This window comes from Oratosquilla oratoria, chromosome 44 (genome assembly GCF_046742065.1).
Source record: "Oratosquilla oratoria isolate Oo_2021 chromosome 44, ASM4674206v1, whole genome shotgun sequence".
NCBI lineage: Eukaryota > Metazoa > Arthropoda > Malacostraca > Stomatopoda > Squillidae > Oratosquilla > Oratosquilla oratoria.
The window spans coordinates 1667888-1739976 of NC_134820.1; the positions used below are offsets into that span (position 1 = coordinate 1667888).

Genomic DNA, 72089 nt, shown 5'->3' on the forward strand with positions numbered 1-72089 from the left:
AAGACACACACCTTCGCCCTATTGGCTTTACCAGCAGACTCCTTAACATACAGACCACCAGGCACTTCTTCAACTTTTCAAAGGCAAGAACTTGTCCGGGAAACTTGCTCGCTGGTTCTTGACTATTCAAGAATTCAATCCCACCTTCTCTTATGTGCGTGGATCAGCAAACCTTGTTGTAGACGCACTTTCTAGAAATGTTGCTGCTATCAATTCCCTCCCTCAGCCAGTCACTCTTACTCATGCGCACATACAAGCAGCTCAAAGATCCGACCCAATGTGGAAACGTGTGATATTTTCTCTCAAGTCAGGAGATACATCTGATCTTACAGACTTCCCTACCTCCTTGGACCACTTCAGACTTCTCGATTATGTTCTTTATCATGAAACCACACTTTCCAACAAGCATGAACCAGACTTGTACAACAACTCGTAGTTCCTTCTGACTTACTACCTGAAGTTCTGTTCCTTTTACATGATTCTCCACTTGCTGCACATCCAGGTAAAGACAACTGCTTAACACAGGCCAGACTTCAGTACTTTTGGCTTACCATGAGAAAGGATATCCATAACCACATTGACGCTTGTCATTCTTGTGCTAGCCATAAGGGTCATATTCAGAGTAAACTTCCCATATTGACATACCCAATCCCTAGCAAACCCTTTGATATGGTTGCAATTGACCTTCTCAAATTACCACTCACTTCTAGTGGAAACCAGTACCCGTTTGTGTGTATGGACCATTTTTCCAGATTCTGCATACTTGAACCTATCCCAGACAAGACTGCAGCAACAATTGCAAAGACGTTCATTGACAAAGTTATTTGCCCCTTCACTACTCCCAAAGTTCTTCTCTCTGACAATGGCATGGAATTCAACAATGAGATTCTTTCAAATATTTGCAAATCCTTTCAAATAACAAAATGTAATATCGTTGCATACCACCCCAGTTCAAATGGCCTTGTTGAACGCCAAAACAGAAAGATTCTCAATGTTCTCCGACACCTCACTTCTGACCTCCATCTCTCCTGGGATCACCACGTCCCTATAATTCAGTCTTGCCTTAACAGTGCCATCAATAGGTCCATATCAGTCGCCTCACTTTGTCATCTTTGGTTCCGACAAGCGACTCCCATATGACCTTCTTGCTTCAGAAATAGGTCCCATTTACAACCTTGATGATTTTATAAAGGTTTCACTTTCAAATTTCAGCTCTCTCTTCAAGAGAATTACTCAGTCTCTTTCTCTCGCTAAAAACGAGATGGCCCGTTTTCACAATAAAAATGCGAGAGAATCTAACATTGCAATAGGTGATATCATATATGCCCAGAACCATTCTCCATCTTCCAAGCTTTCACCAAAATTCCTTGGTCCCTTCCGTGTCCTCGCACTAGAACCTACAAAGTCAAAGTAAAACACTTACATTCAGACACAGAATCCATCATGCACCTGGACACCCTTAAGCTTTTCTCTCGAGGTGTAGACTGTGACAATCACCCTCCGACTCCCGCAGAACCCCTTCCTCCCTCCCCTCCCATTACAACGTCCCATGTCTCCCACCCATATAATCTTCGCAGCCATCATACTTCTTGAGCTTTCAATCCCTTATAGCTGCCAAAATGTTCTCCACTACCGTCCTTTAAATTTTCAATGTTGTTCCATGTATATATATATAATGTTCATATGCCTGCATGTACTAATTAAATATATCTTCTTGTATGTTTCATTGTAAGTCGCTGAGGCCAGCTCCTTTCATGTGGCCAAGCATTTATTGTATTCTAAGCTTGTTAGCATTATGCTCCTTGTAGATTCAGATAAATGCGTAGTTAGAATTTCTGTATGTATGTACATGCGTGTCAGCGTGAATGTTCGAGAACTTACTAATTGCCATTGGTACCTATTAGGTAATTATCAATTTATTTGTCATGCAAAAGTTGAATGAATAGGATATAGATCATTATTACTATCAAATTAAGTTGTTGTGTAACTGAAAGGTGTATGAATGTAAATTTCTGTGCGCGAGTGAATAATCAAAATAATTGTAGAAAATAAATCGTTAACAACTGTTAAGGGCACGCTACCTAAGCCTAGTCATGCACGCAGTAGTCGTGAGCTTGCTTCTGGTGAGTACAGATCAATTCTTGACTGTCGTGAGAGTGACGTGAAGACGTAGATTGTGCTTTCCATGTACAATTACAATAGAAATTTAACTGCCGTGTTTTACTCCACCTTAATTATTGACCATACAATATTAAAATAAAAGTTATTTCCATAATCAGCATGAAAAAATATGAAAAAATATATAAAAATAGGCAATAAAAAAAAATCTGTCTTAAAATGAAACATTTCCTAAAAATAAAAGTTGCCAGGTAAAGGGTTAGTCAGCGACCCCCCGTCTCCATCCCCTCATGCAGAAAAAGAGAAGACAGGGAGAATTCCCTTCGGGCTGCGTCAAAATATCATATCATTCACATACACTCCCTCACCACCACCCCCCACCCCACTCCCTTCCATGCATCACAGCATCATTCATACACAACCATTCTCCACTCTAATAGTACTAATTAATAATAATAATAATAACAATAATTGGTTGAGTTTCAAGAAGTAAAAAACCCACAGCCCCACCTGGCTCTCTCAAAGATCTCTCTGGGAAGAAACTTAAATGCTGTCTGGTGAAAGTAATACAAGGAGGGGAACAGTCACCAACTGTCAGTTCTTCATGGTGCAACAAATACACAGTTCAAATTGATACAGATCTTGGACCTGGTCCAGAGGCCAATTGCCAACCCCTCAGGGCTCACCTAATGTCAGTGAAAGGGTTGACATATTTTATATATGGGCATTTCCACCATCCATCTTGCAGAACCACCATATCCAGGTACCCATCATTAGTCCCTTGTGCACATTATAGATAAATAAAATTTGATACCATCATAACTAATCCTCTCCCTCATCCTCTCTCCACTCCACCCTACCTTACTCCCAAAAAACAATCTTTCCTTTCCCTTTAAGTTTTGTTTAATCAATGCTCACACATCCATCTTTGTTTTCACAAATCACCAACCTCATTTTTGCTCTCACTTGTCCCACATACATTCAAAGACCTTATAACTAGAGTTTGTTTTTAGTCTTCTTTCCAGACCCTCTCTGGCCTCAACTCTGCATTTGAAAATCTAGAGAGGATTCCCAGTTTCCTAATTCTGACTCATTTAGCTACACATTACAACAAGCATAGGAATACAATGGTGGTATTCTCATCTCCCATCACATGAGTATAGGAAAATGAAGAGATGGAGATTTAGAAGAGGTAAAGGATAGATTCAATGGGGACAGTAGGAAGGTGGGACGGCAAGCATAAAAATGTAGCTTAGCATTGCTTTACAAATAATGATTTGTCTCTGACATACACAACTGTTGTGTGTTTTTGGTCCAGGGTACCCTTACAGTCTATATGTATTAAATGCATATAAGTACACAGTCAATACCTATAGCTTATCATTTAGCTTTGTTTTACTTCCTTGTGATAGTGGAAACCCTAAAATACAGAAGGTGTAAGACAAAAAAGCTTACTCTGACTTTCCAGGAGATTATTTTGTTTCTTAAGATCATCTATGTCTTGCTGGTGTGCTGAATTTTTGCGACGCATGAATTCTATGTATTCTGAAGCTTTCTTCAATATCTGGGCTCTACTTGACTGAAGAGAAAGACAAAAAAAAAATGCATTAGACAATGACTAACTTTCAGAATAATATAATTATATACCAAGAGCTTTTTTCCCCTTATAAGGGAGGTAGCCAAGTCAAAAGGCCCATACCTACCCCCACCCATTCCACTCCCATCCACCACCTTTTCCTCCCTTTCATCTTACATGAATTATAATATAAATTACAGGAAGCATTCTTCCAGTATATACAGTATTTAACCTAAATATCTAATTAAAGAAGTAATGTTTTATATTACCAAATTAAGCTACGGTACTCATTTAAATCTAAAAGGTCATGAAATCCTAATTCAACAGGTAGAAAAGATGCATATATAAGTTATATCAATTTCAACTGCATTGAACCTTTAACATAATGAAAGATTTCCAACAAATGTATAACCCTGGCAAGGTCACTTGTTTTTTGTTTTCAATATTAAATTATCTCCCCACAATATAGTAAATCAATAAATCATTCCACTGCCCTAGTTCTCTCTTGCAGAAGTCACATGGTCCCCACAACTAATATAACATATATGAACCAATATTTCTTCCCAGACCCTATGGGAGAGCCTGAGAACTACTGTGGGCTGGTTTCCAGTCAAACTAGAACCATCTTACTCTGGCAACTGCTTTTCTTCTAAAAAGAATGTTAAAATAAATTTTAACTAACAACTAATATTACCTCCCACATTCTATTCTGATTACCACCAAATTAATTTGTTCATCTGAGCAAATCCTATAATTGTCACTAGTTAAAAATAATCTTCTAAAAATGGGCTTGTGTGGGCAAGAATATTATAACATGAGAAAAATGCCACAGTACTATGATTAAACTCGTCAATTCTCCTGTACTTACCTTTTCCCCTTGGAGTGATGGTACAGAGTCTCTCAGGGAGCAAAATGAGTCTTTTATATGGTCCCGTCTTTTGCGTTCAAGTGCATTGTGGTGTGCTCGCTTCACTGCTTGTGAGGCAAATTGTAATTCTCCACGGGAAGCCTGAAATCCATCTTCCTCCTGGAATAAAATACTAATACATATACAGATGCTCCTCTACTTATGTTCATTCGTTTTAAGTTTTTTCGATTTTACGTTTGAACCAACAGTAAAAAAAAAAAAAAATTGTAAAAAAAAAAAAAATTGGAGTGAATTTTTTAGTTTAGCGCGCTCTCCGTAGTTCAAACAATACTTATGCATGACGCTGCGTCCATTGTTTACATGGCACAAACGACAGACTGAACGTGCCTTGCCTCATCCTTCCCCTCCTCCTCCACCATCTCAATTTATGTTGCTTGAATTTAATTTATTTGAAATTAATGTTATCATTTTACAATGTTATGTGTATAATTAATGATTTAGGGGTGTTTTACAAAGGATTACAAAGGCGGAGCATGCCGACAGGAGACCTTTTGATCCATATCTAGGTCGGATGCAAAAAAAAAAAAAAAAAAAAAAAAAAAAAAAATACATATACATATATATCATATTAATAATAAATTAAAACTATAATAATGTAAAAATAACAAATAAAATACATAAATAAATGCATAGGTATAGTTGAATAACAAACAGGTAAATAGTAAATGATTATAAATTGACATATAACTAATAATAAATGAAAATCAGACAGACAAATTATAACAAAACAAAAAACAAATAATATAACATAAATTATAATCATTACAGCATCTTACTTAGGTATTTATCTAAATGATTATTAAAGCTTTGAACTGAACTACATTGCACTACCTGTGCAGGAAGTTTATTCCATTCATTAACTACACGGTTGGCAAAGTTGTTTCTACCTACTTCCAAATTGAATCTATTTCCGGACAGTTTGAGACCATTGTTTCTTGTCTGATTCTCATTCAATGTGAAAATTTGGTCACTTTTGATGTTGTCAATTCCCTTTAAAATCTTAAAGACCTGTATCAAGTCACCTCTGAGTCTACGCTTTTTTAGGGAAAACAGATTCATGTGCTTAAGTCGATTTTCGTATGATTTATTTTTGATATTTGGAATCAGTTTTGTGGCTCGCCGTTGTACTTATTCCAGTCTGTCAATGTCTTTAATGAGATTCGGTGACCATACGGAAACAGCATATTCCAAATGTGGACGAACTAACGATTTATATAGCTTGTTAATGAGTGATGGACTTTTGAAATCAAAAGATCGCGCAATCAATCCCAGAATCTTATTTGCTTTCTCAGAGGCTGAAATACACTGCTTGGATGATTTGAGGTCGTTACTGATAATTACGCCGAGATCTTTTTCACTATCCACTTTTGTTAACGAATTTCCAAATAACTTGTAATCGTACTTACTGTTATTTTTACCTATGTGCATTACCTTGCATTTACTTGTGTTAAATTTCATTAGCCACTTTTCAGACCATTGCTGTAATTGATCTAAATCTTCTTGAATATCTAATTGGTTTGAGTGATCATTTGCCACTCCGCACAGTTTTGTATCATCAGCAAATTTGGAAACAGTAGATTTTAGTCCATGGTCTATATCATTTATATATACTATGAATAGAAGTGGCCCAAGAACGGAACCCTGAGGAACTCCACTTGCAACACTTTTCCATCCAGAAGTTTTTCCATTTCAAACAACTCTCTGTTTTCGACCTTTCAACCAATTACTAGTCCAACCGTATAGGCTACCACTTATTCCATGCAAAGCTAATTTAGTAAGTAGTCTTTCGTGTGGGACGGTATCAAAAGCTTTTGCAAAGTCTAGATATATTAAATCTATATTGTTTCTTTTGTCATAATTCGAGATAACTGTGTTGTAGAATTCGAGTAAGTTAGTCACGCAAGAACGTTTCCGTCTGAAACCATGCTGGCTATCATTTATCAAACGGTTACTTTCTAAATGATATTCGATAGTATCTCTGATGATAGTTTCCATTATTTTTCCTACGATCGAAGTCAAACTTATAGGCCTATAGTTATTTGGTTTCTTTTTGTCACCTTTTTTGAATATGGGAGTAACGTTAGCTAGCTTCCATTCTCTTGGGACATCTCTGGATATGATGGATTTCTTGAAAATAATTTCTAATGGAAGAACAATCTCATTTTTCATTTCCTTTAAGATTCTTGGATGCCAACCGTCAGGCCCTGGTGTTTTATTAACTTTGAGTTTGTCTATACACCTTTTAATTTTTTTTTTTTTTTTTTCTGCGGTAATAGAATTTACGGATGTATGGTACAGTAACAACTTACGTTCATTTTCAACTTACGTTCGGCCGTTCGGAACAAACGTAAGTTGAGGAGTGTCTGTATACATACATCAAGGGCTCTTTTTCCCCTTACCAGGGAGGTGGCCAAAGTCAAAAGGCATAATTCCACTCCCATCCATCACCACTTGCTCTCTCTCATCTTGGCTCCTCATGGATGACAGTTCATCCCTGCATCTTGTCCATTGCCCTGGGTCACAAGCAATGCAGAAGACACAGCACATCCACAGCACAGCTGCTTCATTTAATCAGCAACCACTCCTCTGTTCCCTCATGCAGAAACAAAGAAATTAACAAAATATTAGTCCTTCTGGCAAAGGGCCAGTGTAATGCCATCATTATATAACTAAAAAGGATATAAAAAGATAGAATTCAAGGAGCAGCAACCAAAATGGTTCCATGCCTAAAAGGTAGCCCATCCATGGTGTACATCCACCTTTCACTCATCACACACCCATTTGATATCCCTTTTATCTTAGTTCCTGTGTCCAGGCTGCAAGAGCCTGCACTGCTGGAGCCTTTGGACAGAGCAAGGTGGAAGATGCCCTCCCCCAAGGTGAAATCAAATGATAAGATGCTGCACAAAGAGTCTACAAGTGGACATGAAAACTCCCCACCTCCCCTATATACAAAACTCCGACATCTGAAGATTCGAAAGTACAAAAAAGAAAACATAAGGAATATTTTTTATATGAAAACCATACACTTCAATGCTTCTTTTAATATAAAAGCATGAAAAATTATGAAAATACAGACACTCCTTAACTTAATGAGTTATATTCCCAATGGCCATTCATAACTTGAAATGTCCATAAGTTGTTATCAAACACCATTTTCAGGGTACTCATATCTATATGCAAAGTATGATATAGTCAATACATGTTTTCTTATCCTAAAACACATTACTAATGATACATAAAACAGAAATAAGCTGTAATAATACTTAAACATTGGCTTTCTTACCTTTGAAACTAGTAATGTGTTAGGTGTTAGATACACAACTTTTACATATGGATGGAAATTATCCAAGTGGGGTGTGCGCCCAGGAGCATTACCCAAGATTAATATAATTTTAAAAGGGATTCCATTCTCCCAGCAATATAGCTTCATTTTGGGGATAATATGTTAGAAAAAAAAATTACTAGCGTCACCTAACTCTTCAGATTGGACATCCATATTACAGGTAGCCTCTTGGCAATATTAGGTTCTTCCTGGCATTTTCACCCAGAAAAAGCTAGTTTTGTTGATGTTGAAAATTTGCAGGAGATAACATTAGTTTACAATTAATTCCTTTAGGGTGATGAGAAAATCTTCAGCTGCATCTTTGTGTTTAATGCCTCACCACTAACTCAACATGATATAAATTTTCACCAGAGGCATATGGCAATTTCTGTCATTGGGTGTGCTGAACAGTGATTCTGTCCAAAACTTATACAGTGAGTCCTCCTTATACGGTAATTCTTTATCCGGTAAATTCACAGTTACGGTATTTGGTAATTACTACCCTCGATTCTATTTACAGTAAGAAAAATTCACAGATACAGTATCCACTAGATATTTTGAAGAGGAAAGAGCAGGGAGAAGGTACATCTGCCATATCCTATTATTACATGTTATAATGGGTTTGGTATACGGTAATTTCATTTTGCGGTAAGGTTTTCAGGAACGCATATGTACTGTATAACAAGGACTTACTATATATATATAATTGTGTGTGTGTATTTACCTAGTTGTATCTTACGAGAAGGGTAGCTATGCTTATGGTGTCCCATCTCTGTATCTTGCCATATCTAATTTGCTCTTAAATTTGTGTTTGGTTTTGTCACACACTATCGTTTCATCTAGTTTGTTCCAAACATCCACCACTCTGTGGGGAAAGCTGTTCTTTTTCAGGTCTCTTCTATAACTGTCCTTTTTGAGCTTCCTTCCATGTCCCCTTGTATTTCTCTTATCCCAATTAATAAGTCTTCTCTATCAAGGACTTCCATACCTCTCCTCATTCTGTAGATAGTCAACAAGTCACCTCTTTCTCTCCTTTGTTCCAGAGTTAGCAATTCTAGTTTTGACAATCTCTCCTCATATGAGTTTTGATAGTGTTGGGGCCATCTTCTTAGTTGCTCTCTGGATTATCTCAATTTTCATTATATTCTTTTTGGTACTGGGTGACCATAGCTCTGCATACTCCAATTTTGGCCTTATCAGTGTGACTAGTATTTTCTTTACCATTTCTTCATCCAAGTAAAAGCCACCTTCATTGATCTTAGCAAGTTGTAGGTTTCTACAACAATTTTATTTATCTGTTTATCAGGGGACATGTCCTTTGTGATGATTACTCCCAGGTCTTCCTTTGCACCAATTTTATATTGTCCTTATATCTTTTTTTTTTTTTTTTACTTAATTCAAATTCCATTATGCTACATTTCTTAATGTTGAAGTCCACTTCCCACTTGTTCCCTTGTTCATCTCATCATTAGCTCTTTTAAGTTGAATTATTTCTCTGTACATTGCCCTGTATTCAATTTTCAGGTCCTTTAGTTCCTTTGTCAAATCAGCAACACAGTATCTTGTTTTCTCCGGACATTTTTATATCTAGGTTATCTATTCAATTCCAAACCTCTACCTAATATTTCACCTTCTTTTACAAACCCTGAAAATGCATAATTATCCAACCTTTGAATAGCTTTCAGGGTTTCATTCATGCAAGATCTTTTTAGTAATAGTCCCTGAGGAGATTCCACTGCTTACATCTAACCATCTCTTTGTTGGTTCACTTTTTCTTCTTTCACCTTTATCACCCTCCATTTTATGTATTTAACCCCTTCGATACGATGACGCCTATGTAGGCGTCATGAGGAGCAAGTGAGTACGCGAGGATGCCGATGTCAGCATCTTGATTATATTGTAGTTGTACCTGCGTGACCCCCTTACTCTGTAAACTGGCTTCATCATATTTTCTATGGTTATCAAAATTCACAGGTGAAAGAGAACGATCAATACAGCAGTAACTTTATTTTTTATAATGCGAGTATATGACGCAACATCGCACGTCTGGCAGCTAATGCTGCCCGTGAGATTTTGGCCCGGAGTGAAGGGGTTAACACTAATACTATGACAATTTTGTAATTTCATTCACTCGGTATACACAACTCTCTTTCCATTCATAAATACAACTAGTAGTTTCCAAATAGCTTAACAAAAAAGCGCTGCACAGCAGAGCTCTTTTCCAGCCATCCAATCCCACCTGTGGCTCGCCTGTAAATGGACAACTTATTATGTTGTATATTTTGTCTATTAATACTTTACATTCTTTTAGTATCCAGTTTGTGATTCCATCTAGGTCATGCAATTTCTTAGCATCAAGGTGCTTATTTGGTCCATTATTTCTTTTCGTGTTACTATTATTTTCCTCATACAGGAGGGGATTTCACTTCTCGCCCTTCATACTAATGTACATTTTCTCGAGTGTATTCCATATTACCTTGGCATAGTTTAAACTATTTCCCATTTGTTTTTTTTTAGTTTTCCATTCACATATCTATATAATAGCTCTGGCTGATCCTTACATTTTTCTATTGTCTTTTTCATAGTTTCTTTTTTCGTCCCTGTGTATTTTTACATACTCATTCCTTTGATATATATTTGCTACTTTCTAGTTTTTTTGTCTTTTTTCCACCTTTTCCAAGCTTTATCTCTTCTTTTACTTCCTGCACCTTCTGTTAAACCAGCACTTAATATACACCTTTTCCCGTTTTTGCTTTGGGACATATTTAACCAGTCCTTCATTATAGATTCCCATCAGAATCATCAATTTTTTTTTCACTTGTGTTTCTTCATTGTAGTTTTCCCAATTCACTTAAAAAAAAACTGTTTTACTATCCATTAATCTTCCTTTTCTATAAGTCTCACTTCTCTCTACACATAATTCCTCTTTTAGTAACTCAAGTAATATGTGGTTGTTCTTCCTAATTGGTGTCTTGTATTCTTTCCTCATCATTCATGTCTCTTTTTATTCATATACTTTTATAGCGTTCACTTCTTGCTAACTTTCCTATTTTTGCTAATATTTCTTCCATGACTGTCCTCCACCCTTTGTTCCTGTCCTGTACCATTTCTCTGAATATTTATTTCCTTTTTTTCCTTACCCTGTGGTGGAGGAAAAGAATGCTGACACCAAGTCAATGATAAGATCCCACTTGAATCATACAAGGCAAAAAAAAAACAGGACAGGGACAGGACTAGGAATCATGCTACCTGTAGCCCCACAGGGGACATTCCTAAAAAAAGTAAAGGCATAAGAGGGTCTAGGAGTTTTCCAACCAGTACCCTAAGGTTTGGGTCTTTTAATGTGCATGGATGTGGTACAGATGAGAGTAAAAGGGAAAAGATGGGCAGTATGTTTGTGAGAAAGATGGATGTGTTGGCATTGAATGAAACTAAGTTGAGAGGAAGGGGAGAGTGTGAGTTAGGGAATGTAGTTGGGAGATTCTCAGGAGTGAAGAGATAGGTAAGTGTGTAGTGGAGTGGAAGGAGGTTTCAAGGTTAATGTGGATGAAGGTGAAACTGGGAAAGGAAATGTGGATTGTTGTAAGTGCATATGGGCCTGGTAGTGAGAAGAGTGTTGAGGAAAGGGAGGCTTTTCAGATGGATTTAAATGGGTGCATAGAAGGATTGGGAAGAAATGTCAATGTAGTGGTTTTTAGAAGACCTTAATGCTAGGGTAGGAAATGAACCAATAGACAGAGTGGTAGGGAAGTGTGGAGTTCCAGGAAAAAATCATAGTGGAGAGTTGATTGTGGAGATGTCTCGAAAGAGCTGATGATAGCAAATACAGTGTTTCAGAAGAAAGCCAAGCATAAGTACACATGGGAGAGGGTGGTGGATGGAAGAGTGGTAGACAGAGCATTAATGGACTATATAGTGATAGCCAGGAGTATAGTAGGAAGAGTTAACCCCTTCAATACAGGCCAAAATCTCGCGGGCAGCATTAGCTGCCCGACGTGCAATGTTGTGTCATAATACTCGCATTATAAAAAATAAAGTTAACGCTGTATTGCTTGTTCTCTTTCACCCGTGAATTTTGATAACCATAGAAAATATGATGAAGCCAGTTTACAGAGTATAGGGGTCATGCAGGTACATACATATACCAAGGCTTTTTCTGACTTACAAGGGAGGTAGCCAAAAAGGAAAAGGCATAAAATCATCCCCACCCATTCCATCCCAGGTACAATTAAATTATATATAATCAAGACGCCGAAATCGGCATCCTCGTGTAACCACTTGCTCCTCATGACGCCTACGTAGACGTCATCGTATTGAAGTGGTTAAGGTTGTACATGTTCTAAGGGGAGGGAATGGGGGAATATCAGATCATTTTTTGGTGGAAGTTGAGAGTGAAGGATAGGCGGAGAAAGAGGAAAGGGCAGAAGGTAGGGAGGTGCTTAGAGTGAACTGCTTAAATGAGAAAGAAAAGGAGTAAAAGAAGATGCGAGAGTGGGAGGGAGTGAAGGATAGAGTAGAACTAGGAGTGGAGGAGGAATGGGGATGGTTCAAGGAGGGAGTCATAAGGTGTTCAAGGAGGGAGTCATAAGGTGTTCAAAGATGGTGTGTGGAACAAGGAAGATGGGAGGAAATAGAAGGAAGGGTTGTGAGTGGGGGGTTGAGGAAGGAAAGGTTGTAGAAGAGAAGAAGTGAGCTTTCACAGATTGGTTACAAAATAGGACAAGAGAATCATATGAGAGCCACAAAGAAAAGAGAAGGGAAGTAAAGCATAAGATAAAGGAGGCAAAGAGGAGAGCAGATGTGAAATGGGGTAAGAGTATGACAGAAAATTTTGAAAGTAATAAAAAGATATTTTGGAGGGAAATTAAGAGAGGATGAGGAGGCAAATCAAGTAGAGAAGAAAAGTTAAAAGGTGCAGATGGAGAGATGATAATGGAAGAGAAGGTAGTAGGAGGAAGGTGGGCAGAGTATTTTAGGGAGCTGCTAAATGTGAAGGAGGATAGGAAGGGAAAGATAGTTGCAGTGGGAAGCGCTAAGAAAATGACAGTGATGAGTGAGGAAAATGGAGGAGAAATACAGGTAAACGTCGACTTACGATGGCATTAGGTTTCGATAGAGCCATCGTAAGACGATTTCATCATAAGTCGATCCCCAATTTGTGTATCACTCTGTTCCGTGGTCACTGTACCTAGCCTACCTGTATATTAACCACCAGAGATACTGAATATAGCCTATTAAACATGTACAGTAGTTTATTTAATTATTTTTATCCTTTTTACCATATTCAAACACTATAATATGTATTTTTTTATATACATGTATGTATTATCATCCTGACGTACGTATATATGCCAGCCGTACCAAGATCTAAGAATATAAGGTCTAACCACTTCCGACCGAATTTCGAGGGAGTTGGCGCAGCGGGCCCGTGAACGTCACCTGGCTGCTCAAAGTGGGGTTAGCGGGTCCTATAGCTGTCAGTTGAAGCTGGTCCGTCGTTCAAAAATGACGTTGCCTTCGCTCGCACTGCTCCACGCAATTAGTTATATTCTGACAAATATTATATAAAATATATATATAAATATATATAAAATATTATAGTTCCTGTCTATATATATGAATATATAATATATATGATATATAATATATATATATATATAATATATAAAATATTATAGTTCCTGTCTTCCTTGGCGTTTCACAGTTTTCTTCAGTGTATCACAAAGAGAAAATGGACTCAGCCAAATGACGTCAGAAGCTGCGCAGAAGAATGTAAACGGTCTGACCTGTATATTTAGACCTTGAGCCGTACGACGTGTCGTAATAATACTCGCATCATAAAATATAGTCACCGCTTATATCGATCGTTCTCTCTTTCACCCGCGGATTTTGAAAACCACAGAGAATGGGATTCAGGGCACATTTGAGAGAATGTAAAAACACAGGGGCGACTACAATAAATATAATCAAGACGCCGATATGGCAGCGTCGCGAATCCACTTGCTCCTCATGACGCCTACGTGTGCGGCACCGTATGGAAGGGGTTAAATATATCATATCGTCGTCATCGTCATCGTAAAGTCGAAAAATCGTAAGTCGCGACCATCGTAAGTCGACGTTTACCTGTATAGAAGGATGAGGCGAAGGCAGTTGTTAAGATGATGAGAGCAGGATGGGAAAGGACAGAAGATAGGGGTGAAAGGAGAATGGTTGTGTATGGATGATGCAGTGATGCATGAGGGGGAGTGGGTGGGGGGTGAGGGAGTATGTATGAAAAATATTTTGACTCAGCCTGAAGGGATTTCTCCCTGTTTTCTCCATTTCTGTAGGGGGGGGGGGTCACCAATTTCATGAAGCGGCCTTGCTGTGGATGTCCTGTGTCTTGCAACACTGCTTCTGACCCAGAGCAGTGGGCGAGATGCAGGGACGACCCATCATCCAGGAGGAGCCAAAATAAGGCTGAGGGAGGGGGGTTCGATGGGAGTGGAGTATGTAGGTTTTATGTCTGTTTTTTGGTTACCTCCCTTGCAAGGTGGAAAAAGCTTTTGGTATGTGTAACAATAGTAAAATAATAATAATCATAATAGTGACAATGATGATACTAATAATAGTTATAGTAATACTAAAATGATGATAGTAGTATTAATTGCAATGATGATGATGATGATGATGATAATAATCATAATAATAATAATAATGATAATAATCATAATAATAATAATAATAATAATAATAATAATAATAATAACAACAATAATAACAATAATGATAATATAATAATAATGATAAAAATATTAATAATAAATGTAGTGAAAAGCAGGGTTGCGGAGTCGGAATGAGAGGTTTTAGCTGGGAGTTGGAGTAGGATTTCTAAGAGTACTAGGAGTCGGAGTCGGAATTTTTTTCCGACTCCTTAAGTCCAACAAAAAATTTTTTTTAACATGGTTTCCCTGTTTGGTTTTACCAGTTGCACAATTTAGCAGTTTAAGTATGGTTTTGCTTTTATTTTTGGAGGCAATAGTGAGTGTGTGCAGTGTATATGTACACCAAGTGGTCTCTCCAGATGGAAACAAAAAACAATCCATCAATAATAATAAAAAAAAGTACACAATACTGACAAGCTATCATTGTCAGTCTGGGTAAAAGTGTTTGTGGTCATGTATTTGTAGTTGTTTCCTGTAAGGAGAGTGAAACTATATATATATATATATATATATATATATATATATATATATATATATATATATATATATATATATATATATCATATTTTGTACTATACTGCAATGCTTCTACTTCAACATAAACATCAATTCGTGCTGCCACCATGTGACGGCATTGTGTGCTACTAGTACTAACTAATGGAAACAAACAACAGCTGCAGATTCTGCCTGAAGCAGTGTCTCCCAGTGAATTTTCTTTTCCTTCATTCTCGGTAGTTTTATCACATTTTCCTTTAATAGAAATATGCTAGATTATGATAAAGCTACTTCAGAATATGAAAATCATACATTTATCAAAGAAATTTAGTGGTTTGAAATATACGAAATAGAAACAGGCTACTGATCATGGTTACTAGAGAATATGATAGGCCTACAAGTGAAGCAATGAAATATAGAAATCAGAGTAAAGAAAATCACGAACCATTTTAATCTAATTTAAAACCGATTATGTTATAAAGACAATTGCAAATTAGCCCTAAGTGTACCAGATATTTATGCATTAACCCATAACCATAATTCTATCTATATACAAAAGGCTTTTTCCCCCTAATCAGGGAGATAGCCAAGTCAAATGGCATAAACCCACTCCACCCATCATCCCTTCCACCCTCACATCTTAGCTCCTCGTGGACGACGGGTCATCCCTGCATCCTGCCCACCACCCTGGGTCAGAAGCAATGCAGCAGGACAAAGCACATCCACAACATGGACGCTTCACTTAATCGGCGACCCCGCTCCCTCTCCGTCCCCTCATATAGAAAAATAGCAGACTGGGAGAAATCCCATCGGGCTGCATCAAAATATCATTCACACTTTCCCACTCCCCAAACCTCCCCAAAAACTCCCCATCCTCCCATCCCTTCCCTTTCTTTTCATCTATACACAGCCCTTCTCCACTCATCCCTATCTTCTGCCACCTCCCTTCCCTGCTCCACAGATATTCCCCTCTTGCTCAACGCCCCTGTCACCCCATCCATCCATCTCATCCTCGGTCGTCCTCTCAAGTTCACTCCCTCCATCTCTGCCTTCCATACCCCTTTCACCAGTCTTTCCTTCATCCATTCTTTCCATATGTCCAAACCATCCTAATAGTCTTTCATCAGCCCTCTCAGCCAACTCCTTTTCCACCCCAGCTTTCCTTCTCACTTCCTCGGTTCTCACTCTATCCAGCCTTGTAACCCTCACCATACTTCTCAGACATTTCATCTCAAACACATTTAAACTCTTCCTCTCTGTCTCTCTCAAATTCCATGTCCTATGCCCCACACAGCACTGCCGGCACAATCACCCCTTCATACAATCTCCTCTTTGCATTAATTCCCAAATGTCTATTTCTCATTACTTTTCTAAATCCGCCAAGGCATTTATTTGCTTCTCTCAATCTACAGCTTACCTCTACCTCTACTCCTCCCTTTGCAGCCAAATATGACCCCAAGTACCTAAAACTATCCACTTCCTCCAGCCTCTCCCCTTTAAGACTTATTTCCAACTCTCCACCATCCTCTCCTCTTCTACACCTCATCACCTTACTCTTACCCACATTCACCTTCAACTTTCTCCTATCACACACCCTCCCAAACTCAGTCACTAACTCTCCCAATGCCTCCTCTGACCCTGCCACAAGTGCAGTGTCATCAGCAAACAACAACTGACTTGCCTCACACTTTTCTCCATTTTCTGCAACCAACTCCAGTCCCCTGCCCATTACTCTTGCATTTACCTCCCGTACCACCCCATCCATATACACATTTAACAGCCATGGCGACATGACACATCCCTGACGTAGTCCCATCTTTACCTCAAACCATTCACTCTCTCCATTTCTGATTCTAACACAGGCTCTACTACTCTCATACAAACTCTTGACTGCTCTTAACAGCTTTCCCCCAATACCATATATCTGCAAAACCTCCCACAGTGCCTTCCTGTCTACCCTATCATAAGCCTTTTCCAAATCCATAAAGGCCCAAAAGCTGGTAGATGGTCATGAGCATAAATAATACCATTATATATTTAATATATATATGTTTATATGAATATACGTGCTTGTGTGCATATATACATATAAAGCTGGGTGAGTGTATATGTGAGTATATTTATCATACAACTGAATGTTTCACGTAAAACATAATATACAGGTACTCCTCGTTTAACGACGACAATTGGGACCAGCGTCGCCGTCGTTAACCGAATTGGTCGTTAAGCGAAAGTGTATACATATATGTACATGTACTGTATGTACAATGTCCAGCAATACATGTATCTTTATTTTCGTGTATTTTCCATCTTTCATACAGTACATTAAAGCTTTATTTACTGTTTATTTACAGTGGTTAGGTTCCTAAAATTACCGTATATGACCAAATCCGTGTATGCTGACATTCCATATTGAATACTGGGGTATTTTTTTAGTTTCGACCATGGGCGCAATATAGCAATAGAAAATTAATTATTAATTTTGTAAATTAAAATGTATCAACGTAATATGCAATTTTGTGGGCGGAAATGAAAGTAAAAAATACCTTGCTACAAGAAAATATGTTAATGAACGAAGTCGGTAGCATAGGCTCGGGACGCCATCTTGTCGTCTGCCAACGTCTCTCACGACGACGACAACGAGGACGAGCAGGATGACATTTAATTTGCAGGCAATGATTTATTAAACACAGGTTAGGTTAGTTTAGTTTAGGTTAGACGAATTAATTTATCATCCTTTCATTTCTTCGACATCGGCATCTATCATAACAAACATGGTGTACCATTCATCTGACATGACTTCGTTACTTACAAAATCTGTTTTAGCATTTTGTTTTTGTTTTCATTTCCGCTCACAAAATTGCATATTACGTTGATACATTATAATTTACAAAATTAATAATTAATTTTCTATTGTTATATTGCGCCCATGGTCGAAACTAAAAATTTACCACTACCGGTATACACTGTACCCCAGGTAGTTTTTGCAGCTAGCAGGATGGTAATGTAGACCTAAGCTTCAGAACACTTTACCTCACAGCTAATATCCACCGTACAAGTTCATTTATAACATCATACAAATTTGCCTCAGCCAACTTAATTATCGTACACAACGTCGTAACTTCGGGAGATTTACGTTAAACGACGTCATAAAGCCCGTCGTTACTCCGAGTTGTTGTTAACCGAGTAGGTCGTTAAACAAGGAGTACCTGTACAGGGAAAAATATTGATAAAATGCTTGCTGAATAGGTGTGGGAGGCTGGTATATGGATTTGCAGAATAGATTTCCACATAGGGGTCAAGGAGTTAAGGAGTCGGGAGTCGGAGGAATCAAAGGAGTCGGAGTCGGAGGAATCAAAGGAGTCGGACCTTATACCATCCGATTCCGCAACCCTGGTGAAAAGAACAGAGTATGGAAATGGTAATAATGGAGGATTTGAGGAGAGGTTGCATGACTTGATGGCATGTGAAATAAACAGAAATATGGTAGCACAGTATATAAATATCATTATAAATGGAAGAAAAATGGAAAGGGTGAGTAAAAATGGTAAAGGTAAGGATGTAAAGGATAGCACCTATTTAGAGTCAGGAGGTTTGATAAGCCATTCTTGGAGGGCAAATACTGAGGTGGAATTTGTCCATTTCAAACCCCTGGTCCTCTTCTTTGTGTTTTTGTAACTGGCAATGTAAAGGGATTCAATCATTTTCCATTGTCTCTTGTGTAGACCTTTGTCTAGAATAGTGGTTCCCTCCCAATGCATATTCACTGTATTCGCTATATCATGTAATCTTTCAGAACCTGTGGTCACTTTAAACAAAAAAGTTATGCACTCTGTAGTTATCTGGCTCACTGTGGCCTCTTCCCCCTAACCCAAGTACTTGCAGGATATATTGAATTCATCTGAACCCTAGACAAACATCAAAGTAAGAATTGCATCAGTTAATTAGTGAATATTTAAACCATGGTCCAGTAAAACCATAAGATATAGATTGTTTGAGAACTGTGGCTCGCTCCAAAACATGTGCTCACAATTGACACTGAAGATGCATCACAAATTTAACAATTAATAAAGAAAATAATAAGAATAAATTAATGAATACATAAAAACATGATTTGATAGAATCTATAACCTGGAACTGCTATATCGGTAGCCAGTCAGAACGTCCCACTGTCAAAATGCCCCACTTTGGCCTTCAGTCAAAACATCCCACTTGGGTATACCAAAACGTCCCATGCCAAGTCAAGGCATTTGATGGTGTCATTGGTCGATTGGAATTTGGAGGAATTGTCAGTATAATTCCTCCAAGATTGGAACATGCCAAATGGAGATTGGAGGTATAATATATAACTCCATGATTGGAACGGAATCCTTTATATCCATCAACTGGTAAATTCACCGAAAATGGAGAGTAGGACCCTTAAATGAAGAGCAAGGGTACCTTTTCAATTAGTTAGAGCAGGTGCTCCTGGGCACTTGCATTCCTTAGTTTTCCACCAGAAATGGTGAAAGAAATAGAATTCAACGGAAGGGTATGGCGCACCCGATATGGTCATAATCCCAAGTGCTGAATGCAAATTATGGGTTATTTAGCGTTCAAACGCATAATAGTGGGGTTACAGCCGCATTGGATCATCATAGAAGGCAGGGTTGCGGAGTCGGATGGTATAAGGTCCGACTCCGACTCCAACTCCTTTGATTCCTCCGACTCCGACTCCTTTGATATCCTCCGACTCCGGACTCCTTAACTCCTTGACCCTATGTGGAAATCTATTCTGCAGATCCATATACCAGCCTCCCACACCTATTCAGCAAGCATTTTATAAATATTTTTCATGTATATTATTTCTTACATGGAACATTCACTTGTATGATAAATATACTCACATATACACTCAACCAGCTTTATATATATATGCACACAAGCACGTATATTCATATAAACATATATATATTAAATATATAATGGTATTATTTATACACATGATCATCTACCAGCTTATGAGCACTTTCAAATCTGTCATGGCAGAGTTGCCACTTCAAGCTATATATTTTCTTTTTCCTTTGTGCCCCTCCCCTCCCCCCCAAAAAAATCTGTTATTTCATTTGTCCAATCTCATAAACCTTCTATCACAATATTAGGAAAAAATGTGACAAATCATGATGAGAAAAGATTAATGTAGGATGCCCTACCTAGTACTTACTGCAGAATTAATTTCACCATGATATCATAAAAACCAGGAACCCGGTCAGGAACGCCAGAGACCACCTTCCCCTGTGCACACTGTTCATAGCTGCTGTGCACACTGTTCATAGCTGCTGTGCACACTGTTCATAGCTGTTCATAGCCCCTTTTCAGTCATCACCAAATGCTGTGACATATGCTCTAATGTCATTCCTATCTGGCCTCTAAGACTGGTCAAAGTTGATCTCAGGGCATTATCCCAGCATGACATAGCTCCTACAAAACAGTAAACCACACAAAAACACTTCCATTGACTTATACATGAAGACGTATGTGCATAGTGCATATGTAGTGGATATATACTATTGTCTACATTGTCATGTACAGGGTCTAACAGACCAAATACAAACACTAAACACTGTGATTGCCAATAAAATACATGAACAAAAAACACAAAATTGGCAAAACTTTATCAATACACTTGATCACAAAACAAACACCAACAAATTGTACAAAACACTCAACAGCATCACACTATCCAACGCTAACACTACAACGCTCTCACGCAGCAATAATCACAACAACAGATAATCTACCCTCAAACAGACAACAAGCAAACGCACTCATACGTCATTTTGCACAGACGAGCCATCTTACATCTCACCCTGACGACCGACGCACCATTCGACGTAAGAAAGACTTTCCCACAGACTCAGACTATACACCCTTCATAGACAGTCAGACAAAACTCATAATGCATAGTCTCAAGCACTCATCTGCCTGTGGCCCTGATAACATAAGCAACATCCACCTAAAACACATTGGACCACAAGGTATACACGCACTCACAAACATTGCAAACTACAGCTATTCACACAACACTATACCCGACATCTGGAAGCATGGTAAAATAATCACCATTCCAAAACCGAACAAAGACCCAACAATCCCAACGTCGCACCGCCCAATCACACTTCTCTGCACCCCCTCTAAAGTCATTGAACGCCTAATACTTAAACTTGTCACACCATATATTCCCCTTGCTGACTCACAACACGGTTTTAGGCCACTACACTCCACAAACACTTCTGACAACCCTCACACAAAGAATTTTAGAATGGCATCAATTCAGATAGGCCCCACCACAGAACACTTCTTTTAACATTGGACATTAGTAAAGCTTTTGATGCTATCCCCCGCCACAACACCTAACAAATAAAATATATAACAGACATGCACAATAACACCAAAAGATGGCTGGCCAATTAAATGGCAGGCAGGAATGCCAAAATCGCACATCAGAAACATTAAGAACAGTACCACAGGGCTCAGTTCTATCCCCCACATAATACATCTGACTTATGATAAGACACCTCAAATCAACTCCCCGCACGACATAAATCAATCCTGCATGCACTTACATCGTAACACCTACAGACAAAGCTGCAGAAAATAATCCAGCGCTTACCTTGACTCAATCAAACATCATGGTTCATCACAAACAGACTCAAAATAGCTCCAACCAAATCTACAGCAACACTTCTCACCAACTGGACAAAAAGAACACAAATACATACCCTCATCTCTACATCACAACACTCCCTAATACCACACACAAAAGACATCCGAAAATTCTTGGTGTAACAATACGATACATCCATGTCTTTCAAACAACACCTCACAAACATAAAAAAACAAATGCACACCTAGACCTTAAAACGCACTTAAGTCAATCACTGGAACAACATTTGGACAAAACAAAGAAACTAATATAACAATATTGCTTAATGTTTATTGCACCGGTGCTAGTATACAACTGGCTAAATTATTAGACAAATGGAAGTATCTGGAAACAATCAGAATTGCCATATGTTACTTTTTAAGTGCTTAAAACCTCTTCAAAGTTTGTACGGATTTATCTGTTAGACCCTGTATGTGTGTACATGATGGAGTTCTAGATGTTAACATAATTTGAATTAATTAGACTGTCAACAAAGGTAAAGTAGCTAGTTTAAATTATTTAAAGATATAAATCATCTCTGTCACTTGACAGTTGACAAATTATTCAGGAATTTGAATTAATAATTATATTTATTGAGTATTTATTAAAAATAGAAATACATTCCACTGGCTATAACTCCCATAATATAGAATGAAACATTAATACAAACTACATTCTGGATACTTCTATAAATGGTATATATCCTGTAACTAGCTATAAAACGATTCTATACTGGATGGTTATTAAATTTTCTCAACACAAAACATAATTTTTAAAAAAAATTCTAAAATTTGAATAATGAGACCTACTGCTTTCTATTTGCATAATAGCAACAAATTATTTCACAGTGCACATCTGTAGACAGTATTTTACAGCTATTGTTGGCTTGCCAATTACTGTAATGGTAAAAATGCAGACAAAGCTTTCAAAAATATAACAAAATATATGTACTGTACCTTGAATACACCCGTATTATTACGTTAATAACTAGGTTAAAAATTCAATCTATAAAAATTTCTTATAATAAAACATTCTATATGTTCCTTGAATCTACCAGTATTATTATGTTAATAACGAGGTTAAAGTTCAAATCTATACAAATTTCTTATTCGTAAACATTAAAAAATAGGCTTTATTCATAATTATAGAACTTGTAGACTACTCATTTGAAATTTGCAAATAAAAAAAATAGTAGTTTGTACTTTGTATAAGTAGGGTAAACTGATATCTTAATGTGATGAAAATGGTTGGTTAGACTAGCCTATGAGAAATATAGGTTAGAGTCCTAGACTACCCTATGAATAGAGGCATCCTATAGTCTAGGAAAAACAAATTCGACCTTACAATTTATGGTAAAAAGAAAGGTAAATGTGGATTATAAGGTTATTTTGGGATTTTTTTTTTAATAAAAAATTAAATAAAACAAAAATAAAACAATAGAAATAATAAAAAAAACAATAGAAATAATAAAAAACAATAGAAATAATAAAAAACAATAGAAATAATAAAATAAAAACAAAATAAAAATAGAATAATTTTTTATTATTGCGTTTTTTTTTTTTTTTTTTTTTTTTTTTTTTCTCTCTTTTCTAAAGAACCCGATAATCAACATGTACCAAAAGAAAAACGTTTTATCTGTGTGTGTGTGTGTGTATATATATATATATATATATATATATATATATATATATATATATATATATATATATATATATATATATATATACAGTAAAACCCCGATTATCCGAAAGCGGATTATCCGAAAAATGGGATTATCCGACATTGATTTGGATACTAAAACGTTATAAAACATCAAAAACATGAAAATAAATAATAGTAACTACATATGTACTATATTAACACATTTAAAATTGATAAGAACAGTTAAAATGAATATATTTTAAGCATACTACTTTGTTTAGTGTAGCGTGTGTTTGTTTGGTTTCATTGTTTACATCGTCAGTCGGCGGCAGTCGCGTCATAGAGTTCACACTGGGCAGTCGCATTCTACCTGTGCTTTGACCTCACTTCTTTCTACATCACCATGCTGAAAGAAACCGGGAAAAAGAAGAAAGTCGTCCTTACCATACAGCAGAAGCTGGAGATATTGGACAAGCTGAAGGCAGGTCAATCGGGAACGTCCATCGCCCACGAATATAGCATTGGGAATGCTACTGTTACGGACATCAAAAAGGCAGGGACACAGTTAAGGCAGTTCACTCAAGCATCTCCCAGCTGTCTTCCACCACAAGAGCCACAGTTAAGGCAGTTCACTCAAGCATCTCCCAGCTGTCTTCCACCACAAGAACAAAGATTCAGGACCGAGGACCATGAAGCTGGAAAATACCAAAACCTAGACGAGGCGTTGTTCAAGTGGCAGCAACAGCACGTATCTTCCGGATTGCCAGTGCGGGGTGTAGATCTACAGTCCTGCGGCGGAAACCCTGGCAAATGATTTAGGTATTAATGACTTCAGAGCATCTTCTGGGTGGCTCGTTAGGTTCAGAAAGCATCATCTTTTAGCAAACAAGAGGGTCTGTGGAGAGACTGCTAGTGCTGCTATCAATGTTGTGGAGCCTTTCATTAACGATTTTTGGAAATTAGTGAGTGACGAAGGACTGCTACCCCATCAACTCTACAATTTTGACGAGACCGGACTATTCTGGAAGGCACTGCCCAACAACACACAGGCAAGCATAGCTGTTAAGGACGCGCAAGGGAGAAAGCTGGACAAGGGCCGCATTTCTGTCTTGTTTGGCGCTAATGCTGATGGTACACACCGGGTTACACCAGTTGTGGTTGAGAAATCAAGGAGGCCCCATGTGCTGAAGGACTGCATGGACCACCTGCCTGTCCACTATTTTTCTTCAGCAAAGGCTTGGTTCACCTCTGGCATTTTCAAGGACGTGTTTCACAAGATCATTGTCGCTTCCATCACCAAGCACCAGATCACCGAACTGAAGACGACACTACACAATGTGAAGGCTTTAATCCTCCTCGACAATGGCCCTGCCCACCCTGCCAAGGAGGATTTAGTGTCACGAGACGGCATGATCTGTTGCATGTTTTTGCCCGCCAACACCACCTCAATCATCCAGCCAATGGATCAGGCCGTCATACAAGCAGTAAAGATGCGCTACCGCTGGCACTTTATGCAGGAAATTCTGTGTGTGACGCTCAAGGGGGAAGAAGAAGGAGACACCAGAGCCCAGAGGACAATAGCAAACCTCAAGAGGTATAACCTGAAGACAGCAATCTACAACCTTGAGAAAGCGTGGAAACAGGTGCCCCCTTCTACATTGGCCAATGCCTGGAATCCCCTGCTATGAGGCCATGAGGATATGCGAGAAGTGTTTGAAGGATTCGACCGGGAGGTGCGAGAGGTGAAGGAGGCCCTGGGTGATTACGAGACAGTTACAGAGGAGGATGTCCCGGAGTGGCTCACTGTGGATGAGGGGGACCCAGGTTACGCTCTCCAATCAACCAAAGAAATAGCTGAGGAAGTGATGCACGGCCATGACAACAATGATGATGATCCTTCTGATCCTTCCATGTCTTTGGCAACAGTCCGGTCCCACATCAAAGGAGTGCTTCAGTTTCTTGACCAGCAACCCAGGGACATTTCAAATAGCAATCAACTGTACCTGATGATGCGAGCAGCACTGAGTGACGTCATCGAGAAACAGCTGTCTTGCACCAAACAGACTTCTATCACCTTGTTTTTTCGGCCAAGAACACCTTCGTCTACCCAGTTTTCTCGCCCTTCATCAAGTGCCTCATCCTCCTTGTCTATCTTTGATTTGGACAGTGAAGATGGAGCAATGGACGACCCTTCCTTCTGACTCCACCACCAGGAGGTGGGGAGTGGAAGGGTTGTGGAGTGATGGTGACGGAGGTGGGGAGTGGCGGAGTTGCTCTATTGTGTTCGTCAGGATAGTGGAAGATATATGTATAGGACAATTCTTGTTCTCTGTTAGGTATAAGGTATGTACGTCAACACGAAATAAAAATAAAAATAAAAAAAATTGTGTTCCATCCACAACTTGAGACTGATGGAGAGAGAGAGAGAGGGGGGGGGGAGGAAGGCACAGGACACACACACACACATAAAGTATGTCAACACGAAATATATTTCTGATAAATCTGGCTTATCCGAAAAATCGGCTTATCCGAAAGAGGCTTCCCCCCTTTCGTTTCGGATAATCAGGGTTTTACTGTATATATATATATATACAGGTAGTCGTCGACTTACGACCGAGTTTGGTTCCGACAGACAGGTCGTAAGTCGATCTGGACGCAAGTCGGACTTTATATATATACAGTATATATTACCCTTTAAATGTTATTTTTGTTACTGTATACATGTATATTCTATATTATATTTAGCATACTGAAATAATCTTAGCATCTTTGAACTATGTTGTATAGTATTTTTTTAAACCTTTTTTATAATTTTATCTGATTTCCTTTGAGAAACGTAGCATACTGAATAAAATCCTATCATCTTTGACCTATGATATTTAATACTGTATTTTTTAACACTTATTATTCTATCATCAGACTTTCTTTAGGAAACGTATGCATACTGAATCAAATCTTATCATCTTTGAGCTACGTTGTTTAATATTCATTATTCTTTTTATAATTGTCGTTAGGAAATGTAGCCTAGGCCTACGCATACTGAATAAAGTCCTGTCATCTTTGACCTACAAATACTTTTTTGTTGGTTAAATTAAAATCATTGTACTATATAGTTTACATCTTATTAATTGCAAAACATTAAAAATACTAAATGCCAGACAAAATTAGGATTTTTTTTTATTTCAAAACACATTCTTTTCGTTTACGTACTGTACCGAAAATATTGTTATCGACAACAGACTAGGCCTAAGGGGACCCCTCGCCCCCAGATTTAAGAAAATTTCGATTTTTTTTTTTTTTATTGCATAAATACATAATAGGGATCTTGCTCTAGATGCTGGTAAAGTGTTTTTTATCGTACCGCCATTTTTAAAGGGTTTAAAGGGCCTACCCTCCCTCCCCCCGGCAGCCACATGCTGCGCACGACCATTGTTTACATACGTTTTGACCATATTTTACCCTATTCTTTTGCGTTTGATACACTCATAAAGTTTTCTCTTACATCCGGCATGCACGTGAGTATGTGGTGTGAGGAAGTTCAGCCTACACGACTGGCAGTGGCCTGAGCCTTACAAAGTAAAGGACATGTACATGTTAGCTTGCCGCATTCACTAATTTGCCGTGTGAAATTCGCATCTATTTTTCAGTGAAGAGATATTTGAAGATATTAGCCATGCCTAAGCTATCCAAACAAAAGGCACACTTGCAGAAGATAAGAACGTCTACATTAGCAACTCAAGGGGAGAAAGAAAGAACCCCAGCATCAACTTTGTTATCACCACCTCCGCCACCACCACTAGTACTCCCTCCAGCAGCTCTCTCCCTTCCATCTACATCCTCAGCACCTGATCCTCTGTCCTCTACACCTATATCAGACAAGTTGTCTCTACGCAAACAACTGTTTGCTAACAAGTGGCTACAAGGATGCCTCCTTGTTGCAACACCTTGGGTTTAGAGTCTCAAACCTCACAGTGATGTCCCTGATGCAGCAAGAGCCTGTTCCAACACCAGAAAGGAAACCCAAGAAAAGAAAGAGAGCTGAATCCCAGCAATCAGACTACCTTGCTAGGTAATTCTAGACCAAGAACTCAAACTTTGCGACAAAGAGTGAGGTGGCGGCTTATGAGACCCTCACTTTGAGTGAATAATATCCTACACTGTAGGAGGGTACAAAGTGCCCGAGTTACTAGAAAGATGCAAAATCATCATGAAAATACAATGGAACCTATTTTCAATGGATCTTAGGAGGTCCAATGTAAAATTTAGTCTTAGGAAAAACAAAACTTTAACACTCATTTCTGAAAAATGTAAGTTTTTGATACTCAAAGTCTATCTCCTCCCTCAATTTTCAACCGATTTTTGCATGAGGTCTCTATTAATATAAATGACAAAAAATAAAATAGAGAGTTTTTTTGCGTATGTTAAATAATTTATTTTTAATAACGTGTCAAAGTCAAAATTTTGCTTTTTTTTCGATAATTTTATTTATATTTTTTCTCCTCGGCGTTAAACAAAGATATTAAAAAAAGCTTTCTATTTTGTTTTTTTATATATGTAGAAGATTCTTTTGCTGTAAAATGAAAGACATCGAATAAAAATTGTAAGAGGAGATAGGATTTGAAAGCCCAAAAATATGGTATTTTTTACGTATTTTATTTAAAAATATAAAACTACTCGTCAGATCTGAATAAAACTCATGCTGTGAAGGTTTCCTCAGACCTAGATATCACACAGAAAAAATCAGCAAGATCCTTCAGAAAAAAATATTTTACTGTTACATTTTATTAATTGCAAAACTTAAAAATACATAATGCACGGCAAAATTAGGAAAAAAATATTTCAAAATATTCTTTTCGTTTACGTACGGTACCGAAAATATTGCAAAACATAAAAATACAAAATGCTGTACCAAAACATATTGTTATCGACAACAGACTAGGCATAAAAAAGTTTTACTGTTACATTTTATTAATTGCAAAACATATTAAAATATAAAATCCAAGGCAAAATTGAGATCCTTTGTCTTTTAAAATTATCGACACTGTAGAATGTGATAAATGAAGTTCACGTTGTATCACATTAACTTTCTTCCCTCCTTCATAATGTTTTATCATTTTCATTTTCGTGTCAAGATCAATAACCTTTCTTTGTTTCTTGGCAGGCTTGGAAATATCGAAAGATAATTTTCTTTTAGACATCTTCATGGGGGTTTGAAGCACAAAAATGTTAAAGATATCCTTGTCATGAATGAAGTCAGAAATACCACATGCTCCTGAATGAGAGGGAAGCTGACGCTGCCGGTAACCTGCCAAAACTATAGTACTCGCGTCTCGCGGCGTGCAAAGTAATTGTACTGCACTGCCAGGCATAACATTGCAATTCTATTACTCTATTAAACGTTAAATATTATTGCACTATCTTGTGGTCGTAAAGTCGATCAGTCGTAAGTCGCATAGGTCGTAAGTCGACGACTACCTGTATATATATATATATATATATATATATATATATATATATATATATATAAATTTGACTTCAATCGTAGGAAAATAATGGAAACTTTCATCAGAGATGCTATCGAACATCATTTGGAAAGTAACCATCTGATAAATGATAGCCAGCATGGTTTCAGACGGAAACGTTCTTGCGTGACTTACTCGAATTCTACAACACAGTTATCTTGAATTATGACAAACGAAACAATATAGATTTAATATATCTAGACTTTGCAAAAGCTTTTGACACCGTCCCCCACGAAAGACTACTTACTAAATTAGCTTTACATGGAATAAGTGGTAGCCTATTATGTTGGACCAGTAATTGATTGAATGGTCGAAAACAGAGTTGTTTTAAATGGAAAATTTCTAGATGGAAAAATGTTACAAGTGGAGTTCCTCAGGGTTCCGTTCTTGGGCCACTTCAATTCGTAGTATATATAAATGATATAGACCATGGACTAAAATCTACTGTTTCCAAATTTGCTGATGATACAAAACTGTGCGGAATGGCAAATGATCACTTAAACCAATTAGATATTCGAGAAGATTTAGATCAATTACAGCAATAGTCTGAAAAGTGGCTAATGAAATTTAACACAAGTAAATGCAAGGTAATGCACATAGGTAAAAATAACAGTAAGTACGATTACAAGTTATTTGGAAATTCGTTAACAAAAGTACATACATACATACATATACAAAGGCTTTTTCCCCCTTACAAGGGGGGTAGCCAAAAAGAAAAAGGCATAAAATCATTCCCACCCATTCCATCCCTGAATACACTCCACACCCCTCCACCCTCCCTCTTATCTTAGCACCTCCTGAATGACGGGTCATCCCTGCACCTTGTCCACTGCCCTGGGTCAGAAGCAGTGTCGCAAGACACAGCACATCCACAGCAAGGCCGCTTCATTAAATCGGCGACCCCCCTCTCCGTCCCCCCATTGCATAAAATGAGAGGACGGGGAGAAATCCCTTCGGGCAGCGTCAAATTTTGCTCACACATACTACCTCACCCCCCATCCACGCGCCCATTCCACCTCATGCAATCACAACATTATCCATATACAACCATTCTCCATTCACCCCTGTCTTCTGTCCTCTCCCGTCCTTCCTCAACAGACATTCCCCTCTTCCCCAAAGACCCCTTCACCCCATCCATCCACCTCATCCTAGGATGTCCCCTCATGTTCACTCCCTCCACATCTGCCTTCCACACCTCTTTTACTAGTCTTTCTTCACTCATTCTTTCCATGTGTCCAAACCATCCTAATATTCTTTCATCAACCCTATCTCCCAGCTCCTTTTCCACCCCTGTTCTCCTCCTCACCTCATTTCTCACTCTATCTACCCTAGTAACCCCCATCATACTTCTCAAGACACCTCATCTCAAACACATTCAAACTCCTTCTCTCTTCTTCTCTTATGTTCCATGTTTCTGCCCCATACAGTGCTGTTGGCACAATCACTCCTTCATACAGTCTCCTCTTAGCATCCATTCCCAAATGTCTATTCCTCATTACACTCTTTAATCCACCAAGGCATTTACTCGCTTCTCTCAATCTACATTCTACCTCCACTTTCACTCCACCTTTCCCTGCCACATTTGCACCCAAGTATCTAAAACTATCCACTTCCTCCAGTCGTTCTCCCTTAATGCTCACTTCCAGTCTACTGCCACTTTCATCCCTTAACAAAAGTGGATAGTGAAAAAGATCTCGGCGTAATTATCAGTAACGACCTCAAATCATCCAAGCAGTGTATTTCAGCCACTGAGAAAGCAAATAAGATTCTAGGAATGATTGCGTGATCTTTTGATTTCAAAAGTCCATCACTCATTAACAAGCTATATAAATTGTTAGTTCGTCCACATTTGGAATATGCTGTTTCCATATGGTCACCGAATCTCATTAAAGACATTGACAGACTGGAAAAAGTACAACGGCTAGCCACAAAACTGATTCCAAATATAAAAAATAAATCATACAAAAATCGACTAAAACATATGAATCTGTTTTCCCTAAAAAAGCGTAGACTCAGAGGTGACTTGATACAGGTCTTTAAAATTCTAAAGGGAATTGACAACATCAAAAGTGACCAAATTTTCACATTGAATGAGAATCAGACAAGAAACAATGGTCTCAAACTGTCCGGAAATAGATTCAATTTGGAAGTAGGTAGAAACAACTTTGCCAACCGTGTAGTTAATGAATGGAATAAACTTCCTGCACAGGTAGTGCAATGTACAGTTCGAAGCTTTAAGAATCATTTAGATAAACACCTAAGCAAGATGCTGTAATGATTATAATTTAGTTTATATTATTTGTTTTTATCATTTGTCTGTTTGATTTTCATTTATTATTAGTTATATATCAATTTATTATTATTTACTATTTACCTGTTTGTTTATTATCTAACTATACCTATGCATTTATTTATGTATTTTATTTGTTATTTACATTATTATAGTTTTTATTTATTATTTTATTATTTTTTTTTTCGCATCCGACCTCGATATGGACCAAAAGGTCTCCTGTTGGCATGCTCCGCCTTTGTAATCCTTTGTATATACACTCTCTTCATCAAAGTTTTAAGAATAATACAAACTGCTAATGATTGGCTAGGTTAGCCTATGGAGATTGCCTAGGCCAACAAACTGAGAGGCTAGTTTAGCCTATCTCATAATCAGCATTTATCATACAACAGGTAGGACCTTACAAGTAGCCTAGGCTACATCACTGGGAAAAGTAGGAAACTTTGGAAAAGTAATCTAAATTGTTCTTGCATCCATTGCTTATTGTTTACCAATTCCTAAAAAAACAAAAAAAAAAAAACGATAGCCAAGTCATGCAAACTGTATATCTTGTAGGTAATATTCAAGATCCGGTAGTCACTCAATAGGCTACTATCAATAGTAGGGTTTTCCAGACTATTCCGTGTACCAGTATATCAATATTTGTCTTTACCAAGGTCACATTACACAATGTACAAGATTTGGCCTAAATATTTTCTTTTTACTATTATTAAAAGATTAAAAGAGGAAGGGAAGTTGATTCAAGTAGGGAAGAAAAGGTAAAAGGCAAAGATGAAAAGATGATAATGGAAGAGGAAGCGATAAGGGGAAGATGGGCAGAATATTTTAGGGGACTGTTGAATGTAGAGGAGGATAGGGAGGGAATGGTGATAGCAGTGCGAGGCGCAAAGAAAATGACAGTGATGGGTGAGGAAAATGAGGGAAAAATAAGAAAAGATGAGGTGGAAGTAGCGATTAAAATTATGAGAGCAGGTAAGGCACCTGGGTCAGATGGGTGTCATGTGGAGTGTCTGAAGAAGGGAGGTAAAGTAATAGTAGTGTAAGAGGCCGGTAGTTGTACGAATGGAAATGAGCTTAGGAAACACTAGGGCATTAGAATGTTGACTCAACAATTCAGACTCAACGCTCGCCTGCTGTTTGATAACATCGAAGGTGACGTTATGTCTATGTAAACACTGACGGAGGTGACTGTTTTATAATCGATGATGTAATCAAAACTCTGTAAGCGCAGATTAGCTTCGTTTGACTAATGCTGAGGTAAACGATATTGCTAGTGGCATTGCAATGGCTTTCCGGATTGGAGGAAAGGTGGAGAAGGAGAAAAAAACTATTGGTGCATGAATTCAAAGTCACGCCCATAAGGAGTGACATTTATTTGAGAAGTCAGAGGAGATTGGATTAGAAAAATTAGTGACGTCAGACAAAGGTAGCTTAGCATAGGATACGGGGATCTCGAGAGACGATGTGGGGAGACGAGAGAGAGAGATCCTGAGTGTAACAAGACTGTGAAATTACAGTGAAAGAAGAAAAGTACAATTTCTTTACCCCAGGACTGATTTGAAGTACATGACAAGAACTAGGCAAGGGGCCTAATGCACTTGGAAACTAGTGAGACTAAAGGAAACTAGGCATGGGGCCTACTACTTAAAGGTACTGGAAAACTACTGGAAACTTATAAAAAAGACGCGAGGGGAAATTAAGTGACTACTAACAGAATAGAGGGAGAGGTCTCACAGTGGTGACAGTGGCTACAAGGGGAGGTGAAAGTGGTGGCAGCGGTGGGATGAACTGAGTGTTAAACACCTCCGAAGAGAAGTGGTGCTAGATAAACTGGTGAACAAAGAACTGGTGCGAGGAAGTCTACGGGAACAAGGCGGTCTTCAAGGCAGAGTGTGTGATGGAGCTGAGGAACAACGTCGCTGACGAATGACAAGGCCGTAGAAGGACGTCAAGACAGAAGTTGACATTACGAAGTGACATCGCAAGCAGCCAGGATAAAGCAAGGTATTAGTATGAGTACCCCTCAGAATTCTAACGTGTTGAGACACGAAATTCACACATCAAATACAAATATTCCAAAATTCACAGGAGAGTCTAACACATATGGTGTAAACAAATTTCTAAATTTAATAGACACTCTTATAGTGAGTAAAAACATTACTAATGAGAATCGTAAGATTGAGATTCTCAAGGAGAATATAGATCCAGAGCATGGAAGGGCGAGGTTTGTCATTAACTTCCAGCAAATGGAAGAAATTAATCAATATGATAATTACAAAACGGCCTTCCTCAAACATTTCATGTCCAAATGTGATCAGGATCCTATTCGGTCATTGGTAAAAATGATTAAGGAGTTAGGACAAGTGAAACTGACACAGAGTACTTAGCTAGATTAGATAGATGGTCAAAAGACATGAATTCTATCTTGAAAGATTCAGACTGGATAGAAAGATCTAGTGAGAAGATGAAAATCTCCCAGGTAATCAAATTGATTACATTTAGCTTATTGGCAAAGAAAGGCTGTACAAGGATCTAAAATCAAATATAAGTTTAGGAGATTATCTTCTTCAAGGATACAGTGAGACCAGAACTATAAACCCATATGTAATGCCTATAAATCAACAAAGCCAAAATAGGAACTCTAGAGAGTTTAAGAAAACAGAAGTAGGACATAGGCGACATCCTAGAAGTCCATCTAGGGATAGGGATACCAGAATCCTATGTTTTAATTGTAATGCATGGGGACACAAAGCACAAGAATGTTTTTATGGGATTATTTGCAGAAATTGCAAATACGAAGGACACAATGAGTATCAATGTAGGAACCCTCCATTCTGCATTTATCATAATAGAATAGGTCATAGAACTCATGAGTGCCGGAATTTTCGGGTACCCCCAGGGCTAAGAGGAAAACCCCCAGACACAGAATAAACAATTTCAGACCTCCCCATATATATACCGATAGGCGGTATTGTGTTAAACATGGGAATGCAAGGGAGATGAAAGAAACTGACAAACTGATAATTACTGTTGGTAAAACTTCTGTAGGACCTCTCATTGCAGGTAAAGTGTTCAATAAGCCTATTCAAATTTTTATTGATACAGGGTCTGTAGTTAATGTAATTACTAGTAAAGTTTTAAACCAGTTGAACCCAGGAGTGAAAATGTTGGAACCAATCCGTTACACATTGCAAGGTGTAACTGGAAATCAGTTAAAAACATTAGGTAAGGTGGAACTAGAAGTTGCCTTATATACAAATGAACATTTGTACATCCCAGTGATAGTGGTTGTTGTTGTTGTTGTCGTTCCCTAGACTGTCTGTCCGAGCAGTCCTGTCTCCCCAAGGAAGGCCACAGCCCAAACTGGGTTTTCCCACAAATCCTTTATAGAGTGTATGTTGTGTTGTTTGCGTGCATGATTGTGTATAATGCAGTCTTCCATTATGTGTTGCATGGTATGGGGTGAAGTGTTACATCCTGGGCAGCTGTTCACAACACGGTCGTCCAGCCTCTTCTGGTAGCTTAGAAGTGCTGGGTGGTGACCGCATCGCAGTCTGGCCAAGTGGACTCTGTCCTTTCGTGGGAGAGAGGATTCAGAAGGGTGGATATCAGGGGGTCTGGCATGCAGCAGTGTGTTGTCTTTCAGTGTGTTAACCCCTTCCATACGGTGCCGCACACGTAGGCGTCATGGGGAGCGAGTGTATTCGCGAGGCTGCCATATCGGCGTCTTGATTATATTTATTGTAGTCGCCCCTCCATAATGACATTCTTTCTAATTCTTTTGTAATCGCATTTTCTATGGTTATCAAAATTCACGGGTGAAGAGAGAACGATCGATATAAGCGGTGACTATATTTTATGATGCGAGTATTATTACGACACGTCGTACGGCTGGCATCGGCTGCTGCCACCGAGATCTAAGTCCATGACGCCTACGTGTGCGGCACCGTATGGAAGGGGTTAATGGAGCGGTGAGTGATATGATTATGAATATGTTTCCGGAGGCTGGTATTTGGTGGTTGTGGAGGAAGAGAAGAGAGTATCTGTGCGTAATAAAGGTCTTTGGGTGTAGTTTTAATGTTTCTTGGTGTGTGTGGGTGTTCTGCTATGTAGTGTAGCGGGTGTGATGTGTTTGTGGTGGCTGCAGCAAGTGTTTGTGTGCCTCTCATGTCGAGGTGGTCCTTGACTTTGAGGACTTTTGTTTCATGGTGTAAATGGTCTGTAGGTGTTGTAATTGTTTTTAGGGCTTTGTTTTGTATGATTTGAAGGGTGTTGTGGTGTGTCTCACTGAGATTAGGAGCCCATGCAGGACTCGCATAATTCATCACTGAGCGTATGCATTGTTTGTATATTGTTATATTAGTTTCTTTGTTTTGTCCAAATGTTGTTCCAGTGATTGACTTAAGTGCGTTAAGTCTAGGTGTGCATTTGTTTTTTATGTTTATGAGGTGTTGTTTGAAAGACATGGATGTATCGTATGTTACACCAAGAATTTTCGGTGTGTTTGTGTGTGGTATTAGAGTGTTGTTGATGTAGAGATGAGGTATGTATTTGTGTTCTTTTGTCCAGTTGGTGAGAAGTGTTGCTGTAGATTTGGTGAAGATAGTGGTAGAAGAGTCTGTTTTTCCAGGAGATTTATTGATAGGATTTGCAACTATGAGAAAAGAAAACATGGTAATTTGTCCTGCTGACTTAGGAATTTTAGTGAAGTCACAGTTAATCCCATTCTTAAATCAACCAGACTTAAGACCAGTAGGAATCAATGAATCCTTAGATAACATTTCTATCCTAGATAGCGAGGCCGAGCGGTCCAACCCTACAGAAGGTAAAACAATTTGTGAACCCAACTCAGAAGTTCAGGAAATCCCAGAGATTACTAAATTATCAACCACAGATGCCTTGATAATTGCAAATTGCGGAGTAACAAGGTCGACATTGTTACATCCCATGTCAATAAATAAGGTTGAAGTGTGTTTGAAAGGAATAAATGTAGACTCTGAAGTAATTACAGTCCCAGAATCAGTTAAAATTAAAGGATTGAAGTGGGACTCAGGGATTTATAAGACAAATAAGAACAGAGTAGAAGTATTAGTAATTAATACTATGAATAAAGAGATAGTTTTAAAGGTACACAAATAGGATGTATTCAGGTGTGTACTAAACCTATTAAGATTTTAAATGAGAATAGTGAGGAGATAGAATTACCAACTTCATCAATCTGTTCAGTTCAAGAAGGAATAGACTTAAGAAATAGATATAAAGAATTATTACAATCAACTAATTGCCCTGAGTTGGATGAAGCTTTATTTGCTTTGCTTATGAAACATAAAAAAGCAATTGCTTTGCCGGGGGACGCCTTAGGCAAAACAACTGTTTTAAAACATCACATTAAGTTAAAACCAGGGACACAACCTATCTACATACCAGCCTACAGAGTTCCTCACTCTAAATTAGCTGTAGTAGATAAACTCATCACTGAAATGTTATCACAGGATATTATTGAACATAGTAAAAGTGAGTGGAATTTTCCGTTGATCTTAGTACCAAAGTCTGATGGGACTATGCGCCCAGTTATTGATTACAGGAAATTGAATAAGCACACCATTCGTGATAGGTTACCATTACCCATTATCGGTGACATTTTGAGAAGTTTGGGAACTGAGAATAGATATTTTAGTACTATAGATATCAAATCAGCTTTTTGGCAAATAGAATTGCATGAAGATTCAAGAGAGTTCACAGCATTTTCTACTACAACAGGACATTATGAGTTCAAGAGAATACCATTTGGGTTATGTAATAGTCCATTAACTTACATGAGATTAATGAATACTATCCTAGATGGATTGTTAGGAAACACTGCCAGTGTATTTCTAGATGACATTTTAATAGTTTCTCAGACTGCAGTGGAGCACTTTAAGAAATTAGATTTGATATTCTCAAGACTAGGAGAAGCAGGGTTAAAAGTAAAACTTGAAAAATGTAAGTTCTTGCAAGACAGTGTCATGTACTTAGGACATAAGATAGACAGACACGGACTTAGTACAGTAAATTCAAAGGTTGACGCTGTCAAGAATTTTCCAGTTCTGACCAATGTAGACAAGGTTAGGAGCTTTTTGGGATTAACAGGGTATTATAGAAAATTCATTCAAAGTTATGCTGACATTGCTAATCCACTAAGTTCATTGTTAAGAAAGGACTCAAAGTTCATATGGGGACCTGCACAACAGCAAGCTTTTGACAAGTTGAAAGATAAACTCACGAGTTCACCTATTTTAATTTTTCCCGACTATGAAAAAGAATTCATTCTTTGTACTGATGCGTCTGACATAGGATTAGGAGGCATACTCATGCAAGAGAGAAATGGAACTTTGAAACCCATAGCTTACACATCAAGACTTTGTAATAGTGCGGAGAGAAACTACTCTATAACAGAAAGAGAAACTTTAGCAGTAATTTATTCTTTAGAAAGTTTTAGGGATATGATACTAGGGTATCCCATCAGAGTTTGGACTGATCACACAGCTATTCAGAACTTATTTAAGCATAAGAATCTTAGAGGCAGACTTGCTAGATGGTTTGCGATACTCCAGTGCTATGAGGTTCAATTTGAATATATTCTGGGTAGAAGGAATGTAGCAGATCCACTTTCTAGAAACATTAGTCAACCAATGACTGGGACTGGGTTGATTAATTTTGTTTGTAGTATAGAAGAATTAGTAACTTTAGATGAAGAAATGCTAATAAGAGAACAGAGATGATGAGACATGTGATTCAATAATCAAGCATTTGATGAACCCAAGAGGAGATCCTCCAAAGCTACCAAAGGGGTATAAGATAGAGGAATTTCATTTGATTAATGGAATATTGTATAGGAAAACATTTGTAAATGGGAAAGATATTTCTAGAGGTCAAGTAAATCAGTTGGTTATACCACAAACTCTGGTAAATGAGATATTGAAGTTACTTCATGATAGTGATTGTAGTTCACATCCTGGAAAGGATAAAACTTATAGACAAGTACAACTTAAATACTTTTGGCCAGGAATGAAGAAAACTATATATGATTATATAGAAAAGTGTGTAAAATGTGTAAAGGTGAAGGGAAATACACCAAAACCTGCTCCTATACTCACCTATCCCATTCCACAGAAACCTTGGGAAAGAGTTCACATGGATACATTAGAATTACCGATGTCTGAGAACGGCTTTAAATACCTATTTGTTGCTATTGATTAGTTTTCAAGATTTTGTATATTGCAACCCATTATCAATAAGAAAGCTGAAACTATTACTTCCGTAATCTATGATCAGATAATCTGTAATTTTACTACACCTAACATCTTAGTTTCAGATAATGGGACAGAATTTAATAACAAAATCTTGGAAAATTTATGTAGTGTATTCCACATCAAGAAAGTCAATATACTCGTTAACCATCCCCAAAGTAATGGAGTAGTAGAAAGGTTAAACAAAAAGATAATTATATGTCTTAGAACCCTAATAAGTCCTCATAGTGTAACTTGGGATACTTGGATTCCTTGTGTTAAGTGTACCCTGAACAATCAAATTAATGTAGCAACTGGTGATACACCTCATTTTATAATTTTTGGGGAGGACAAAACTCTGCCATATGAAATGTTGACTGCAGAGCAAAAACCCATATATAATATGGATGATTATATATCCAATAGGATAAATACTCTTCAAAGTATTCACCAAAGAGTTAGGAAACATATGCAGGTGTATTCACAAGAAATGAAAGAACAACAACACAAAATAGCTCATAAACTAGAATTGAAAATTGGAGATTTAGTAATGGTCAAACTAACCTCACCCAATAATAAACTTTCACCAAGGTACACTGGTCCATATAGGGTAATTGATTCTGCAGGTGGAAACAAGTTTAAACTTAAACATTTAGAATCAAGAGAAGAATTGATAGGACATTTAGATGACATAAGGAAAATTAGCTTGCAGATCTATGAAGATGATTATAGTAATACTTTGTGCATAAATATTAATAACCCTGGAGAATATGGAGAATATTATAATGATATTTTTCAAGAGTTGAACATTAATCTTGATGTATTTTACAGATAGTATTGACCATTTGTATGTATTTGGGATGGGAGACCTAAACAACTGGAACTTGGTGTCAAGCAGATACATGGAAACCTAAAACCTAGGATCTGCTGTGGTCAGACTTGGAACCTTAAGGACCTCTCATCTGAGTACACACATGAGTATTGTGACCATTTTAAAGTAATAAGACTGTCTTTGAAAATGAAGTGTGTTGGAAATAATATTGAACAAGAAGAGACACTCAAACTCTAGATTAGTGTGTTTGGTAAATTAATTGCTATTATCTTTGAAAAGATGATAAACCATTCAAAATTGAAAATTAGTACTCATAGTGAATTTTCTAATCAATTACATCCTTTCTGTAGACAATCTAAGAGAAAGCATGATCTCTTTTGTGTTCCGAGAAGCTTCGCATGAATTCTCTGGTTAGGAATGTGTCTGTTATGAACAATTGTCATTACCAACAAATTTTGGTAGACCAGATTCCTCATTGTAACATACAAGGATCTCATTACCTGTTTTTTCCTAACAAGACCAAGGTATCAATAAATTGTCCCGGGTTGAGTCCTAAATTGGATTTGGTTGAAGGCCTTGTCTCTAATAAAGATAACTGCGAATTGCATGCAGACACTATTTCCACCATTTCTAATACCCTTAATACAATGCATTTAACCGATGACACCTACATTTCAACCTTCAACTTCACATTGCCTGAAACCTCTCCTCCCTTGAAAATTAAGAGACCATTGTCAAGATCTCCCTCAAATGATTTACATATACTACCAATCCTTATCATACCCTTACTTCCAGTGTTAGTGGCAGCACTGATTGCCTTTGTTGTATTCCGGAGGTTGGCTCTATCAAAGCAAATCAACCATGTAACCGCTTAATTCAATGCCTTATATATATTGACATGCATGTTATTCACAATTTTAGGTATTATGTTTATGTATTATTCCCAATTTATTGCATGAATGATGTATTTTGGACGGTAGCTTAACAATTACGCAAGGGTAGATTAGCTTATTCTAGAAATATATAAGCAAGCCCTGTAAGAGGGAAATAAGAAATTGGTCGGGACGACCAAGGGTAGCTGCCGAGCCCTGTAAGAGGCCGGTAGTTGTACGAATGGAAATGAGCTTGGGAAACACTAGGGCATTAGAATGCTGACTCAACGCTCGCCTGCTGTTTGATAACATCGAAGGTGACGTTATGTCTATGTAAACACTGACGGAGGTGACTGTTTTATAATCGATGATGTAATCAAAACTCTGTAAGCGCAGGTTAGCTTCGTTTGACTAATGCTGAGGTAAACAATATTGCTAGTGGCATTGCAATGGCTTTCCGGATTGGAGGAAAGGTGGAGAAGGAGAAAAAAACTATTGGTGCATATATTCAAAGTCACGCCCATAAGGAGTGACATTTATTTGAGAAGTCAGAGGAGATTGGATTAGAAAAATTAGTGACGTCAGACGAAGGTAGCTTAGCGTAGGATACGGGGATCTCGAGAGACGATGTGGGGAGACGAGAGAGAGAGATCCTGAGTGTAACAAGACTGTGAAATTACAGTGAAAGAAGAAAAGTACAATTTCTTTACCCCAGGACTGATTTGAAGTACATGACAAGAACTAGGCAAGGGGCCTAATGCACTTGGAAACTAGTGAGACTAAAAGGAAACTAGGCATGGGGCCTACTACTTAAAGGTACTGGAAAACTACTGGAAACTTATAAAAAAGACGTGAGGGGAAATTAAGTGACTACTAACAGAATAGAGGGAGAGGTCTGACAGTGGCTACAAGGGGAGGTTAAAGTAGACTGGTTAGTGAGATTGTTTAATGTGTGTCTAAGGGAGGGTAGAGTACCAGAGGACTGGAGAAGTGCATGTATAGTTCCGCTTTTCAGAGGAAAAGGGAACAAGTGTGAATGTAGTAGTTTCAGAGGGATCAGTTTGTTGAGTGTAGTTGGGAAGGCGTATGGGAGGGTTATAATTGAGAGAATTAGGAGAGGAACAAAGGAAGTAATTGGTGAGGAGCAGTATGGGTTTAGGAGAGGTAGGGGCTGTGTGGATCAGATTTTTATGATAAGACAGATTTGTGAGACACCTTTAGGAAAGGGTAATGATGCTTTTTGGGCATTTATGGATTTGGAAAAGGCTTATGACAGGAAAGTACTGTGGTAGGTTTTGCAGATGTTGGGGGAAAGCTGTTAAGGGCAGTCAAGATTTTTTATGAGAGTAGTAGACCCTGTGTTAGAATGAGAAATGGAGAGAGCGAATGGTTTGAGGTAAAGGTGGGACTACATCAGGGATGTGTCAATTCGCCCATACCATACAACACACAATGGAAGACTGCATTATACACAATCATGCACACAAACAACACAACATACACTCTATAAAGGATTTGTGGGAAGACCCAGTTTCGGCTGTAGCATTCCTTGGGGAGACGGGACTGCTCGGACAGACAGTCTAGGGAACGACAACAACAACAACATCAACCAAAAAGTAGGGGATATAAGATGGGAAAAATTCACAGCTCAATACGCAGCCAGAAGAACCTGCCCCAGAATAGCGCCCACATAGAACGATAAACTCCATCCGGTGCCCAAACGTCTGCACTTCCTGGGTTGAGGGCTTGAGGCCGGTCAGTTCGTATTTTTATTTTTATTTTTACTATATATTTCTTTGGCATTTATTTATTCATTGTTTTATTCTTGTTTCATTTTATATTGGTTCATTTTAAATTAAATTACATTACTATTTATTGTCTTATGAATTAATTAATCTATATCTTAGGTCATACAACGATGTGTCAAAGAGAACGTTGCCCACTATCACATTATTATTATTATTATTGTTATTATTTTTATTCTGTCCGAATATGTTATTATCCATTTATTTATTTACCTATATTTCCGTGTATAAGACGACCTTTGTATAAGACGAGGCACAAAATTAGAGCAAATTTTTATGAATTTATCTCATATCGGTAGTATAAGGCGACTGCTAAATTACAAAAGCATCAGTGTATCAAACCTACCGTACAAAGACAATTGTTTTGATTACGTTTATCAGCTGTTTTTTTTTTTCGCTTTTTCTCTTTTCTTTCTCATTACTTAACTGTATCCTTATACCAGAGAAATTACTTACTTTATGCTTTTAAATTCAAAAATGAAATAACAAAGCAAATCATGTATCATGATTTTCTGAGAACACACGTCAACTAACAAAAACGATTTATTTGCGTTCCTGGTTCGACGTTTAAAGATAACGTTAGGTATCAATGGAACGAGTGGATGACGAATGGCGAGAAGTCATTTACAAAAGGTGGAGCTATGCGTAGTGCATCACTTGATGTTCTCTGCGAGTTTGTTATTAAAGCTTGGGAAAGTGTTAAGGTCGAAAGTATCGTAAAATCTATTAAAAAATTTGGAATCTAATGCCATGGATGGCACTGAAGATGATTTATTGTATGAAAGTGATGACGAAGCCGAAGTCGACTCACCGGAACCGGACTGGAATCCCTACGATGACGGCATATTTGAGGAATCTTGTGATATGTTCGAACAACTTTTCGAAACAGTGATGATTGTGACGAGTTTGAAGGGTTTTATATAAATAGATAGTTTTATAATGTTTTAAGTTTTGAATGTAATGTAATTTTATTGAAAATAAAGGTTTTAGAAATACGTTTGATGTGTAATATATATTGATGATGATTAGAAATTAAGTTTTATAATTTAATCTTTAAATTTTGTATGTTTTAAATGCAACTACTGTAATATTTTTTTTATAAATAAACGTTTTATGTACTGTAATCCAAAACTGTTATTTTCAGTCTTGAAAATTACTGAAAAGTTAGCGAAAGAAAAAGGTTGCGGTCTCACTAAACGTCGACCAAAGCCGACCAAACCCAAACAATAACGGCTTTTGCTCAAATGCATATAATTATGTATTAAAAATAGCATATGGTTGCATTATATGACCTATTTCCTTTAAAATGTGTGATTTGCGTGTAATTTGATCAGAGAAGTTACGCTTTTATCCTCTGCAAAATTTAAATTACCAAAGTCGCCCAACGCCGACCAAACACAAACAATGACGGCTTTTGCTCAAATGCATAATTTTATATAAAAATTAGTATTTGGTTGCATTATTTGACCTATTTTCTTTAAGATTTGTGATTTTCATGAAATTTGATCAAAGAGAAGTTACGTTTTTATCACCTGCAAAATTACCAAAGTCGACCAAAGCCGACCAAATTATGCATTTGAGCAAAAGCCGTCATTGTGTTTGGTCGACTTTGGTAATTTAGCAGAGGATAGAAACGTAACTTTTCTTTGGTCAAATTACATGAAAATCTCACATTTTAAAGAAAATTGGAGAATAATGCAACCATATGCTAATTTCTATATAAAATTATGCATTTGAGCAAAAGCTGTCATTGTTTGGGCTTGGTCGGCTTTGGTCGACTTTTCGTGAGACCGTTAAAAGTACCGTAATTTCATTAATATAGAATTATTCATCGAATTTATTAACAATTGCAATTTACTATAAATATATGTCAATAATATATACGGTAAATATGGTATAATTACCTTTATTACCAGTTCTTATCATAATGTGAATAATTTCCTGCGTATCTTTGGTTATCGGCAGGCTAGCCTACCAAGTCATCTCACGTAGAATTCAAGGTCTGATTTTTATAATGGTAGTATAAGACGACCCCCAATTTTAAGGGGTGAATTGTTGGATTTTAGGGTCGTCTTATACGTGGAAATATACGGTATTTATTATTTGCAGTATCATGTATAAAACTGTACCATATATGTATATGTATGTATTTTTTTAATAACATTCTGTCACACATCGATATGCGATAAGATGTCATGTCACTTTAAATTAGCACATTATTTTTATTTATTTATTTTTATTATTTTTATTTTCATTTGATTTAATTTTGTTTTATTCTATTTATCTGGATATTTATCTTTATATTATTTCATACTATAAGTTATCTTGTGGCACTTTTTAGGATTCCCACATTTTTATACCACTCACTTCACTTACACTGTTACACCCTCGATCAACATTCCACACACACCGGAGCTGTTTTATAATAACATCACAAAAATTTATTGTATACAGACGCTCCTCTACTTACGTTCATTCGTTTTACGTTTTTTCGATTTTACGTTTGAACCGACTAAAAAAAAATAGTAAATTTTTTTGAGTGAATTTTTTAGTTTAGCGCGCTCTCCGTAGTTCAAATGATACTTACGCATGACGCTGCGTCCATTGTTTACATGATACAAACGACAGACTGAACGTGCCTTGCCTCCTCCTCCTCCATCTCAATTTATGTTGCTTGAATTTAATTTATTTGAAATTAATGTTACAGTAAACTCGCGCTTATCCGAACGCGTTTTAACCGAATATTTTCTCAATACGGTAGCCATCGCTTCAACCGAATGTATTTGGATCTCAACCGAACATTCAAACACCCCGCCGCCTCTTCCGCCACCCGCAAGCTTCACTAAGTGCTCACACGGTGGCAGCACACTCCATGTTTACACCTAATCGGCTGTTTATACTCTATAGAATATGTTTATGAACTATTATAAGCATTTCCATGTGTATGTTAAGTTTACAGGTACGAATATTGCATACGACATTACCGCATAAAAATCTACGGGAATGAAACATACAAAGCAGGATTAACCGAACATTTCGGTTAATCGGACATTTCTAATCCCCCTTGGAGTTCGGATAAGTGGAAGTTTACTGTATTTTACAATGTTATGTGTATAATTAATTATTTAGGGGTGTTTTATAAGATACGGTAATAGAATTTACGGATGTACTGTATAGTACAGTAACAACTTACGTTTATTTTCAACTTACGTTCGGCCGTTCGGAACGCAACTAAAACGTAAGTTGAGGAGCGTCTGTACTTTATTATAACTATTGTTCATTGTATTAAAAATTGTACAACCAAATGGAACCCACCTCCAAGGAGGGAACGCGGTCCTACTCAGACTATGTATACCGCCAGCTTCCCTCCAGAGTCACATTCCTCTGAAGAAGCATAGAGCGAAACCGGTCAGGAATAAACTCAGGAACTCGGAACTAGACCCGTGACTTCTTTTTCCACCTTCATATATATATATATATATATATATATATATATATATATTTACAGTATATATATATATATATATATATATGTATATATATATATATATATTTACAGTATATATATATATATATATAGTTTCACTCTCCTTACAGGAAATAACTTCAAATACATGACCACAAGCACTTTTACCCAGACTGACAACGATAGCTTGCCAGTATTGTGTATATTTCTTTTTTTATTATTACAGACGCTCCTCAACTTACGTTTTAGTTACGTTCCGAACGGCCGAACGTAAGTTGAAAATTAACGTAAGTTGTTACGGTACTATACTTCCATATTCAAAAAAGGTGACAAAAAGAAACCAAATAACTATAGGCCTATAAGTTTGACTTCAATCGTAGGAAAAATAATGGAAACTATCATCAGAGATGCTATCGAATATCATTTAGAAGGTAACCGTTTGATAAATGATAGCCAGCATGGTTTCAGACGGAAACGTTCTTGCGTGACTAACTCACTCGAATTCTACAACACAGTTATCTCAAATTATGACAAAAGAAACAATATAGATTTAATATATCTAGACTTTGCAAAAGCTTTTGATACCGTCCCACACGAAAGACTACTTACTAAATTAGCTTTGCATGGAATAAGTGGTAGCCTATACGGTTGGACTAGTAATTGGTTGAAAGGTCGAAAACAGAGAGTTGTTTTAAATGGAAAAACTTCTGGATGGAAAAGTGTTGCAAGTGGAGTTCCTCAGGGTTACGTTCTTGGGCCACTTCTATTCATAGTATATATAAATTATATAGACCATGGACTAAAATCTACTGTTTCCAAATTTGCTGATGATACAAAACTGTGCGGAGTGGCAAATGATCACTCAAACCAATTAGATATTCAAGTAGATTTAGATCAATTACAGCAATGGTCTGAAAAGTGGCTAATGAAATTTAATACAAGTAAATACAAGGTAATGCACATAGGTAAAAATAACAGTAAGTACGATTACAAGTTATTTGGAAATTCGTTAACAAAAGTGGATAGTGAAAAAGATCTCGGCGTAATTATCAGTAACGACCTCAAATCATCCAAGCAGTGTATTTCAGCCACTGAGAAAGCAAATAAGATTCTGGGATTGATTGCGCGATCTTTTGATTTCAAAAGTCCATCACTCATTAACAAGCTATATAAATCGTTAGTTCGTCCACATTTGGAATATGCTGTTTCCGTATGGTCACCGAATCTCATTAAAGACATTGACAGATTGGAAAAAGTACAACGGCGAGCCACAAAACTGATTCCAAATATCAAAAATAAATCATACGAAAATCGACTTAAGCACATGAATTTTTTTCCCCTAAAAAAGCGTACTCAGAGGTGACTTGATACAGGTCTTTAACCCCTTCCATACGGTGCCGCACACGTAGGCGTCATGAGGAGCAAGTGGATTCGCGACGTTGCCATATCAAAAAATGAAAATCCATGTGAACAAGTTGTATAGACACGGTAAAGGAAACATGGACTGGAGGTGAAGCTTTATTCCTGACGTTTCGTCTAACGACTTTCTTGAGAAAGTCGTTAGACGAAACGTCAGGAATAAAGCTTCACCTCCAGTCCATGTTTCCTTTACCGTTGCCATATCGGCGTCTTGATTATATTTATTGTAGTCGCCCCTGTGTTTTTACATTCTCCCAAATGCGCCCTGAATCCCATTCTCTGTGGTTTTCAAAATTCGCGGGTGAAAGAGAGAACGATCGATATAAGCGGCGACTATATTTTATGATGCGAATATTATTACGTTACGTCATACGGCTGGCATTGGCTGCTGCCCGCGAGATTTAAGTCCCGTACTGAAGTGGTTAAGATTTTAAAGGGAATTGACAACATCAAAAGTGACAAAATTTTCACATTGAATGAGAATCAGACAAGAAACAATGGTCTCAAACTGTCCGGAAATAGATTCAATTTGGAAGTAGGTAGAAACAACTTTGCCAACTGTGTAGTTAATGAATGGAATAAACTTCCTGCACAGGTTGTGCAATGTAGTTCAGTTCGAAGCTTTAAGAATCATTTAGATAAATACCTAAGTAAGATGCTGTAATGATTATAATTTGTTATATTATTTGTTTTTGTTTTGTTATAATTTGTCTGTCTGATTTTCATTTATTATTAGTTATATGTCAATTTATTATAATTTACTATTTACCTGTTTGTTTGTTATTCAACTATACCTATGCATTTATTTATGTATTTTATTTGTTATTTGCATTACTATTTTTTTTTGCATCCGACCTAGATATGGATCAAAAGGTCTCCTGTCGGCATGCTCCGCCTTTGTAATCCTTTGTAAAAAAAATTCTATTATCGTATCTTACAAAACACCCCTAAATCATTAATTATACACATAACATTGTAAAATAATAACATTAATTTCAAATAGATTAAATTCAAGCAACATAAATTGAGATGGTGGAGGAGGAGGAGGAGGAGGCAAGGCACTTTCAGTCTGTCGTTTGTGCAATGTAAACAATGGACGCAGCATCATGCGTAAGTATCGTTTGAACTACGGAGAGCGCGCTAAACTAAAAAATTCACAATTTTTTTTTACCATCAGTTCAAACGTAAAATCGAAAAAACGTAAAATGAATGAACATAAGTAGAGGAGCGTCTGTATTGATGGATTGTTTTCTGTTTCCATCTGGAGAGACCAATACACTGCACACACTCACTATTGCCTCCAAAAGTAAAAGCAAAACCATACAAAAACTGCTAAATTGTGCAACTGGTAAAACCAAACAGGGAAACCATGTTAAAGAAATAATTTTATTTGACTTAAGGAGTCGGATAACAAATTCCGACTCCTAGTACAGACGCTCCTCTACTTACGTTCATTCGTTTTACATTTTTTCGAATTAATTTTTTAGTTTACCGCGCTCTCCGTAGTTCAAACGATACTTGCGCACGACGCTGCATCCATTGTTTACATTGCGCAGACGACAAACTGAACATGCCTTGCCTCCTCCTCCTCCACCATCTCAATTTATGTTGCTTGAATTTAATCTAATTGAAATTAATGTCATTATTTTACAATGTTGTGTTTAATTAATGATTTAGGGGTGTTTTATAAGATACGGTAATAGAATTTACAGATTTATAGTACAGTAACAACTTACGTTCATTTTCAACTTATGTTCGGCCGTTCGGAACGTAACTAAAACGTAAGTTGAGGAGCGTCTGTACTCTTAGAAATCCGACTCCAACTCCAACTAAAACCTCTGACTCCGCAACCCTGATAGAAGGGATGTTGCTTGTGAAATTAATAAGCCATGGTAATGATTAAACTTGGATCATTGTTAAAACCATAAACTTTACTGTAATTTCTGATGTCAAGGTTCAATTTTTTTTCCCTGGGATGGCTAATTAATTTCGTAAGTGGGGTTACACTGAAAAGCATCAGAAAAAGATGTTGGTCTGTGCACAGGTGAACTCACATTCATATACCTGCCAAACCGGCTGCAGTCTTTACATTTTATCATGAATATGAGCTCTGGCAATAAAGTGCATAAAATGACTTGGAACAATGTGGTCAGTTAATTTTTTTTTTTTACACTAATGCAGTAATCAAATAGCAAAATCATAAATATTTAGTTAATTTACATTGATGCAATACAGGTACTACAAGCAGCACATTCAAACAGTCCAATTTTGATATCTATGAAGAAGTGGGTCCAGCTAAATGAGCACATTTCTGCAGAAATTGTTTGGCAGTCTTTTCCCCGGCAATGTACTTGTCCCATAGTTGAAATAGTTGTCCTTGAATCTGGCAATATGATTTCCTCTGGCAATATTTCTCAGATACTAAACAAAACTGTAGGTCGACGAGATTCACATGTTCTGCCAGGAGCTGTACCAGGAGGTAGAACAAGAGTTTCGATTTCTTGGCATGTCTGTTAAACATCCTGTGCCAGCCTTCAACATTGTTATTTGTTCAGACTGGCTGGTAGAAGACACTCCAAGTATCGGGCTTCCAGAGGCTTCCACAGATCCATGTTTTATCCATGTAGTCAACGAATTGCATCAGCTTTGGATGATCGAATGTTTGTACGATGTGTTCGTGTGGAAGATAAACGATGGCCATAATTTTTTTTACAGAACTTGTGCGTAGCATCGTGTGTGTAAGCGGTGGTTGGTCCGAGTTCTCCTATCTTGTGCCACAAACACTGCATCCAATGAAACTCGCATCCCGAGAATTTTACATCTGGAAACACCTTCAGTACTGCTCTCCACACAGCGGCTTCGTAGTCAACGACGATATTTTGTAGTGCGATTTTGCCATCGACAATCCTCTTGACTTCCTTAAAGAGTTCCTTGTAGTCACGTTTCCTTCTACTCAACATCAGGCAAAACAAAAGCGGCACTTGCTTGTAGTCATCTCATTTTCTGACAAAGGCATGAATGCTGAATAACTGAATGAATGGATCTTTCACAACCTTGAATGTGCCATCCATGTACCATGTCTTTGCTAAGTGCAGCAGATTGATCATGTTGTTGTTGGCAAAGATGATGTGTTTCTGGGATCCGACTTGAATCGTGCTTCACAAAAAAAATTCTGGCAGGAAATTCTCATCGATCTCGAAATTTAAATCTGTGGGATTTCTTGGTCTTTGGGCTTGTCTGTGACGATTGGCTGCTCTGGCTAAATTATCTAATGTCGTTACACCTGTTGTTTTTGTTACACACACTACATGTCCAATCCTTTTGTCCATTCCTTAGTGTGCCCTTCATCGTGTACGTATATCTGCCACTATCACAAAGCTTTCCTTTTCCTTTTTGCGAACCAGACTTGATCATTTCATATGTTGTTGTTGCTGATGTCTCTTCAAACGAAATATCTCTTGGTGTTTGATCTTGAAGAGATGGTTCTGGAACTCGAAATGAAACAGCCGCAACTGGATCTTCCGATTCGTCAACCTCCATCTCCTCGATTTCCAAGGGATCCGGGTCTTGTAAGCCATTAAAATTCTGTTAATATTTCCTGCAGTTCTTCTTCATCGGGCATCTCTCTGATGTATTCATTACCCTCTTGGAATTCAGCAGTGAAGGTGGCAGATCTGTCAAGCAACTGGAGTATATGAGATTCCCGGTCCAATCTTGTGCTCTCTGCATCTGGTGGTGAAAGGCCTATTGACTGTATACAGTTGTCACATTGCCAGTCAATTTCCGTCTTCTCCCTCACAGCCTTTTGGTACTCCTCCCTTGAAATGCCCATTTGACAAATCCTGTGTTGCCACTGGTCACACCCATCGCAAAGTAGCCCTTCCTGTCTTGGTCTAACAGGCTTCTTGCATCTGATGCACAGGTACTGTGATCTCTTGTCTTGAATGTTCATCTTGGCAGCACTCAAAAAGCTGAGGAGCTTATATAGCCCCTGAACTACAGGCTGAATGCATCTCAATTACTCATCAGAGGTGAGCTTGCCTAATTAACACTAGCTGTGATTAATTGATGAGATAATGATGAATTGGTCACCTAATTAACACTTAATTAATCACAGCACCATACATGGCTGCAGAAAAGTACTTACAGGTTTCAGCCCTTACTAAAAATAATAATCTATAACTATGGTTACACCATGGTACTAAAACTATTCCATTTTACTATAACCATGGTTTAATCATGGGTTATTATTTTCATAAAGGAAGCCTGAGAGATTCCTGGAGTTTGACATGGTAGATAGCATGGTAGACCAGTAGATAGGCCACTTTCACAAAAAGGGACAAAACAACTGTAAAAAGTCGTCACATCTATAAAAAAAATCTAAAACAGATTTCTCCTATCCCCAGGAGTCAGATTTAACATTTATTCCCAGAAAGAGGCCCCCAGAAACACCCATGTTCTGAAATTATTGTCTGATAACTGACTGAATAGAAATAAATTCACTCTACATTTTTGGTGAATTTACCAACTGAGTAGGTAACCTTTCAGTTGATGGATATAAAGGATTCCATTCCAATCATGGAGGTATATTATACCTCCAATCTCCATGTGGCATGTTCCAATCTTGGAGGAATTATACTGACAATTACTCCAAGTTCCAATCGACCAATGTCACCATCAAATGCCTTGACTTGGCATGGGACGTTTTGGTAGTGGGGCGTTTTGGTATACCCAAGTGGGACGTTCTGACTGGCTTTGGCTATACCACATAGGTATGCACTTCCGAAAATTTACTTTTTTTTGTTGTTGTTGATTTCAGCCAAGAAAAACATTTATGTTGATGTATTATAATTAACAAAATTAATATTTTTCTATTGTTATATTGCTAGGTGTCCACTTCTGGGGAGGAGGAAAAAAAAAAAAAGCCTAAGCTAACCTATTATGGTGTTATTCATTTCCTATCCATGGCAGAAGCACCCTCCCCCCGCCCCCGACCCTCCAGTAAATTTTTAGAAGTACACATCTATGCAATAGAAATTTAAATAATAACTTCGTAAATTATAATACATCAATGTAATATACATTAAAAGCTATACACAACTGTAGCTGCTTCGACTGCTTGAGATGCCATCCATATTTTGGTAGATACAGAGGTTGAGGAAATTAAAGTATGATGGAGATGTTCCACATTGTTTTTTTCATGTTCAGGTAATTTGTTGACCCATAAAGCCCAAACATTCCAAATTTCAATAAAATTGAACCAGTGGTTTGAGTTTGTGTATTTCTTTACCAAAATCTTTACAAATTACTACCACCCTTAATTCTACCCTTTTGTTATGGTAAAGTCTAGCCAAAAATTTGGGATAAAAAAATATTGTTCAAGCTATTTAAAAAATTTAAAAAGTATTTTGTTTCTAATGAAATTCTTTCATATGCAACAAGAATTTAAGGGATATTTTTTTTTTTGTGCCCATACCTACCTAGTTTGGCAGGTTAGGATGGGTAAGTTAGGTTAGCCTAGAATCTATCCTAGTTAGTTAGGCAGGTTAGGATGAGTAGGTTAGGTTAGCCTAGAATCTATCCTTTCATTTCTTCAACCTCGGCATCTATCAAAACAAATATGGCAAATCATTCAATCGCCACAACTCTGTTAATTAATAAATCGGTTTTTGCAACTTTTTCTTATTGATTTCCAGCAAGAAAATCACATATTACGTTGATGTATTATAATTTACAAAATTAATAATTGGTCAATTTATAGATTCACCCAACCATAGAATTTGATATGTGGCTTATGTGTTTCTGGTGAGAAATGTTGTGATATGAACGATGGTGTACATAATTTCTGTCGCAAATGCGTACTTTTGAAGTAATTAAGTATTGAAGTTATGCACTTATGCCTACATCTCCCGAACGATCTGGGGGGACGTGTGGGAAATCGGGGTTTTTGGGTGGGGAAGACTAATAAATGGAGTAATGCGCATTGCCAAACAGGTGTAAAATGAAGAAGACTAAAGAAACCCATAAAAAACAAAAATATCCTATATCGGCGAGTACCGCACGCGGCGCCATGTTTGTTTACTAACAATTGTAAGTATTTGTGAGTAGAAGCACTAGATTTAGGGCAGCCCCTCGCGCAAGACTTGGTAAACGTAAACAAAACTAACCTAACAGAGGTAACGTTAGTTTACGGTTAGGAAGTCTTGCACGGCTGGAGTGGACTTCGCTAAATGTAACAAATCTAGCAAGACATTTTTTGAATCGTTGGTAAAAACAAAGATGGCTACCACTGGACTCCGGCTCTTAAATGTGATTTTTTTTTTTCAAGTGTTTTTGTTCATTTTATACCTGCTTTGCAACACACATTACTCCATTTATTAGTCTTCCCCACCCAAAAACCCCGATTTCACACACGTCCCCCCAGATCGTTCAGGAGATGTAGGCATAAGTGCATAAATTCAATACTTCAAAAGTACGCATTTGCGATGGTAATGATGTACACCATCGTTCATATCACAACATTTCTCACCAGAAACACATAAGCCACATATCAAATTCTATGGTAGCTAGGTCAAACACCACCAGAGGCGCCACCGTCGATGACGAACACAATAGCGCGTCATTTTATGCGCATGCCATACAAACGGCCAAATTTCCATACTGCAGGAAATTTAATTCATACAAATGTTATGCGAGTGTATTTACTACGATTGTAGTAAATTTCAAACAATTACATGTCGGTACATAAAAACATAAGATAAACATGGCGGCTTGCATTCAGCAGTAAATCGAAAATTGGTTTATGTAGCTAGGTCAACATGAAAATGAAATTCCTGATATTTGAGCTGAAGTAGTTCTCATGGGATGGAAAAAGTCGCTATGAGTATAATGCAATTTGAATTATCCATCTAGCTGTCCTAGTTCTCGAGAAATTGAATTTAGAATGGAATTAAATCGGGCCTATTTTTTCCCAGAAAATCGGGCCGAAACGTGCGGTCTGACTATCGCCAATCAAACGTAAACAATGACGGTTTTTACACTGACAGGCACAATTTTATATAAAAATTTAATATATGGTTGCATTATTTGACCTATTTTCTATAAGATGTGTGATTTCCATGTAATTTGATCATAGAATTACGTTTCTATCCTTTGCAAAATTACCCACCACAGCTACGAATACCGTCAAATTACATTAAAATCACACATTTTAAAGAAAATAGTTTGAATAATTCAACTATATGCAAGCTATTACACTAATAGCACAATAGTTACAAACTTAATACTGTAGTTTGATCCATACCACCGGTGATCATAGCGGGCAGGACGAATCGTAGCTGTGGTCCGTAATATTACGGAGGATAAAAACGTAACTTCTCTTTGATCAAATTACATGAAAATCACACATTTTAAAGAAAATAGCTCAAATAATTCAACTATAAGTCTATTACACTAATAACATAACAGTAAGAAACTTAATAGAGTGAAGTTTGATAAGATGGCGGGATGGATGTTGATGTTGTTATCCGATAATCCGACCCGATAGAATAAAAAACTAATTAGTACCACCGATTTCTCAGCTCTACCGTATCACGCTGCCTTTATTTTGGTATAAGAATAATTCGCGAGACTAGTAGTTTTCGTTATTTTTGGTTAGTTGCCCGCACTCTGAATTTATTTAGCTCATTTTTTACGCTGAAACATAAACCAATTTTCGATTTACTGCTGAATGCAAGCCGCCATGTTTATCTTATGTTTTTATGTACCGACATGTAACTGATGATGTAGTTGTTTGGAATTTACTATGATCGTAGTAAATACACTCGTATAACATTTGTATGAATGAAATATCCGGCGGTATGTAAATTTGGCCGTTTGCTTGGCGTGCGCATAAAATGAAGCGCTATTGGGCTCCTCATCGACGGTGGCGCCTCTGGTGGTGTTTGACCTACCTAGTTTATGTTTCAGCGTAAAAAATGAGCTAAATAAATTCAGTGTTTTGGCAACTGACCAAAATAAACTAAAACTACTAGTCTCGCGGATTATTCTAATACCAAAATAAAGGCAGCGTATTATGGTAGAGCTAAGAAACCGGTGGTACTAATTAGTTTTTTTCTATCGGGTCGGATTATCAGATAACAACAACATCAACATCCATCCCGCCATCTTATCTATCCCTGGTGGTATGGATCAAACTTCACTCTAAGTTATTAGTGTAATAGACTTAGAGTTGAATTATTTGAACTATTTTCTTTAAAATGTGTGATTTTCATGTAATTTGATCAAAGAGAAGTTACGTTTTTATCCTCCATAATATTACGGACCACAGCTACGATTTGTCCTGCCCGCTATCTATGATTACTGGTGGTATGGATCAAACTATACTACAGTATTAAGTTTGTTACTATTGTGTTATTAGTGTAATAGATTGCATATAGTTGAATTATTCAAACTATTTTCTTTAAAATGTGTGATTTTCATGTAATTTGACAGTATTCGTAGCTGTGGTGGGTAATTTTGCAGAGGATAAAAACGTAATTCTTTTATCAAATTACATGGAAATCCCACATCTTAAAGAAAATAGGTCAAATAATGCAACCATAAGCTAAACTTTTTAAATAAAATTGTGCCTGTCAGTAAAAACCGTTATTGTTTATGTTTGATCGGCGATTAGTCAGACCGCACGTTTCGGCCCGATTTCCTAGGACAAAATAGGCCCGATTTAATTCAATTCAAAATGCAATATCTCAAGAACTAGGACAGCTAGATGGATAATTCAAATTGCATTGTACTCATAGCGACTCTTTGCATCCCATGACAACTACTTCAGATCAAATATCAGGAATTCCATTTTCATGTTAGGTAGGTGAAACACCACCAGAGGCGCCATCGTCGATGACGAGCACAATAGCGCGTCATTTTATGCGCACGCCATGCAAACGGCCAAATTTCCATACTGCAGGAAATTTCATTCATACAAATGTTATGCGAGTGTATTTACTACGATAGTAGTAAATTTCAAACAATTACATCATCAGTTACATGTCGGTACATAAAAACATAAGATAAACATGGCGGCTTGCATTCAGCAGTAAATCGAAAATTGGTTTATGTTTCAGCGTAAAAAATGAGCTAAATAAATTCAGAGTTGTGGCAACTAACCAAAATAAAGGAAAACTACTGGTCTCGCGGATTATTCTAATACCAAAATAAAGGCAGCGTGTTACGGTAGAGCTGAGAAATCGGTGGTTTTAATTAGTTTTTTTTCTATCGGGTCGGATTATCGGATAACAACATCAACATCCATCCCGCCATCTTATCTATCACTAGTGGTATGGATCAAACTTCACTCTATTAAGTTTCTTACTATTATGTTATTAGTGTAATAGACTTATAGTTGAATTATTTGAACTATTTTCTTTAAAATGTGTGATTTTCATGTAATTTGATCAAAGAGAAGTTACGTTTTTATCCTCTGTAATATTACGGACCACAGCTACAATTCGTCCTGCCCGCTATCTATGATCACTGGTGGTATGGATCAAACTACACTATTAAGTTTGTTACTAATGTGTTATTAGTGTAATAGCTTGCATATAGTTGAATTATCCAAACTATTTTCTTTAAAATGTGTGATTTTCATGTAATTTGACAGTATTCGTAGCTGTGGTGGGTAATTTTCCAGAGGATAAAAACGTAATTCTATGATCAAATTACATGGAAATCACACATCTTAAAGAAAATAGGTCAAATAATGCAACCATATGCTAAATCTTTATACAAAATTGTGCCTGTCAGTAAAAACCGTCATTGTTTACGTTTGATTGGCGATTAGTCAGACCGCACGTTTCGGCCCGATTTCCTGGGACAAAATAGGCCCGATTTAATTCCATTCAAAATACAATATCTCGAGAACTAGGACAGCTAGATGGATAATTCAAATTGCATTATACTCATAGCGACCTTTTGCATCCCATGAGAACTACTTCAGCTCAAATATCAGGAATTCCATTTTCATGTTGACCTAGCTATCTATGGTTATGTGAAACTATAAATTGTCCTAATATTTTTCTATTGCTCTATAGCATAGGTGTGCAGTTCTAAAAATTTACCAAATGCTGTTTTATGACAGAGTAGCTTTATCACAGTGAAGGCATCTTTTATTTGCATGAAAAGTGGTTAATCAGTTTTGGGCATACGGTAGTTTCAGCTGAATTACTACCTATTCCTAATGTAAACTAAATGTTAGAAGCCTGTAAAACTGGAAAGTATTAATATACTGACAATTTTCATTTAAAACCATAGAGAACATTTTTAACTTTTAAAACAGCTACATTTCAGGCCAGACGACTCACACCAGGTTAAAAAATCTAGTTTTAATGTTAGTGCTGTTATATGTGAATATTAATGGGTAAATTGCCCATGGGTAATATTCAAAGGCTATGCAATTGGAAAGTAGTATAAGTATTTGCAATTCTGGCACTAGTCCAAATAAAACCCAACATTCCTATTACTACCGTCGCTCCTACACAGTTTCGCCACGAACTAGTTACGTTCAATACGAGCCTAAATTCATAATTGGTTCAGTTGTTACTCACATCACTCTCAATGTCTATATCCCTTTCTTCGTCGCTCATCCTGCCAAAATATTGCATACCACGTCCAGGACTGGATCAATATGGCGAATACTACCTTGCAAACTAACTTTAGTTGATCGTTATGTGGTCGTATATTTGTTTTGTAAATTGTCCTATACCGCTTGACACGTAAACATTGTGATCGTGTAGGACTAATAAGCACTTATATCATTGCTGTTTGATATCACATCAAGATGGAAATAACTATTAATCTACCTTTCGTTTATTTGTGTATATCTATACCACATGTCTACTTACCGTTTATTTATATTTACACCAGTGTGTCTTTGATGGATAGACACGTATTAAATGAAGCATGCTGTAGTGAATTTCCTATGTTTATTATAGCTTATCGGGCACTACATCTAAATCTCCATTAATCAAGATATTTCTTAAATCCATTTCATGTTATTGGCCTGGATATTTTATTCTTCCAGTATGCTTTTTTGTGTTATCCTCGGCAATTGTAATTATTATTTCGAACTATGTGTTCTTTTCATTATCTGCACTTCATGTATGTGATTCATATATATTATTATTGTTGTTATTATTATTATCATTATTATTATTATTATTATTATTATTATTATTATTATTATTATTATTATTATTATTATTATTATTATTATTATTATTATTATTATTATTATTATTATTAATATTACTATTATCATTATTATTATTATTATTATTATCATTATTACTATTATCATTATTATTATTATTATTATTATTATTATTATCATTATTATTATTATTATTATTAATATTATTATTATTATTACTGTTATTATCATTATCATTATTATTATTATTATTATTATTATTATTATTATTATTATTATCATTACTGTTATTATTATTATTATTATTATTATTATTATTATTATTATTATTATTATTATTATTATTATTATTATTATTATTATTATTATTATTATTTCCACAAGTTGACGCATCTATGTGGAAAACTTTATTAACATCTTTTAAGCAATGTCTTACTTATTTTGTGATGACCTTGTTTGTCTTTTATCTCATACATCCCCTACGAACAAGCCCTTTCCATGATTTTTATCTTTACTTTTCTAAAGTTGGAAGTAATTTTTTCCAGGCCTGCTCATAATCTATGTATCGCATGCCAGGATGGGTACCATCTTTTTATAGACTTTCCTTCCCACCACAAAAAAAAATCTAATGTGTTCCATAAATTGACGCATCTATGTGGAAAAATATTTCTTAACATCATTTAAGCAATGTCTTGTTTAGTATTTTGTGATGACCTCTATTTTTTCTTTCATCTTATACATCCCTTACGAACAAATCCTCTCCGTCATTTCCCTAAAAAATTTTTGTTCTAAATTTAAGTATAACGAGCAGCGGGCTGCACTCGACCCCGCTACGCGGATGCTCGGTCCTTCGGACGAGCTCGCTTCGCTCGCAGCCAATCAGTCGTCTCAGATGCCGTAACGTCGCCGCTCTTGGCTAATCAGTAGTCTCCATTGCCGTGACATCACCACTCAGCCAATCAGGATCCGGAGGGGACGTGCCCCCTTGAGGGATTTCCGGTATACGGTCCGATTTAGATCGATATAAACAGGAATTATCTTATTAGTATACATATAGACATGACTTCTGTTTTATTTCTCTAAAATGGGGAGTCATATTTGTTTCCAGGACCGCTCATTACTTATTTATTGTATGCCAGGTTAGGAATAACTTTTTTGTTTTCCTATAGACTTTTCTCATCCCCCAACCCATATATATATATATATATATATATATATATATATATATATATATATATATATATATATATATATGCATGTATGTGTGTGTGTATATATATATATATATATGAATTTATGTGTGTGTATATATATATATATATATATATATATATATATATAAATATATATATATATATTACAGGTGAAAAATGTAATCACACATTTGTCAATAACGTAGAAACCACTGTTGGAGTAGAAAAGACTGGAAACGGGGAATCTATATATTTCGATTGCAAACTGCAATCCTCTTCCTCTTCCTCTCCTGAAGAGGATTGCAGTTTGCAATCGAAATATATAGATTCCCCGTTTCCAGTCTTTTCTACTCCAACAGTGGTTTCTACGTTATATATATATATATGCATGAGAAATCACATAAACTCGTGATTCTAAATATGCGGAAAAACCACCAAGGAAAAAGAAAAACTGATGACCAAGCGCTTTCGTCTATTCAGACATCCTCAGGGTAATAGACGAAAGCGCTTGGTCATCAGTTTTTCTTTTTCCTTGGTGGTTTTTCCGCATATATATATATATATATATATATATATGTATGTATATATATATATATATATGTATATGTATATATACACACATGACGGAAATAATGATAGCTGTGGAGAACATCATGACTTCTGACAGATTTCCCATCCCTTTTAATATGACATGTTGACGGTGTAAGTTAATCGAGGTGACCGTACCCACCTAGTTAATTCTGGGGTACTCTGTGTGAATTTATATACAACTTTCAGCAACAACAAAACTACATACCTGTGATCGGCAGGGACTCATCGAACCCTGAAAAATACAATGGCTTCACAAAGCATCACGTATCTTTGTGAAAATGTATTCATTTCAATCATTCAGGTTTGTTTGGATATCTCATGTAACTATCAAGTTGTAAGTTACCGTGGCCTTGGGGCCACTTGGGGATTTTCTTCGCCTTTGTTCTGGTTAATGACGGTGATGTGTACGACGACTTCGGGCATGGCATGAGGGATAAATATGGGAATGGGGAGAAAGATAAAAGTATGTATGAAAGAAATTCGCTAGTAACAGCGACATCAATCCGATAATTTTTATGACAGTCGCATGCAGGATTCGAACTATATAGTGTCTGTTGGTGTAGTGGGCTAAGGTTCTGTGAAGGTGATCTTACGGGTGGCCGATAGCAGTGGGTTCGAATCCTGCATGCGACTGTCATAAGAATTATTGGATAAAGGTATGTGTTGAGGGGAGTGGTTCTCTCATAGAATCCCCTCACTGGTTTAACACGCTTCGTCGTATATGCACTACACACGATAGAGTATATATGAGGTCTGTCATTGGGGTAAATTCATATCACTCCCCAGTCACGAATCACTAACACTTCTGGTCAGTTACATATCTTGTCTTGGACTTGTAGTTGGACTGTGTTATGGGGGCCCCTCTTGGCACCGAACGCCTAGTGACCTTTGACCTCTCTATGGGAGGTACAACTTCACCTTAATTGAAGTGAAAACGTTGCACGGTACAAATATTATTTAATCCCCATACATGGGAATTAGAGATGTGTAATGTACCAGAACCAATTCTCAAGACGGATAAGTCACCAAGTGGTAAATAAAAGGATTAATAATGAAAACGATATGTCGGTAACTCAACATTCCTGAGAGGGGGTAGTCAACCGGCTTAGTGTAACTACGGTGTCGAGCACTTTACATAATGCTTTATATAATGTTTTCGTATATATAAACAAAAATTATAGGCCACTCTATCTAAATGGAAAAAGTAAGACTGTATGATTTGTTATGCATACTAAGTTTCTAAAATACAAATTTCATACAGCTTGATAAGCTTAATTGCTGTATCTCAATCTTAATCCTAATTCTACAGCTATCAATGCAGTAAATTAACAGGTCATAGCCACAAATATCTGTATTAATTTGTAATTATAGCTTATTTACTCCAAAAATGCCTCTGTTGAGATTTATTCCCGACAATAACACCAAAAGAAATCATTGATCAATTAACGAACCTTGATGTCAGGAAATCACACAGCCCAGATGGAATTGTAAATTAGATACGAAAAGAATGTAAAGAAGAATTAATGAACAGAATATACAACATAATAAGTTGCTCACTCAAAGAAGGAAAAATACCAAAGGACTGGAAAATGCCAATATTGTACTAATATATAAAAGAGGAAACAAAGAAGAGCCAACAAATTACAGACCTGTCTCCCTTACAAGCACTGTAGCCAAAATTTGTGAAAAAGTATTAAGAATAGATGGATAAAGCACCTGGAAGATAACAATATAATAAACTCGAGACAATTTGGATTCAGATAGGGAAGATCATGTGCCACAAATTTAATTTGTTTTTACTCTAGACTAATAGATACAATACAAGACAGGGATGGATGGGCTGATTGTGCTTTCCTAGATTCACAAAAAGCCTTCGACAAAGTACCACATTAAAAATAGTTTAAAAAAAGGAAAATATAGGAGGGGTGCAAGATAAACTACTAAACTGGATGGAGAATTTCTTGCATGGAAGGAAAATGAGGGTAGTGCTCAGAGAAAATAGTTCAGCTTGGGAGGTGATTAGTGGAGTTCCACAGGGATCAATATTGGCTCCAATAATGTTTGCTATTTATGTGAATGACATGGATGAAGATGTGGAATTTTACATGAGTTTCTTTGCAGATGACGCTAAATTGCCGAGGAAAGTGAATACTGAAATGGATTGTGAATCACTGCAGAGAGACCTGAATAAGGTTTGGAAATGGAGTCAGAAGTGGGAAGTAGACTTCAACATCAAGAAATGTTGCATAATGGAATTCGGAAAAAAAGGAATACCAGGACAATAAAAAATCGGAGCAAAGGAAGTAAAGAAAGTGGGATCTGAAAAAGACCTGGGAGTAATCATCACAAATGGCATATCCCCTGATAAACAGATAAACAAAATTTTTGGAAAATCCTACAACTTGCTAAGATCAATAAAGGTGGGTTTTACATATTTGGACGAAGAGATGGTAATATATATATATATATATATATATATATATATATATATATATATATATATATATATATATATATATATATATATATATATATATATATATATATATATATATATATATATATATATATATATATATATTACGCAAGCTAATAAGGCCTAGACTGGAGTATGCTGAAACTCTATGGTCACCCAGTACCATAAAGAATATAAAAGAAAACAAAATGAAATAATCCAGAGAGCAACCACGAAGATTGCCCCAACAGTGAAGAGAAAGAGGTGACCTGCTGATCATCAACAGAATCATGAAAGACATGGAAGTCCTTGACAGAAAGGTATTACTAAATTGGGATAAGAAAAATACAAGGGGACATGAAAAGAAGCTCAAAAAGGACAGTTATAAAAGAGACATGAAAAAAGTTTTCCACACAGAGCAGTGGATGTCTGGAACAAAGTGGACGAAACAATAGTGTGTGCAAGAACTATACACGAATTTAATAGCAAACTAGACACTGCGAGATAAAAGACGGGACACTACGAGCATAGCTCACCTTCCCGCAAGAAACAGCTAGGTAACACACACACACACACACACACACACACACACACACACACACACACACACACACACACACACACACACACACACACACACACACACACACACACACACATATATATATATATATATATATATATATATATATATATATATATATGAACATTTTTAGAAGTTCAATCTGTCTTAAGAAACATACACACATATATATATATATATATTGTTGTGAAGGTTGGACAGATGAGTGAAAAGGTGGTAGAGAAATACAGTGTTCTCGCTCTAACCCGTATTTCTCTACCACCTTTTCACTCATATATATATATATATATATTGTATAATTATGAGCTTGTATTTTTATGCTTTTATTGATCTATTTATTTCTTTATAGCTTTAGCTCTTTTATGTATGTAATTAAATATTTGTTTGTTTCCTTTCCATATATATGTGATATTTGGTAAAGCAGACAGGAATTATTTGACTACAACGTGCACAGAGGCGAGAAAACTGAACGACAAAAATATATAGGCCTATAACTAGCCAAATTACCCGCGCGTTGCTGCGGGCAAATGATGATCATTTTAATTTTTATAGAATTTGTGGAGAATAGTTACACGTATCAATATAATTAAATGGAAAACGTAACAGAAATAAAATGTTAAGGAAGTAAGAAAAAATCAATTTGAGGAGGGAGACGCCCATTGGAAATAAAATATACTTATCCAAGTAGCCTAGGTTATGGGTTTTGGGGGGAGTTCGTGAACAAACAAACAGACAGACAGACAGAGGCTACTTCTTTATTATAGTAGATACAAATGAAAGATAGTTATCCAAGTACATTGGGATATATGGTTTCAGAATATATATGGTTATAGGGGTCTATCCGCAAAAACCTAGGAGTTCGTGAATAATCCCTAACCTAACCATACCCCCACCTAACTTTAACCCTTAACCCTAACCAATTTTTTAATGAAATATAGTTATCCAAGTACCTGGAGTAATAGGGTATCAGAATATATATGGTTATGGGGGGTCTTCAAAACCCTAGGAGCTCGAGATCAAACAGACAGACAGACAAATGAAAGATAGTTATCCAAGTACCTTGGGTGATAAGGTTTCAGAATATATATGGTTATAGAACTTATAGGGGTCTATCTGCAAAATCTTGGGAGGAGTTCGTGAATAATCCCTAACCTAACCATAACCCACCTAACTTTAACCCTTAACCCTAACCATTTTTTAATGAAATATAGTTATCCAAGTGTCTGGAGTGATAGAGTATCAGAATATATATGGTTATGGGGGTCTATCTACAAAACCCTAGGAGGAGTTCGTGAATAAACAAACAGACAGACAGACAGAGGCTACTACTTTATTATAGTAGATGTATACCATAACGAGTCGAGAGAAAACGTAATTATTAAGGGATAACGTTAGAAAAAAAATATTTTTTGTTTATTTTAAAAACTATGACTACTTATCCAAAGCCAGCAAAGTTAAGCAATTTATCAGTTCTTTAAGTAAATTATGTAAATGCTATACAGAAAGAGAGAATGTACAAATATGTCGATGTGGCGACGTGCCACTGGTCTAAACCAGACTGGCCGTGACACTTTTTTTATTGATTGCAAGTATATATAAAAGAAAAACTTGCGCGGGTCACAACCCGCTACTTCCTAAGAAGTCTGAAGGACTTTTACAATATATTACAGTACCAAAAGTTTATATGCTGGCAGCCATCTCTCCGGTACTTTTCTGTCTCCCGGTCAGATGTGTGTCGTCTTGCCTCAGTCCATGCCCTCCGGGATCCCAGGTAAGGACGGCCAGTCGTCTTTGCTGTAAAGAAATAAAAAGAGTCATGGTGAGCGGATATGCTTTGTTGTATATAGGCTATATACTCAGTGTGTATCCATCAAGGAGAAAAAAAAAGAACTTGGGGGATATTATCTAGGAGGTGACACTTCCGTTAGGCGCCGAAGCCGGTATGGGTTGATCGCGCCCAACAGCCTCCTCATTAGACCCTCCGGTGAAGTGGCAGGACCCGCTCGAAGAAATGCAGACGCTGGACAGGTAGTCAAGTAGTGGACCAGCGTATTGGCCCCCACCGCGCCGCAGTGTTGGCAGTCCTCTTGGCGTCCCGCAATCTCCCAGAAATACCGATACCCTAGCCTAAGGCGATGTAGGACCACTTTTTGCGCCCTGGAGAGGCGCATTCCAGTGGCAAACTTCTCATAGTTGGAAGTCCTCTTGTACCACAGGGCTGACGGCTTCATGGGCGCCATCAGCTTGTGCTTCTCTACCTCTCGCCGGGTCAGTGTTCTTGTGGCGATGGTCAAGATCTCTGCCCGACTCGGGAGCACACCAATACCGCCGTCCATACGGTGATTGGCCGCTGCCTTCCTTGCCTCACTGTATGCCTCTTCGTTTCCTGGCAGGCCGATGTGTCCGGGAATCCGTCCTTGCTCATGGAGGGACCTTATCTGAAACAGCAAAGATGTCATTAGTTGCACATAGTCTTGATGTATGTCATTATGGATAATTTGTATCAATGACAGACTATCAGTATGTATTACAACATGGCTTTGGTGGGTGTTGAGGGCGTGGGTCAGCGCCAGCCCCACTGCAATTCCCTCCGCTTGCATTGAGCAGCGAGTGCCCAACACCCTTACTCCCTGTCGCGTATGAGGTGTTTTCGGTGCCAGCAATATGGTCACCACCAGCGCGGGTGCAGGCGGCCATTCAAATGTGCCATATGCAGCGGACCGCACACCACGGAAACCTGCATCCAACGGCACAAAAACGCCGAAGCGACCACTCCTAAGTGCCCCAACTCTGGCAAAGGTCACCACACCTGGAGCCTGTCCTGCAATGTGCGCAAGACGGAAGCGAAGGCGACGAGAGCGGCGATCGAGGCAAAGCCCAACTTCATCCCGGCACCACCTCGTCCCTCAGCTTGGCATCGCCCAGGGCCACAGCAGGAACCTCGCCAGCAGCCACCATCAATATCAACAGCCGAGTTCCCAGGTCTACCTCCCAGCGACCCCAGATCCAAGACAGGAAGGAACGACGCAACACCCAAGCGAAAGCACCAACTCAGACAAAATTGTCAGACCCAGCTCCCGCGCCATCCCTCTGCTTTCAGGAGGAAGAATTGCTTCAGTTTGTTGGGGTCACCGCGGCTGCACTGGCACGTCACTTGGGTAACAGTGAGGCAGAAGTTAAAGGAGCGACCAACTTCCTCACCGACATGGTTCAGGCAATGATGGACAGAAAGAAAAACCCGCCCAGAGTCAGAGACGACCCTAACCCCTCAACAGCTCCTGCCGAACCGCAAGTGCCCCAGCCTAGCCCGGTGCCCTCGCCTCCTGAGAACAACGCAACACTCCTACCTGCCCAGTCCCGAGTGGAGGAACCAGTGCCAGCCCCAGATTGCACAGGGGCCATTAAACCTGCCGAGCTTACGGTAAAAAACAAGGCAGGAAGCAAGGTCACCACTAAGACTGAGCCCGGAAGTATATTACCGGCAGGAGTGCACGTTGTCACCAGACGTATGAAGAGGGAAATTGACCTCTCCATGCAGGGAGGTAAAACCTTCACGGTTGGCTTCCCTGACCAGCCTGCTGCGGAGGACTCAGAGGAAGACACTGAGACCGACTGCAGTTGCGAGGGATCGTCTCCACCCTCTAGCCCATCTTCAGCTGAATCCGAGGAGGAGTGCACAATACAGCATGGAAAATACAGCCACGATGCACTCATACACACAGACCATTCGCTTTCTGCAATGGAACATCCTCGGGTACAGGGGAAAGCAATCCATGCTACAGGCGCTCATAAAGCAGGAGGAAAAGCACGTCATCCTCCTGCAAGAGACCCTGATGGCAGACGAGGAGGTCAGGGTGTCCGGGTACCACGCATTCGTGCTACCCCAAACAGCAACAACAAGAGGATGCATGACACTTGTCCACGCATCCATCCCGTGTTCGAGAGTTGACCCACCAATAGATTACGGGGAGGATGCTGAGGTGCTTGCGGTTCAGCTTCTCTTCCCCCCAAAGAGACCGTGCACGTATATAACATATCCAGGTCGCCTACCCACGGTCACTTAGACTTGGGGGAGCTCTGCACCGTTGCGGAGAAGGAGAAGTATATTGTCGCAGGAGATTTCAATGCCCATCACCCCATACTTCACTCGGTGACAACCGCTAATTCGACTGGACGCCATATCGAGGAAGTCCTCAGTACCACCCCTGGTGTGGCCCTCTTGAACGACGGGTCACCCACACACTTCCAGCATGGTAGGCTTGATCTCTCTCTCGCCTCCTCCTCCCTGCTGCATCGCATGTCGTGGGGGGTTAACGATACGGTCACGAGCGATCACTTTGACATTGATATGACACTCACCGTGGCCTCACCACCCCCACTGGCTCCTAGAGTGGAATCATGGAATGTGTGCAGGGCCAATTGGAAGCTCTTTAGCGAAAAAGTAACTGCGCAGGTGTCCACTGAAACCCCATCCATCGGCGACCTGGATGGGATGGAGGCCTTTTTAACCTCCGCCATACATGCAGCAGCAGCGGAGGCCATACCCAGGACTGCACCAAGCAGGAGGAATCACCGCGGTTGTTGGTATTATAACCAGGACATAAAAAGAGCCAACCACAGGGTAAATACCACGCGGAAGACCCTGCATAGACATCGCAACCCTGCTAACCTGGCTAACCTCCGGACTGCCGTGGAGGAGGCCAGAGAGGTAGCTCGACGCGTACGTAGCGACAAGTGACTAGAGTGGTGCAGCAGCTTTAGCGCACACACCACTCTAAGGGAGCTGTGGGGGGAAATACACACAGCCACAAGGCGTGTCCCTCCCCGACAAGCACTCCAAACACCACACCTCAAGGCAGAAGATCTGGTATTGGAATTCGCCAGACGTACACACACTGCCACGCTACCCGTTGAACTGCAGAGATCTCAAGCTCGGCTCTTTGAAACAAGAAGAGCCATGATACAAGCCGCCATGCAGTCCCCAGGAAACACAGACACGCCATTCACCCTGCAAGAACTACAGTCCACCTACAGGACATCCACTGACACGGCTCCCGGTAGCGACCGAGTGACCTACTCCATGATCACCCATCTGGGTGATGCCGGAGAGAAAGCGCTCCTCCAACTGGTGAATACCAGCTGGCTGTCGGGTAGAATTCCACACAACTGGAAACAAGCCGACATCGTCCCTGTCCCCAAGCCTAAGGAGCCTGGGAAGTATCGGCCCATCTCCTTGACGAGCTGCCTGGGGAATACCATGGAAAGGATGGTCCTACGAAGACTACAGTGGAAACTAGGACCACCCCCGGAGAATCTCAATGGTTTTGCCAGGGGGATAGGGACAGCTCATTGCATTACCACGCTGTTGAGTCACATGGAGCGAGGTCACGCGGTGGTCGTCTTTGTTGACCTCGAAAAGGCATTTGAACTGGCCAGTCCCGATGCCATCCTGGAAGGTCTTGCCGCCAGGGGGACTCGGGCCGTGACACATATCGAGCTAGGCTTATATAGGCTACTGCTCATAGTTGGCAAGCGTAGTCAGCAAGGACGTCCGTGAGCATGGCAAACTGGCCAATCAGAAGCTCGGATAACTCGCCGGAGACCGGATTTTAAAGAAGGTAAAGAAGAAAACTATAAGAACATAATAATGGCTTATGCAGATGATATAGCTGAATGGAGCACAGATATAGGGAAGAGATTGAAGAAGACATAAAAAGGTGGAATGAGTGTTTTATAAGGAAAGACATGAAAATGAATGTAGAAAAGACAGAAATACTGGCCGTTAGCAGAAGAGAAGAACATGAGTTCAGCATCACCATAGGAAATAAGATGGTAAAAATTACAAACATCTTCAAATATCTTGGAAGTGTAGTCACTAAGGAGGGTGGAAATAAGAGGGATATTTCAGAAAGAATAAATAAATTTAGTGTAAATGTTGGAGCTCTCTGGCCAATAATAAAGGAAAAACATGTACCTTTAGAAGTGAAAAGGATTATTTTCAATACTGTCTTGTCTCCTACCCTAACATACGGTTCAGAAAGTTGGGTAATGACAAAAGTAGACATAAGCAGGATTCAGGCAGCGGAAATGAGACCATTAAGAGCCATAGTTGGAAAGACGAGGAGAGATAAACTAAAAAATGAAGATATAAGGAAAAGCATTGGCGTCTGTTCCATGCTATGCAAAATAGATGCTGCCCAGTTAAGATGGTTAGGACATTTAGAAAGAATGGATGAAGAAAGAATTGCAAGGGGATGCTGGGAGTGGATGCCGGATGGAAGAAGGCCAAGAGGAAGACCGAGAAAGAGATGGAAAGAAAATGTTGAAGAAGCCCTCAGCAGACATGATTTGCCCAACATCGAAACTCTAAGGGAGGAAGGGGCCTTCCATGATAGAGTCAGATGGAGGAACATGCTGGGACCACTGACAGGCATAACGCCTACTACTGGGAGCTGAAGTAAGAAGTAAGAAGTAAGTAAGTTAGCAAAGACGTCCATGCTCAAACTAAACGCTCCAATTAAGAGCTTGGAAAGTTTGCCGGGTTCCTCACCAGCCTCCTTTATAAGGTGGGGAACCTAGCCGAGACGGGCAGTTCACTCCAGGACACGAAATCTTCAAGCAGCTCTCCTCTCCAAGCAGTACTCCTCTTCAAGCAGTTCTCCTCTCCAAGCAGTACTCCCCTTCAAGCAGTACCCCTCTCCAAGCAGTACTCCTCTTCAAGCAGCACCCCTCTCCAAGCAGCAGACCTCTCCAAGCTTCAAGTTCCCCTTTGCCCTTAGGTTTTCCCTTTACGAGTTTAGAGTCAATTAAAAGCCGAGTGCGTAGTGTTATTGTGAGTTTTATTTCCTTGGCTTGTCCGAACCATATCACAACAAAATGGTGACCCCGAGTGAGGACAACCAGGAAGATGGCAAGCTCACAGGTTAAACTTCCAAGTTTCTCCCATGACTTGGAGAGCCGGCTAGTTCACGCCGAAGCGTACTTAGCCACCCAGACCGACGTGCCGGACAACCAAGCCTCCGGAGCATACATCGCCGCGCTACCGACAGACGTCATTGCTCTCGTCCGTGACGTCGTCAGTTCACCACCGGCGGAAAACAAGTGTGCAGCCCTCAAGACTACCTTGGGGAAACACTACGCCAGGCCCGATAACGAGCTGTACAAGGAAATCCAGCACAGCGAACTCGGAGACGACCGACCATCACAACTCTTCAGGAGTATTGCCACCCTTAACGCATGGGCAAAGGTGCAGTTGCCCAAGAAACTCCTCCGGTGATTACACCTCGCCAAGATGCCGGAGGCCCTCCAGTTAAATCTGGAATCCCTAGCCTCCGACAAGGACGACGACGCCTACTGCTCCATCGCCGACAGGATGTACCAGCGCCATAGGTCCTTACAAGCTATGACACACGCCACACTCTCTGTGAGGAGCATCATTTACAGTGACGATGCGATACATAATATAAGTGAAGTGTGCAGTGAGAAACCAGATGCTAGTGATCACGGGATTTACGGTTACAACCCCCCAACCAGCTGTCCCTCAGACATTAGTACAGTGAGCAAAACTACGCTTTTATCGTACAATACCAAGGATCAAAGTGTGCAGCAGCTACGGCAGGAAATCACTGACATGAAGAAATTGCTGAGTCGGTTTTTGGACAAAAAGAAACACCATCAAACACCACAAAGCACCGTCCCGGGACAGGATAGTGGCCCCTGCTGGTACCATACCCGTTTAGGCAACAAGGCGCTCAAGTGTACACGACCTTGTAGTTGGTCGGGAAACTCCAGACGCGGGGATCGGTAAGCACTCCGTCCCCCGCTAACCATGCCCACACCCTCCTCTCAGTGCGCGATAGTCATACTGGCCTATCGTTCCTGGTGGACACTGGCTCAGCCGTCATCATCATGCCTCCGACGGGAGACCCAAGCCGAGGTACAAGCCTTCCGTCGTACGACCTGCTTGCAGCCAACGGTACACCAATCGCCACGTACGGCAGCCACTACATCGTCCTGGACCCCCAGAATAGCAAGTTCCCTTGGACCTTTGTTATCGCAGATGTCCGCCAACCCATTCTTGGCTACGACTTCCTACAATACTACAAAATGGCAGTCAGCGCCAAGGATAACAGGACGCATACCAGGAACCACCACCAACGCCACGTCTCCTAAAGTATCTTCCCTTCAGCCAGCTGGCGAATACACACGCATTCTGCAAGATTTTCGTCAGCTGACGTCTCCATGCAAGGCCACCACTACCCGCCCCCACAACATTGTGCATCACATTCAAACAATCGACCCGCCGGTCTACAGCAAACCTCGACGCCTCTCCACAGAGAAGTTGGTCGCCGCCAAACAAGAATTCCAAGACCTCCTTGACCAAGGCATCATCCGCCCATCGGAGAGTGCATGGGCATCGCCACTCCAGCGGTTTATAGACCACGCCCTCAGAGACTTCAACTTCGTCACCGTCTACATCGATGATATATTGGTGGCCTCTGACAATCACGACCAACACCGCCAACACCTCCGCCTTCTCTTCCGCCGACTGCAAGAGTATGGCCTCCGTATCCACCCGTCTAAATGCCTCCTAGGAGTGTCATCGCTCGACTTCCTCGGACATCGCATCTCCCTCAGAAGGTGGACACCATCACAGACTTCCCACAGCCAACATCCGTCAAGATGCTGCGCCAATTCATAGGGATTGTCAACTATTATCATAGATTCATCCCAGATGCAGCCGCCAAACTTGCACCATTGAACGACCTCACCAAGAACCGTTCCAAGCGGTCGGTCGTACCTGTGAAGTGGTCTCCTGAAGCTACTCAAGCATTTGGGCAGGTCAAGGTTGCTATTGCACAGGCTGCCCGCCTGTCCTACCCGATGGCCCACGCCCCCACCTTACTTACGACCGATGCCTCCTCCACAGCGATAGGCGCAGTCCTCCAACATTGGGTCAACGGACAGCTCCAGCCGATTGCATTCTTCTCCAAACGACTGGATCCTTCTCAAATGTGCTATAGTGTATTCGACAGGGAGCTTCTGGCCATATTTTCAGCTGTGAAATACTTCCTCTATTTCTTAGAAGGCCGGCCATTTACCATCCTTACCGACCTAC

At 38.5% G+C, this 72089-nt stretch overlaps 1 protein-coding gene across 3 annotated transcripts; it reads right to left on the bottom strand.

The window, feature by feature from the left end:
* Positions 1-1069: 1069 nt before the first annotated feature.
* LOC143022394 (protein max-like) lies at positions 1070-57677 on the bottom strand. Of its 3 annotated transcripts, none has more exons than XM_076180557.1 (4): positions 57545-57677; positions 4563-4721; positions 3574-3697; positions 1070-1397 (listed from the first exon to the last, which is right to left on the bottom strand). In XM_076180557.1, the coding sequence occupies exons 1-4, from the start codon at positions 57599-57601 to the stop codon at positions 1273-1275; spliced, it is 465 nt and encodes a 154-aa protein (XP_076036672.1). In that variant the 5' UTR covers positions 57602-57677; the 3' UTR covers positions 1070-1272. The 3 variants fall into 3 exon arrangements, with proteins under 3 accessions (XP_076036672.1, XP_076036673.1, XP_076036671.1); XM_076180558.1 differs by lacking the exon at positions 57545-57677 and adding an exon at positions 23917-24122; XM_076180556.1 differs by lacking the exon at positions 57545-57677 and adding an exon at positions 23742-23876.
* Positions 57678-72089: the final 14412 nt, after the last annotated feature.

Coding starts and splice junctions, on each gene's coding strand:
- LOC143022394 (XM_076180556.1), bottom strand. CDS start 23,837: ATGCGACTGCCCAGTGTGAACTCTATGACGCGACTGCCGCCGACTGAC. Junction 4,722..23,741: donor ACGCTACACTAAACAAAGTA/GTATGCTTAAAA, acceptor ATTTTATTCCAG/GAGGAAGATGGATTTCAGGC. Junction 1,398..3,573: donor TAATCTCCTGGAAAGTCAGA/GTAAGCTTTTTT, acceptor TTGACTTTGTAG/GTTCTAGTGCGAGGACACGG.